A 72,089-nucleotide genomic window follows, 5' to 3' on the forward strand; every position below is an offset into this window, starting at 1 on the left:
GGCTTGTAAATTTAGTCAGCTCCATCATGAGTTCCAGCCTCCGTAGTATCCAAGATATCTTCAAGGAGAGGTGCCTTAGGAAGGCGGCGTCCATCATTAAGGACCCCCACCACCCAGGACATGCCCTCCTTTCATTGTTACCATCAGAAAGGAGCTACTGAAGCTTGAAGGCGCACACTCGGTGATTCAGGAACAGCTTCTTCCCCTCTGCCCTCCGATTTCTAAATGGACATTGGACCTATGAGCACTAACACACTGCTTTTTTTATTTCTGTTATCTTGTAATACTTATTTTAACTTAACTATTTAATAGACATATATATACCTAATGTAACTCTCTTTTACCTCTATATTCATTGATCATGTACTTAATTGTACTGCTGCCATAAAGTTCACAAGTTTCGCAACATATGCCAATGATATTAAATCTGATTCTGACAAACATCCACTGTGCAAAAGAGGACAAATCATGTAAATAATAAATAGAAAAAAAAAGTAAATAAATAATTCTGAATTGTAGAGTCCTTGAAAATGAGTCTATAGGTTGCGGATTCATTTCGGCAGTGAGGTAAGTGAAGTTATTCACACTGGCTCAGGAGCTCAACGGTTGTAAGGTAATATCTGTTCCTGAACATGGTGGTGTAGGACCTAAAGCTCCTGTACCTCCTGCCCAATGCTAGTCGCAAAACTATTATTCATTGTCAAGACCAAGCCTGTCACAGGATTTTGCCAGCAGCTGTCTTTGTCCTTTCCACTGTTGGAAATGTATCCTCTCTTGCCGCTATCGTAAGGGCTCTGACAGACAATACTGCACAAGCTGTATCCATGAAGCGCCTGACTGGTGCAGTTCATATTCAGACAGCCATAGCTCATGGCTGTGAATTACAGTGTGCAAAATGACTTAGAAGGTCAAAAACAAACAACTTCTCAACTTGGAGAGTAACAGCGACTTTGTGGAGTAGGTAAATGATGTCTTTACTAGTGTCAGCATATTACATATAACACCACTTTCGCTGCTGTCCTCACCTGTATCTCTGCCATTTCCTGTATGTCTGTCTTCACCTCATTCCTCCATTCCCAATGTAACAGCGATACTGTTTCTCTTGTCATCAAATATCACATCCGTCATTCTGTACAAATTCCACCATCTCCAACGGGATCCACCACCAGGCACATCTTTTGCTCACTCATCTCTACTTTCCACAGGGATTGTCCTCTCAACAGCACCCTTGTCTACTCCTACCTCCCCACTATTCTCCCTTCTGGCACTTATCTCTGAAACTGTACTAAGTGCTACACCTGCATCTCCTCCCTCATCAGCATTAAGGCTACCATACAATCCAGGTGAGGCAGCTCTTCATCTGCAAGTCTATCTTATTGTATTCAGTGCTCCTGGTGTAGCCTTCTCTACATCACTGAGACCTGACACAGATTTGGGGATGTCTTCCTCAAGCATCTTTGCTCTGTCTCCCACAATAGCTATAATTGCCCAGTGGCCACCCATTTCAACTCCAATTCCCATTCCCAGTTTAGTATTCCAAGACCTCTTCTGCTACCAGATGAAGAGGCCAGATGCTGGTTGGAGGAGCAACACCTCGTATTCCGTCTTGGTAATCTCTAACAGATGGCATGAACATTTAATTTTCAGTAGCCATTCCCTTCTGTTTTCCTATCACCCCACACTTTTGTTTTCCCTTATTCCTCTTGCCCCTTCACCCCTTCTCTTCCCTTCCCCTCCTCTCATAACCTGCTCATCGGCTCTCTCTGCTTCCCCACCTCCTACACTTTATTCCACGGTCTACTGTCCTCTCCTATCAGATTCTGTTACTTCTGCCCTTTCGCTCTTCCACCTATCATCTTCTAGGTTCGCAAGTCATTCCCTTTCTCCACCCTCCCCCATCCACCCTGCCTTCCCCCTCTCACGCAAGCGTTTGTCCTCCTCCTCTCCCCAACACCTTTTTATTCTGGCTTGTGCTCCTTCCTTTCCAGCCCTGATGAAATGTCTCATTCCAAAACGTTGTCTGTTCATTTCCCTACCTGAATTGCTGAGTTCCTCCAGCATTTTGGGGGTGTTACTCAAGATCTCAGGCATCTGCAGAATCTTTTGCGTGTCCCATCCCTGCCAGTGCCCTCACTTCTGCTTGTCAGTCTGCCAAACTGGCTTCTGAAACTCATATTAAGAAATGTGTGGTCAAAGCTCTGAGATCCAGGTGCACAACCGTAAGAAGTAAGGTCCTATAAGCCTTCCACTGAAAGTAAGTAGCCTCCCACCAGCATCTGGCATGACACTGCAAAGGAACAGTAGATCTGCAAAACAGGAAGAAAGATCTATGAGGATGATTAGCACAGGAGGTATATCCATTTGTGTCACCCAGAGAAATCGGCGGTAGCATTCGCAATAGCCATAGGATTGACTTCAACAGCACAAAATCACTGTGTCACACCAATGGTTTTTGGGACTGCCCGGCAAAGGAAGCCATTGAAGTAAAACTAGAGGAAAAGAATTTCAACAGGGTCTCGCTCTAAGTATGAACTGGAATTTGGTTGTAGACAAATTGGGAGAGCAGAAACCTGGTTAAGGACTAACCAGTCAGGAGGGACGGAATACAGGGGTATAAATACCACCAGACTAGACATGCTGAAGAAAATGGCAGAGTTTGTCATCAAAATGTCAATTATAATCCATACCTGTAACAGGCTGGAAGCCCAAGAAGAGTTTATTCGTCATATACGCCAGGAAAGCATTGGATCCTTTTTCATAATTAACTTTGCTGTGGGACATGACATACTTCATTCAGAAATTTGAATGATAATGCTTTTCTTGTGGTAACCTAATAAATGGGTTGGGGTTGGGATTGTGATTGCTGGAATTGTATTCAGATGTGTAATTCTTCTGAAAAATTATCGGCTTCCCTCCTCTTTTATATTCATCAGCTGCTCACCAGCCTTTGAGTCAGTACAGACCGGGCAGTAGGACTATTGTTAATAGTCTCCTCCATCATAATCCACGTAAAAGCATGGCCCTCTGTATATGCCTTCAATCTATTGGTCGTGAATAATGAGGAATTGCAAGAAATATTGGTTTTGTGAGGGAAGGAGATAGAAGATCGGTTATGATCTTACTGAATAGTTGAGGAATACAAGGCCTACTAATATTTCTGCAAATCAAAAGCTCTGCATTGTGTTTGTTGTGGTGACTCTCCTACAGCCTGCACAGTGGACTGCCGCAATAATATTTACCAACAGAGGTTTCTGTCGCTCTCTCTCATTGGGATATTTAGTAACAACCCCAGAAATGTTTAGCTTACATGCTTCTCCGTGACTTAGCGCTTTGCAAACTTGTCCATTTTCCCAACTGATGTCATTTTTGCACCGAATAGAACATCCAGGCTTGGAGAGTCCGGGCACAATTTAGTTGCCTTATACAGCACTGGTCAGACTGCACTTGGAGCACTGTGAGCAGTTTTGGGCCCCTTATCTAAGAAACGATGTGCTGGCATTGGAGAGGGTCCAGACGAGGTTCACAAGAATGACCCCAAGATTGAAAAGGTTAACATATGAGGAACATTTGATGGCTCCGGCCCTATACTTGCTGGAGTTTAGAAAAATGAAGGGGGTTCTCATTAAAACCTATTGAATATTGAAAGGCCTAGATAGAGTGGACATGGAGAAGATGATTCCTATGTTGGGAGAGTCTAGGACTAGAGGGCACAGACCTAGGATAGAAGGACATCCCTTCAGAAGAGGGATGAGGAGGAATTTCTTCAGCCAAAGGGTGGTGAATCTATGGAATTTATCCTCACAGCATCTATGGAGGCCAAGTCATTGGGTATATTCAGAGGGGAGATTGATAGGATCTTGATTAGTAATGGTGTCCAATATTAAGGGAGGAAGGTAGGACTATGGGGTTGAGAGGAATAATAAATCAGCCATGATAGAATAGCAGAGCAGACTTGATGCACTGAATGCCTAATTCAGCTTCTATGTCATATGGTCTTATGGTTCTTGTCTCATGTTCAAGCATGGATGTATCTCAACAAGGTTCAAAAAAGAAACTGGGAGGGTAAGTGTTTTACACAGAAAGTGCGAGATGCACATAACACCCTGTCATGTGGTGATGGTAGAGACAGATACATAAGGGACATTTAAGAAATGCTTGCTAGGTGCATGGATGATGGAAAATTGAAGGCCTTTGTGGGAGGAACGGGTAAGATGACTCTTAGAATAGGTTATAAGATTACACAACATCGTGGGCCAAAGGGACTCTACAGTGCTTTGCTGTTCTATTTACCGTGTTCTATGATGTATTTAACCTCCCCCGTAAGGACAGCCAAACACAACTAAGCAATTAGAGATATTAAATTGATGTCCCCTTCACTAACTGTCATGTTGAGGCAACTCAAAGTGAGTTTCACTAGGAGCGCTCACAATTAAATTAACCAAGAAAATCAGAGAATTGTATACTGTAGCAGAAATGCTGGTAGTCAGAAAACACAGATTTGTGAATAGCAAAAGAAGCTGAGGTAATATGATGGGAAAAAACATGTCATGAATTTTTAATAATCTAGCTAAAAAGTATGGAAGCAGATTCCATACAGATTTCAGAAAGTAATTGGGTAAATACTTCAAATGGAAACTCTGCAGATCTAAAAGGAAAGTGCAGGGGGTGAGAATAAATGGATTATTCCACAAAAGTTCCAACATAAATTTGGCAGGATAAAGGGCCCCCTTTTAAACTATATCATACCATAATTCTAGTGCAGAAATACTCAGGCCAACAGCAGTGCCCTTGCTCCTTAGATTAAGATGACCACAAACCCCAGATGAACCGTTTAGTTCACACCAAGTACAGACAATGAATGTGTAAATTGTCAAACTTCAGACAACCCCAACTTGTCATTTCCTTCCACTGCCTTTAAACCAATGAATGCCTTCACAGTTAAGGTATTGCTATTTTCTGTTAGCATGCCTTCTCTGCATATGCAAGATGATGCTTTCAGTAAAAATGTCAAAATATTTCCTCACTCCATGTTTCAAGACCTTGTGTCAGAATTTGGAATGATATGATTGGCAGATAGTTGCTAGAAATATAAATAATAGTGTTGATGTGTGCATCCAATCTGGTAGGATTCCTTCCACATTGGATCAGAATCAGGTTTAATATCACTGGCATATGTCGTGAAATTTGTTGTTTTTCAGCAGAAGTACATTGCAACACACAATAAGGACTACAAATTACAATAAGAAGTGTGTGTGTGTGTATATATAGCTGTGATAGCACTCAGCCAGCTGGTCTATATCACTCCTGTACGCCTCCTTATCACTACCTGAAATTCTGCCAATAACTGTTGTGTCATTAGCAAATTCATAGACAGAATTTGAGCTGTGCCTGGCCACAAAATCATGGGTTTAGAGAGAGTAAAGCAGTGGGCTAAGCATGCATCTCTGAGGTGCAGCAGTTGAATGTCTTGTGACGAGGAGAGGTTATTTCCATCCCACACAGACTGTGCCCACTCGGTGAGGAAGTCAAGGATCCAGTTGCAGAGGGAGGGTCAGAGGTACAGGTTCTGGATCTTGTTGATTAGAACGGAGGGTATGATTGTGTGGAAAAGTTGAGCTGTAGTCAATGAACAGCAGCCTTATATAAATACTACTGTTGCCCAAGTGATCGAAGGCCGAGTGGAGAGCCAGTAAGACTGCACTGCTGTAGGCCTATAGTGGTGATAGGCATTACTATACTTCATTAGGAGTTTGGAGAGATTTGGTATGTCAACAAATACACTCAAAACTTCTGTAGAGGAACCGTGGAGAGCATTCTGACAGGCTGCATCACTGTCTGGTATGGGAGGTGGGGGGCTACTGCATAGGACCGAAAGAAGCTGCAGAGGTTCGTAGATTTAGTCGGCTCCATCTTGGGTACTAGCCTACAAAGTACCCAGGACATCTTCAGGGAGCGGTGTCTCAGAAAGGCAGCGTCCATTATTAAGGAGCCCCAGCACCCAGGGCACGTCCTTTTCTCTTTGTTACCGTCGGGTAGGAGGTCTGGAAGCCTAAAGTCACACACTCAGCGATTCAGGAACAGCTTCTTCCCCTCTGCCATGTGATTCCTAAATGGACATTGAACCCTTGAATACTAACTCACTTTTTTAATATATATTAGTTTTATTTTTTGCACAATTTTTAATCTATTCAATATACATATACTGTAATTGATTTACTTATTTATTTTTTTCTTCTACATTATGTATCGCCTTGAGCTGCTGCTGCTAAGTTAACAAATTTCATGGCACATACCGTAATAATAAACCTGATTCGGATTCTGAAATTGCGGCGGGCCCAGGTCCTTACTTAGGCCAGAGTTGATTGTTTAGGCAGGGGTTGCTCTGGTAACTGTACAACTGGGACTCATGCTGCTTTGGCAATTAGAAGTGGAGTTACCCATCCACGACATCTACTTGTCTACTCTGCTGCCAATTCCCCACAGAGCATTTGTACAAGTCTAATTACAATATGAGTCTGATCAATTCAGATAGCATCATTCATTTCATCAACATTCCAGACATTTCTTCCTTAAAATATAATTGATCTGTGCGTGTCAGGACTACAAATTATGAAAGGATGAATTTTGCTGATGGGCAAAATTCTGTTTAGATCAGTCTTCCACGTTCCTGTAGCATGCATGGAAATGCATCACAATTTTGCTAAATTCTTAGCAATGATGGCAAGTAAAGATTGGAGACAAAATGCTCTGAACATCACCCATAAGTGAAAGCCTGTTGGAAATTAGCAGCATTGGTGGTAGGGTGCTTTCAGCCATATGTACGACTCTTTTTCAGTCCGATAGTTTTTATATTCTGTGTTTTTTCACCTGATCTTCTCATTTTATTTGTGTGTCAGAGGAGGAGTTTGGTGGTTGATGTGCCTAATCGGTTTTGTTCTTTTTTTGTTGCTTGGGATGAGGGATCTGGGGGGAGTGGTCAATGATCGTGTTGCCTTTCTTTTCTTTCTTGGTTTCATGGCTACCCGGAGAATTGAAGAAACTCAGAGTTGGATACATTGACAATAAATGAACCTCTGAAACGTTTGAACCTTTGAAAAGCAACAACACACTGTATATTCCAATAAGAAGCTGGCCCTCGTCAGGGTCTCTCACTGAGGATGACAGAATTTCAAAAAGTCTTAATTTAAAACTACATTTAGTTTTGCCTGAATGGGAAACCTCATTTTGCTGTCACAAAGCGAGGAAAACCTGGTGCTGGAAATCTAAAATCAAAAAAAAGAAAATGCTGGAAGTTTTCGACAGGTCAGTCAGCATGTATAGAGAGATTAAAACAGCGTAAGCGTATCAAGTTGATGTCCCTTTACACCCACGTGTCTTCACCTGTCGCCTTTCCCACCTTCCTCTTCCCACACCTTTTTGTTCTGGCATCTTCCCCTTTCCTCTCCAGTCCTGTGGTGGGGTCTTGGCCCAAAAAGTCAACTATTTATTCATTTCCATAGATGCAGCCTGACCTGCTCAGTTCCGCCAGAGTTTTGGGTGTGTTGACCCTTCACCTTTTCCTTTACTCAGCTCCTTCAAATCAAAGTTGAAGCTAAAGTTGTAGCTATAGATACCTCTTACTGTAGATGCAATCCAAGCCTTCCATTATTGACTATGTGAAATAGCCCTTATTTAGCAACCCTCCCCCATTGCCTCTTCTTGCTCTACATTGAAAGCTGGTAATGATGCCATTTCCTATTCTCATGCAAGCTCAAAATATTCACCACCAATGCTGCTAATTTCCAGCTGGCTTTCACCTCCGTCCCCGATTCTTTCCTTCCCTTTCTCAGCTTCTCTAGCTCTGTCGCAGAGAATAGGTTAGTGGTCAACATCCATTTCATGCCCACAGAATAAAGCAATCGACTACCTTGCTCCCTGTACAGTTCCATCCTGCCAGTCTCCCCAATTCCTTCATTTTAATTATGTCATTTCCACATTAGATTTTCTCAAATTCCCTCCTTTCCATTGTGCAGTGGCTCCCCTTATGCTGTCAAGGGCCTCAAACATATATCTTGTAGTTCCCACAATTCTGTCTTTGCGCCTCTTCTCCATGCGGAAAAATTTCTGTCCACTGTTCTCTTATCACAGACTCTTCAGGAAATGAAAAACACGCTCTTTAACCTCTTTCCTTCATATCATACACTGGTGCAAACATTCCCTTCGGATGAAACAACAATTCTTTTATATCTTTTCCAGTTTGGCCTACGAATATAGTAATAGTTTAGTAATAGCTGATCATGATGTCTGTCTTCTCTACTCAAAGAGAGTCAAGAGCAAAGCACCCACGTTCGGTCTGTAGTGACTTAGGGTTTCAGTTGCCTCTCATCTTTGGCTTTTTACATTGTTTCAACCATCCCAATAGCCACACAAGGAACTGCATACCATCTTCTAACAAGTCATATTACAAGTACTCAAAACGTAATTCAGTGGATAATTAATTATGTCTGTTAATTATGGAAACCCTGCCCTTCCAATTGAAAGGTCATGAAATTGTTACCTTTGCTTTTCTCTATCGACAGATGCTGCCTGACCTACTATTCTAACAATTCTGGTTGAACACATTGCCTGCATTATTAGTTTCTTTAATTTTATTTTTATTTTCCGCTCTATTTTCAAGTTGCCCCTCTCTTTGCATCTCCTCCAGACAGATGATCTGCGATTAATAAGTGTTGAACACTTCTTCTCAGCAGTCACTGCCTCTTCTTGTGCTATTCAGTCACTCTTTGTCTCCCACCTATCATAACCATTCTGGTTGTTCTTCCCATCCCTCCCCTTCTCCATAGCTTAAAACAGAATTGCTTCTAATTTTTTTCTCAATTCTGATGAAAGGTCATCAATCTGCATCATTGACTCTGTTTCTCTCAACAGCCTGACCTGCTGAGTATTCTAAGCATTTTCTGTTTCATCTTATTTTACAATTGTTTTTTTTCAGATGCTGCCCAAACAAAAGAAACAGAATCTATTTTTTATTTATTAATAATGCAATTTTGCATTATGTTGCACCTATACAAAATTAAACTCCCAGTGATACAACATACAACATTTTGCTTTCATTTTTGAAGAATTATTTTTTAAAATGACAGAACCCTCTGCTTTTTCAGAACCCTGACAATAAATACTTAGAACGTTAAAAATTACGGCTATTTTAATCAACAGTGTTTAATTACTGACTCCATAGAGTAGATACAATAGTGATTTTAATTAGCCAAAGGCTGCAAATTCCATATGATAATGAATGGGTTAAGTAGATAAACTGACCAATAGTTTTGACATAAGGCCTCCGTGTGATTAGTAATAAGCTGTAACTATTGGAAAAGCTTGCACACTGGGACATGAATGTAAGAAAACCTTATTGAAAATCCTACACAGAAAAACAATGTAGGATTAAAACATCAGGATACCAGTTCAGAAGAGCCACAAGGGAGCACAGGGAGGAATTAAAGTCAAGGCAAGGGCACAAAGCTTAAATTGGAGAAGTCGAGGGAGATCTCTGGGGTCAGAGATATGACTGACTAAGACTGAAAGAGGAGTTAATGGCCAAACAATTTCTTTCAGTCTTTACGCATGCACATACCTTTAGCTTGAAGCAACATCTTACCTGGGTTAATTGGGAATTGGTAGCTTTGAAACAGTCTAATGGAACAGATCCATAAATGAAACAAGAATTTTTAGAACGCCAAACCCAGGTTCTGTTAGAATTATTATTCATTGTGTACTTGCAAATGAAGTCCAGACTAAACTCAAAGATTTTCCTTTGAAATCCAATATTTGCCGGAATATGTCCTCCAAGACTACCAGATCAACTTCAAGAGAATAAACTTGCAATAAAGCCAATTAAGATATATGGATATAAACCGGAACTATAAATCTCTGAAAGCTGATTATCCTATTTTGTTCAAAGCAAGCAATCTGATTTCCTTTTTATTTGAGGGAAACAAACAAAACATGTCTAGGAAAATATGTTCATATGCACCCTGAATACATTTGCACAAAATGTATTCCACACTGTGTTATTCTGTTGATTGCCTTCAGTATGAACAGGACAGCTCCATTCAACTTGTACTGGCAGATTAGAGCACTCAGCTTCAATTATGGATTTGAATCTCAGTATAAACAAGATATTACAAGAGATGTGTATACTCTACACAAAGCACGGACTACTCTTGTGTCACCTTATTTAAGGATCATAGTAATGTAACGAAAAACATAGATCATGACAAAACACCTCAGAAAGGAATCATTATAAATCAATTCAAACCAACCACATTTATATTGGAGTAAAGCTAGTTTCAGCACAAATAAGCATGCTTGAAACTTACTCTGTGCAAAGAGCCATGACAGCTGATTGTACAATACATGTTCAGTTGCAATCCGATAAACTCTCAAATAATCTCCAGTGAGGAGAGGTAGGTTTGCCTTGCATTAACTTGTGGCAGTAGAATTAGCATCAACCTATTTTCCATGCCCTGAGAAACAGATGTTGGCTGCATTTTGCTGTGCACTTCAATACCCATTGTCAAGGGAAAGGAAAAAAAAAATTGGTTTGAGACAATTAACATTTTGCCATCTAAGCTTATTCTGCTGGTGCCCAGGGTTTTTAATATGCACAAGAGTTGCTGGTGCTGTACTTAGGACCCTAATGGATACTTGTGAAATAATGAACTATGCATATAAACAAAAGTAATTCAGTGTCCGATTAAGTAAATGTGTAGCCTGACCTGGTACTGACACTGTAATTCTTTGGTGCATATTTTAAATTTGAGCTGCAAGAATTGATTTCTCGATACCCTTGTCACAGAAACTAGTATTTCACAGTAAACCCTAACAATTGCATTCTAGGAAATAAGAAAAGCATATAAAATGGAGAAAATTATAATTGAAAGAATGAAAAACAACTAGTACAAGATTATCAGCAAATTCAGGAGAACTCTAGAGGTAATGGTGGGCCATAATTCAAAAATGCTTTTTTAATTATAAAGTCCTTTGCTCTAGCATATGAAAAAGTGTAAGTATCAAAAAGATATTTTTAAATTTAAATTAGCCCGCAATATATATTGTAATAATTGTATTTTATGCTCCTGAAACAAAATAATGATTTTTAAAATTTACATCATTAAAATAGACATAATATTGTAGCTGTTTATCTTTGTTGTGTTTTCTGGAAATCAATACCAATTTTATTTCTGTGCTTTATACTTTCACATAATGTACACATATCTCACCTAGCAATTGGCAGAAGCCAAGTAAATGAAGCTTTGATAATACATATCACTGGGATTATTATATTCCTCCCTGAATGATTAATTACAAATAAATTGGTCTTCTTACATTTGATAAATTTATGATTACAGACCCAAAATAACTTAAGTATCCTGAGCAAGTTAATATCTTATGTTTGTCTCTTTTTTAACATGCTGAACAAACTATATAGTTCTAGTTTCAGCAATAACCAGGAAATGGTTGATTAAGTGACTATTAAGCAACTGTATAGAGAACTAGGCAATGCTCTTTAATTCTTTCTTTTAGTTGAAAACTCCTCAGATCTCAAGGGAAGGAAAAGGCTCTACACGAACCTGAATGCTGAAGTCTAAGAGAAAACCTGTGACCTAAGGAACAGATGGTAAGTGGAAAGGACACAGCAGATCCAGCAGCTCACTAACAACCACAACAGAGCCAGATTCCTTAGTGCTCTTGAGACCTTCTATGGTCCAAATACCCAAGGATTCATCCCACTGAGAGATTAGAACAGAGTATAGAGCTTATTAAGAATAGAAAGGCTGTTGGTGCCCTCTGGAAGGATTCTTGGAAAAATTCCTCAACTGAAATTCTATCTTTGATGAAGGTGTCCTTGATAAGCTCATAGTGAAAATGCAGTCCAGTCTCAACGGGACCTGAAAACAAGAAGTTTTGTAAAGCCATGGGGCAATTGAATCTCAGCTAAGTCTTTAGAGCAGACAGTTTCCCTGCATTAGTTCTAAAATTTAGTAGAGAGGAACTTCAGACACACCTTCAATGCCCATGTCATGGAAGAGAAGGATATCTCAGAGGCCTCATGGATGCCATACTCGAGAAAGGAGATAGATTCAGCTTGTGTTAAACACAGAGAGGTCTCCCTGATGTCTGCCATGTGAAAGGTCATTGTGAGGGCCATTCTTAATGGCCTCCTTCAATTGACAGAAGAATTGCTGCCTGAATATTGTGCTCATTCTATACTTCCAGAACCATAATGACCATGACCTTCTCTGCAGGCAAGTCCAAGAGAAATATAGGAAGCCCCACCAACGTGACCCTTTTTAACCTTATATCAACTATTCGTTCCATCACTCAAATGTAATAATAAAAGCATTTTTCTCAACCTTGGATGGCCTCAAAAAAATAGACTGTATGTTATATCTGCTGCATAATGATATTCAAGCCATGATTTTAACCAAATGCCTGACAACGTTCCCGGTTTAACTGCAGACTGGTGAACTAGATCTCAAAGCCGCAACATCATCCCAATGCTCTTCTTGGTCTTTCTCACCACATACAGTAGTTCATGTCCAACAAGCTTCCTGTTGAGGAGCAGCTAAGCATCAGGGCAATGGGGGAGCTGTTCAGATCATATTGCTTCACTCCATAAACAAAGCTAGCCCAAACCTTAGTCATGAAACTGCAATACACAGACAACTTCTCACAGGCTAGGAAATGACATCCCTAGCCAATATTGCCAGCAATGAAGCACTCATCACATTCAGCCAGCTTTGAATGGCAGGGAATTTTATTTACAGTGTGGATCAATGACCTTTCTTTTCTCTTTGTTTGCATGTTCACAGTTACCAAGGCAAATAAGCATATAGAATGAAAATGTTGCTACAGATTTTAAAACTAGTGTTGATTGTGTCTTAGCAAATAAAAGATGAAAATTATGCAATAACTAAGCACGAAAAGCTGAAACCCTCACTGGTTCCCAAGTAAATAACCCCAGCTACCACAGAAAATTTCCTTTCTATGTTCACTTCAGCGGCATATGCATTGAAATAAGAATGACACAGAGAAGATAAGCAAAGTCCCTAATCAAGGCTGATATGTAAATTAATGAAGTGTCCTATATTTTTATTCAAGGTGAAACAAGAGTTGTAAATGTCAAAGCAGTACTCTCTCTTCCTCTCTCTAGGGCAGGAAAGATTTCTATTATCAGATTAAGGTGATAATGTAGCATCCACGTGGCACATACCCTGCTGTTGTGCATGCCAGCTCATCCAAGCCATCTTCCATTTCATCTGGATATCCAAAATAGATGCATGTATAGGTCTTCTTTGAAATTAGGGGAAAGCATTCTCATTGTAGCCTCAATCCTAATGGCAACCTTCAAGTGTGTTTGCATCGAGATATTGTGGTGGCCAAGGTACACAAATACTAAATATTGCCAAGGGTCTACCAGTCCCAAGAGTTGTGAAAAATGAAGCAGGCCTCATTTTCATGGAATTTTCTATCCTATTGGAACATACTACTCCATCTTTCCCTCAAAAAAATGTTTCTGCAGAACAAACACTATTGATCACCTCAATCACATAGGAGCCAACATGGAATGTCCTGGAGATCCTGTGGAAAAAAGAAACAGTGAATCCTGTGGATGGTTTCCTGAGCAGAGTGTTAAAATTATATGGAAGAAAGCATTATCACCAAAACTCTCAAACAAACTTTAAGACTTTGCTTGGTGAGTGGTGAGAGGTGCTCATATCATCAGATATCTCACACCTAATATACATTATCCACAAGAAGACTTTGGTGTTGATGAGATGGTCATCCATCTTCTTGTGAATTGCGTGGTTGCCAGGATTATCTGGAAAGACATGTAGTAGTCTTTGCTGAGTTTCATCCCATGCAGCTGTGTAACACAGAACTCTCTACTCTACGGGCTGCTCCCAACCTGGAGAAAGACACAAGTATGCCCAAAATTTGCTGGTCTTCCAGTGCAAGCATATGGCCATATGTGATTGCTTCCAGCTGGCACATTCAAAGTTACAGGAGTACATGCTGAGGGACAGACTGAAACTTGAAGATGGAATCTTCAGGGATGAAATATTAGCTATACTGATTATTTGTAAGTGAAATTATTAAATTGCTTAGTACAATATATAAAAATAATGATAATATCCCAATTGTAGTACCATATATACCATGAATCAAGTACATTTTTGGTTTAAAAAGATCTAGCATTCTTTGTTAATCATCAGAGCCTATTTCTGAAAATGAAGTCATGCAGTAGAAAGGAATTGTCATTCTTAAAATAATTTTGAGTTTTTTTATTGAAATTATATAGCTAGATAATCATACATAATTCTCTTAGTGTGAACTTATAGAGAAATATTTATCTTTAAAGTTTTGTAAGAGGTAAAAAAAATTCCGTTAATATTTATTTTAATTTGAGAAAAACTACACAGTCAGCTTTAGGTTTGGAATAAAGGAAATCATTTTCCACTCCACCCACCCCCATCAGTTCTTTATTTTGATCTTCTAGCATTGAGTATGTTCCTTTCTGGTATCTATTGTTAAAGTGCAGAGCACATCCTTATTCTCACCCAAAATTCAAGCATACGTCCTTACCAAATACTAAATACAGTGGGTTCAGGTTAAATGGGACACATTGGGACCCAATTAAGCAGTAGCCTCACTTAGCTGAAGTTTCATGGAAATAGTTAAAAAGGCATCAAAAAGACAAACTACTATTTAACTGAGTAACAAATTATGTCTTTAAATGAAAAACAGAACAAATTAGAGCACTATCAATACTATGACAGTACTACAAAACTGTGTACTAGTTCCTAATAGTTATCGACAGAGGAATTAATCCAGTGTATGCTGCTGTGTTCTTTTGATTGACTGTAAATGAACAAATCCAGCACAGACACCTAATATAGAAAATGGACTACCCATAACAATCTTCTCGATGATTACATCCTCTAAATCTTCATTTACATTGTAACATTCAGGATGATTGTCTATACCTTCAAATTCTTTGCAGATTCTAACTTGTCAAAGCAGTGAAATCATTATATTTTCATTCCTGGCCTTTCTGGCATCTCCAAGTCGGAATGCTTGAAAACACAATGAGCAGTTCTGAATTGATTACTGCCTATTTTTCACTAAGTATCAGTGACAAAAAATGTCACTGCTTTTTGAACACAAACACATGCAACCAACACTATTTAAAAATTATGAAGATAGCACAGCAGTGACTCTACTTTCTTAGAGGTTTGTTAAGATTCTACATGTCATCAAAAACTCTTAATAAATTTCTATAGATGCGTGTGGAGAGTGTATTGACAGGTTGCATCATGGCCGGGAAACATCAGTGCCCTTGAACAGAAAAGCTTACAAAATGTAGTGGATGTGGCCCCGGCAATCACAGGTAAAGCCCACCACCACCACTGAACATATAAACATGGAATGCTATTGCAGGAGAGCAGCATAAGACCATAAAATATAAGAATAGAATTAGGCCTTTCGGCTCATTGACTCTGCTTTGCCATTCCACCATGGGTGATTTATTTTCCCTTTATTTTCCCCCTCGATCCCATTTTCTGGCCATCTCCCCATAACTTCTGACACTCTGACAAATTAGGAACCTATCAACCTCTTTTTTAAATATACTCAATGATTTGGCCTCCACAGCCATCTGTGACAATGCTTTTCACAGATTCACCACTCTCTGACTAAAGATTAACCCTCATCCTTCTAAAACTCCAATAAGTACTGGCCCAGAGTCATCAAAAGCTCGACATATGTTAACCTTTTCATTCCTGGAACCATTCTTGTGAACCTCCTCTGGATCATCTCCAAAGACAGCACATCCTTTTTTAGATAATGGACCAAAAACTGCTCACAATACTCCAAGCACCATCTGACCAATGCTTTATAAAGCCTCATCATGGCATTCTTGCTCTTATATTCTAGTCCTCTCAAAATGAATGCTAAAATTGCATTTGCTTTCTTTACCACCGACTCAAACTGCAAGTTAACCTTCAGAAAATCCTTCACTAAATCTCACAATTTACTGGTGATACAACCATTGTTGGTAGAATCTCATACAGGAGTGAGATATGCCAATTAGTGAAGTGGTGCTGCAGCAACAACCTGGCACTCAATGCCAGTAAGACGAAAGAGCTGATTGTGACTTCAGGAAGGGTAAGATGAAGGAATACAAACTAATCCTCATAAAGGGATCAGAAGTGGAGAGAGTGAGCAGTTCAAGTTCCTGGGTGTCAAGACCTCTGAGGACCTAACCTGGTCCCAACATATCGATGTAGTTATAAAGAAGGCAAGACAGCGGCTATACTTTATTAGGAGTTTGAAAAGATTTGACATGTCAACAAATATACTCAAAAACTTCCATAGTTGTACCATGGAGAACATTCTGACAGGCTGCATCACTGTCTGGTATGGGGATACTGCACAGGACTGAAAGAAGTTGCAGAAGGTTGTAAATATAGTCAGCTCCATCTTGCATACTAGCCTACAAAGTACCCAGGACATCTTCAGGGAGCAGTATGTCAGAAAGGCATCTTCCATTATTAAGGACCTCCAGCACCCAGGACATGCCCTTTTCTCACTGTTACCGTCAGGTAGGAGGTACAGAAGCCTGAAGTCACACACTCAGCATTTCAGGAAAAGCTTCTTCCTCTCTGCCATCCGATTCCTAAATGGACATTGAATCTTCGGACACTACCTCACTCTTTTTTTTAAATATACAGTATTTCTGTTTTTACATGTTTTAATCTATTTAATATACATATATCATAATTGATTTACTTATTCATTATTATTTTTTAATTTTATTTATTATTTTCTTTTCTCTGCTAGATTATGTATTGCATTGAACTGCTGTTGCTAAGTTATCAAATTTCACGTCACATGCTGGTGATAATAAACCTGATTCTGATTCTGAAGTTGCTTCGCACCTCTGATTTTGAATTTTCTCTTCGTTTAGGAAATAATCTATGCCTTTATTCTTTCTATCAAAGTGCATGACCATACACTATATTCGCTACATTATATTCCACCTGTCACTTCTTTGGCCCGTTCTCTTAGTCTCTCTAAGTCCTTTTGCAGATACCCTGCTTCCACAACCCTACATGCTCCTCCATCATCAGGGACCCCCACTACCCAGGCCATTCTCCCTTTTCGTAGCTGCCATTAGGAAGAAGGCACAGGAGCCACAGGACCTAAACCATCAGGTTCAGGAACAATTACTACCTTTCAACCATCAGACTCTTCAACCAGTGGGGATAACTTTAGTCAGCTTCACTCGTCCCATCACTGAACTGTTCTCACAACCTATAGACTCAGTTTCAAGGATTCTGCATCTCATGTTTTCACTATTTATTACTATTATATATTCTTTTCTCAGCTCAAGCTGGTTAACTTAAGGTACCGACATAGCAAAACACATTCATTTCTCAATTGCTAGGAACTTTCGGACTGTTCTTGTGGTGTTTAGTATTTTGTCTTTATGGAGGTTTACATAAATATTGTTTAATGCTGTTGTGTAATGACTTTGGGTTGATACCAGCTGCAGATATTACTACTGAGACAATGTATACCATGTTCATGTTCCATAGCCTTTCAATTTCCTGTTTAATTCAGCACAATTCTGGTGTCTTTTACTTATTGATTTCTGCATGTTATGTGTGTTTGGTATGGCTATATCTATTAAGTTGTTCTTGCTTGTTTATCCTGTGTTATAATATCCAGACAGTTATTATAGATTGTCTTATCTCCAGAACATAAAAACTAATTGAAAGGAAAATAAGGGAGCCAAGAGATGCAAATCTTAGTCTGTTTTTTAACGATTCTGCTCCGCTATATACAACTTTTCTTCAGTGGCCACTTCAGTACTGGGCTTCTCCTCCTCTTCCAGGAAATATTGCCCTGTCATTCAAAGCAAAGTGGCCTGCGGAGGAATCAACTCCTTCATTTTTTTTTCATTCTTTTATTCTGTTCGTCATGCACATCTGCAAACCACACAGTACAGCTTGGTTTATGATTGTCCAGTCTTTCATCATCTTCATCTCAGTGCCATGAATCACCATTGTCATCACTGTCTTTATCTTTTGAATCATCACCATTTTCATCCTGATCCTGTTCCATGCCATCATTGTAATCATCATCCCCACTGTCTTCCTCCTCATCGTCCTCCTGCATTTCCAGAAAAGCAGTTTCAGGATCATAGACATTATCGTCATCCTTTCCCTTCAGAGGTAAACCTGGAGGAGGCCCCATCCTTTGGGCATAAAATGTTAACACCTGTGGTGGTGGAGCACCTGGTCAAGGACTGGGTGGCTTCAAACCGGATGGCAGCCATGGAACCCCATACAAAGGAAGGTGCATGAGTGTAACAGGTTGGAGGCTGGTTCATGAGCTAATATTTTTTTCAATATGGATGGTGGCTGAGCTCCCAGAAGGAGTATATCCTGAATCATAATGTTTGAGGCATATCTGATAGCAGAATACACTCTACCTCTGCATGCTGGGTAATCGTCACAGAACTGACAAAGTTGGGATCATTTCTGTTCATATTCTGTCTCAAGTTTCTGCAGATCCTTATAAAAATCAATATTTTCATTCTCATACAGATGCAGGATGCTCTCAAATGTGCCTCGGAGTTTCTTCCACTTACCTTTCAATACTGTCTCATTAACCTGGGGTTGCTGAACAGGTTCGAGTTCTGTTTCATCCAGTTTCTCCATGTCTTTAGTTATTTGTTTGGGGTCTTTCGTCTTGAGCACAGGTGCTCACACCATCATTCACTGCTTCTTGTTCTTCTTCAATTCTCATTTCCTGGCCTCTTTTCAGGTCTGGTCGGTGGGGTTCATAAACTTCCCACTCTTGGTGGAATTGATTGACCTCTGACCCAGCTTTGTGACACTCTTCTTCCCCTCCTCCGCTACCAAAATAAAAGTGAACATAACTCATGAACAACCTGCAAATTCAAGCGCAGCACCGTTCTGCTAACTTAATTATTATTATTATCATTTATTTTTTCTCAGCTCAAGCTGGTAAAACCTGAAGTACGGGCATAGACAAGCACACTCATTTCTCAATTGCTAGGAACTTGCAGACTATTCTAGTGGTGTTTAGTATTGTGGCTTTCTGAAGGTTTACATAGATATTGCTGTGTAGCCCTAACTGTTTATTATTTTTATTATTTCTTTTTTCTCCTTCTCTTTGTATTTGCGCAGTTTGTTGTCTTTTGCACTTTGGTTGTTTGTCCGTTCTGTTAGATGTGGTCTTTCATTAATTCTATTGTGTTTCTTGTACTAATGTTGAATGCTTGCAAGAAAACGAATCTCAGGTTTGTATATGGTGTCATATAAATAATAATAAAGGCATCCGTTAGTCTTGCGAGACCACGGATCTGCGCCTGGAAAGCCTTCACACTCCAGGGTGCAGGCCTGGGCAAGATTGCATGGAGGACAGGCAGTTGCCCATGCTGCAAGTCTCCCCTCTCCACGCCACTGATGTTGTCCAAGGGGAGGGCATTAGGACCCTTACAACTTGGCACCAGTGTCATCGCAGAGCAATGTGTGGTTAAGTGCCTTGCTCAAAGACACAACACATTGCCTCGGCTGGGGCTCGAACTCACGACCTTCAAATTGGTAGTCGAATGCCTTAACCACTTAGCCTCGTGCCCACATGTATGTACATATATGTACTTTGATAAAAAAATTTACGAGGGGTGATCTATAAGTTCATAGCCTAAGGTAGAAGGAGTCAATTTTAGAAAACCTAGCACATTTATTTTTCAACATAGTCCCCTCCTACATGTATACACTTAGTCCAGCGGTCATGGAGCATACGGATCCCTTCTTTGTAGAAGTGGTCCACAGCAGGGGTGATTGATAACTTTGTGGTCTAAGGTAGAAGGAAATGGGTTATACAGCTGTCGTTACCTGCACATGCAGTTCAACTTTTGAATGAAAATACAGAAAGTTTGAAGTTAATAACTCACCTCCTTCTACCTTAGGCCCCGAACTTGCTGTGGACAACTTCTGGAGATCCAAGCCGCTGACTTCTACAAAGAAGGGATCCGTATGCTCCACGACTGCTGGACTAGGTGTAAATGTAGGAAAAATAAATGTGCTAGGTTTGCTAAAATTGACTCCTTCTACCTTAGGCCACAAACTTATCAATCACCCCTCGTACTTTGAACTGTGTACTTTTGAACTGTTCACTATATTCACGGTGTAGTGCCTAACAGCAAATGCATGTGACTGACGAGAGTTAGAAACTGTTCAGCAACAGTCTCCTGTCCCAATTAAGTGGCACTGTGTCCCAAATAAATGAAGAGAATCCTGACTCGTTTCTCGGTTAGTTTTGTTCTTTAAGAGTTGGCCCAAATGATGGGCTGACCCAATTAACCGGAGTCAAGTGCACTGAAAAAAGCAAATATGGAGAAACAAACTAATCAAAAAGATCTTAATCTCGGACTTATCTATGTTGCAGGAAACACAAAGAACCACATTTTGCTGAATGTTGCCTATATTACATTGACATTATTATTCATGTTAGCAGCCAGATGGATAAAATACTCCATTATGTTGTGAGCTATCTCATAGATAATTATTGCTTAACTGTCATTGTTTTTTTAAAATTAGAGGTACCATATATGATTAAAGTTGCATGATTTTTATTTCTACTGGGACATTGATTTTTCAGTAACACGCTATCACCAATGTAATATCCACTGTTATTCGGTTGCCCCATCAACTGAGCCTTTTTACACTAAGTGACATTCTTGGTGGAGCTTTGTAAATTGTTGATTTCAGTCATTTGGCAGTTATCCAGACTGTTCCTTCCCACAAGGCTGGCTATGAAAGGCTTTCTTCCACAGCACATCTCTCTAGCCTTTGAATTAATTCTTTGTTCTAATTGGTGTATTTTAATGTTTACCCCAAAGTCAAACCATGTGTAGTTTCTGATGTTGATTCTGAAATTCTTTGCATTTAAAAGCTGGTACTCAGCTTTTGAGAAATGGTCACGACCGAACCAAAGTAGTTTGCCATTTAACCTTCCAGATCAATGTAATCAATAGTTAATATTTCTCACTTTGCCTTGACTGGATGTCCCTTGTCAGCTTCCATATCTGCAAGATTAGATTCCAATAATGCCACAGACCAGGAATGCTTTGTTAAAAAAAACTTTGCTTGCCCTAATATTCTTATAATGTTTCTAATTTTCCTTCTCAGATGCTGCATGTGGTAAGAAAGAATCAGATAAATGGCTAATCGCCAAAAAGGAAACCATGCCTAATCATACTAATTAAATATATAATTGGAATCAGTTTGATTTAAAATAAAATGTCATGTCAAGCAACTCTGTGATTATAGACAAAAAGGAAATTTTAATTTTCACAATTATTTTGTGCATTCCAGTAGAGATTAGTCTTAAATCAACATCTCACACTTTTCGTGAACATTAATTTCAAAATGTAATTGAACTGACAGGCCAATAGAACAACATAATGTTATTTTTTCTCTTAAACACAATCATAATTGCAGCGAACATTTAGTTGTTTGGTTCACTGGAAAATATAATTCCTCTCGCAGTATTAAGCACAGCACCGCTGAGCTCAGAGTGGCCTTAGCTCGACGTATTGGCTTATTGCTTTTCATGTGCAGCCCCCTTGCTCATGGCAATTCAATTTTTTGACTACAGAGCCTTTCTTCTGTTCTCTCCCTGTCCCATTCATTATTGGGAACTTCACTATGTTTAAATAACATGGTTACTCAAACTCGTTTGATGTTTAGAATGCGGCACTTCTTGAATTACAGCCAAACAATGTGTGTGCAAATGCTTCATGCATCAAAAGACACAAAACAACCCATTTCCTGGAATACTTACTTTGCCACCCACCACCACACACACACACACAAACACAGAGTCTCTCACACACAAGTGGATAGACACACCGAAACAGACTCGCACACACATACACTCAATAATACATTCACAAACAAACATACGCACACACACACTGAGAAACAGACTAGCATAGATACATGCTCACAGACACACACACACACACACAAAATGGGTTGATCACAGATGCCTAAATATTTCCGAATCAGTAGTAAGACACTGGTTAGAACCCTCCATTAGAGTAGTGAGAGAGTCAATTTAAGTGTATTTGAAGTATTAAAATACACAAGCAGGTGTCCTCATGACAAGCATGGATGTGAGTAGGACTGGAAACAACCAATAGAAAATGTGAGCTGTCATTTTCACATGACAAAGCTACCAAAATCCCTCTGGATTAGTGCCACGTCCTGATGAACAAACAATCTGTCTGCTGAGGGCTTTCAGCCTATAAAAACGGCCCAAGGAGTTTAGCATTGTGAGGCTGCCACAAATTATGAATCAGGTCAAGTTGTATAGCCATATTACCAATAAATTTTTGAATTGTTTAAATTTTCAAATTCAATTATGATGGAAAGAAAAACCCGGCGTCACTAGTAATGTCAGACATGCAAATTAAATCCCTAAGGATGCAGAGACAGAACACAGGCCTGCCACTGCCAAAGTACTGAATCGCAGATACAAATAGCCTTAATGGAAAATGCTGCGACAACATCTCCACCACAGACAAAAGCCGTCAAGAGGAGAAAAATTGAAGAAAACATAGAAGCTGAAAGCCGACAATAGTTTGCTCTATTACGCTATTAATCTGGAGCACAAAGAGAGTGAACACGTGTCTGTTCCTTGATACTCTTTTAAATTTCAGACATTTATAAGCATTACTTTTCATCAAATATTGTTAATGTGCCATATCTCTTGAATCACAATGTCCTTTCTCTTGGCGATAGATGAGAGGAAAATGTGATGGGGAGAATGCCGGAATTAAACAAGGTGCAAATCTGTCCTATTCTAAAATTCTTGTTTTGGAGTTAGTGCACTTTTACGTTCATGTTTTGTAATAGACAGTGGAAAAGTGATGGTCATCACATTTATTTAATTAATTCTGAGTGTTGGTCCTTGCCATTTTAGTTTCAAGGTCTGTTTCAATCTGAAGGATTTAAGACATGAATTGGCTTGTGCATCTATCAGGAATCTCACTCTAAGGGTAATGACAGATTTCTCTTGACTCCTGTTCCCTAGCCACACTAGCTATCTCCTTGCCAGTTTTATTATCTTGAAAATAAAAGCTTTTCAAGCCTTTAATTAGTGCCTACAGAGTGTTATCTTGTGTGGTGTAAAATTAGCTTTGTTTCTGGCTGTTTGGAGGGCAATTAGGAACCTTTTATTAGCAGCAAAGGCTAAAACACCCTTATTGTAGTCACAGGACATAATCTTTCACGCTTGACAGCTCAAGATTTCACAACTGCTTGCTGTGAAAACATCGACCAGAAGGAACCAAGCCTGAAACATCTAGATAAATACCTGACTCAGGGAGTTTCCATTCTTTTTCAATCAAATTATCATGTTGTCTACACCAAGACAGCAGAAATACATTATGGGAGGGGACGAGGTAAATGAGAAATTAACCTATATGATTCATGACCAGAAATTTGCTCTAGGCTGAAAAGAAAAATATTTTTGATTAATTTATTATTTTTGCATTTTGAAATCTGAGAGGAAATGTGTGTGTGTGTGTGTGTGTGTGTGTGTGTGTGTGTGTGTGTGTGTGTGTGTTATAAAATAGTATATGTATTTATTTAGTTGCAAGACTCATCATAGTATCATTACCGTTTTCATTTATTATGTTTGACAATTCCCTTGTGAAAGAATAGCATTTGAGGAAATTCTTGGGAATGGTGCCAAGTCAGTCAAACAAGCAAAGCTTCCACTTTTGTCAGACCTAACTCATTAAAATGTTATCATTATTCTGCATCTACTTCATAATTCATTGCTTGCTCATTACTCTTATTGTGGGTGAAGAAATTTATGGAATCCTGTTTTGCCAGAACTAGGATGAACTGAAAGTCAAGATGATGAAAATCACGAAGGCTTATTACTGCGCTGGATGGGGGATGGGCCGGGCTGAAACAGCTGTGTTGGAGTAAGGGCAGCTACGTTCACGGTACTGACAGGAGAATCAGTGGTGATATGTGACTGCAGGCATTATGACATTAAGGACTTTATTTCATGACAAGGGAAAACGTTATTTCTCCCTTTTCATCTGTCAAGAAGAGAAGCCTTGGAGGTAATGGGTGCAAAGCAGAGACAGAGAGTCAGAGTCCTTTGAAAAGTAGACAGGGAGCAGGCCAATCAAGGCTATGTTACCTCATTTGTGAATGTATCAAGTAGAACTACAGAACACAACAGTGCAGAATTACACCGATTTGTGCCACAATTATTGTACAGCTGATAGTTTCATTACAAAAGGATGCTTCAAAATGATTCATTTTATCAAGATGATGAATTGTATTTAATTGTTTACCACCTCATCATATTCTGAAATAAATTATTAACCAATATGGTTGTAAATAAAAGCAGTCTATTTTATGCTCTTGACGGTATTGCGATTGTACTTTTTAATCTCCAACAAAGAAAGATAGAAGTGTTTACCTGGTGGATGAATGCAAGTGCAGCAGACGTAGATCCTGGTTTTGTATTTCCAAAACAGAGAATACCCAGAACAATTCCATTCCATTTCAGCCTTTGTCAGCATTTAGATAATTACAACAGTGGATACTTTGGAGCCTAAGACAGGGAGTTGGCTGTTAAAACTATCGTCATTCAATTAGCCTGTACGTTAACTGTCCTTTCACCTACCTTTGTTTCATGTTCAGTGATCTCATTCTTCCTTATGACCTGAGCCTTTGAAGTTCAGATTCATAAGCCAAAATTCGGATTTCTGAAGAAGGGAGTTATCTCTAATGAGTTCTGCTAAATTTATAGGAAATAACGATAAGTACGTGGATGGGTGTGGTCATAGTGGGCTATGGTCCAGGTGCAAGTTGATGGGACTAGGCAGAATAATAGTTTTGGCACAGATGAGCTGAAGGGCCTGGTTCTGTGCTGTTATGATTCTATGACTCTAAATGAAAGTCAATTGCTGTTTCTTAAATATCAATATTCTACTAACAGTGTTAATTATTCTTTGAAAATGTTCACTAGCTTTAAGTGATTTTTACGCATGCACACTCAAATTTCTCAGCTACTTCAGACATGGGTATCTGCAGCGAAACATTCTTTCTCTTTTTTTCTTAGGCAAAGAACTCACTTAACCTCATCATCATTCATCTACCTGTCACTGATGTATTTGTCGATAACAGTATTGGTAAAAGTGACCACCATTTTTTCACTACAGAGACGAGGGAGGCAAAGAACTTTCTCCACATTGGCAACATCTTCAATCATACTGTGTGGCATTAACTCTGTGCTAAGTGAGTCAATTCAGAATAGCTCCAGCAATTTGATATTAAAACCAGCATTCTAAGACGTGCTGCGGCAGTAAAATTGTAACCCTTAAACCTGATGCCGAATGAATCCTAGACTCTGCCATTACTATCATGCCAAAAAGATCAATCCTGATTCAATGAAGAATGTAGAAAGAACAGGCCAGGAGAAGGAGAAGAATAGACTGAAAATCAGTTGCCAACCTAATGAAGCTACAATAATGTAGATCAGCATGCAGAGGAGTGAAGGTTGAACAAGACATTGTCAACTCAAACAAAGGCAGCAGAGTGTAGAATAACTTCAAACCTACAGATAGTAGAACAAGAAAAAGTGCCTCAGAATTTGTTGGAATAATCATGTTTAGAAATAGTAATAATGATCTCAATTACAGTATTTTCCAGTTATCTATGTCTAACCTTGTTTATGCATTTCATTAAATAGAATTTTACATAATTAATGAAAATCAGCTTTGAAACTTAATTCACGTGCTTTATTTTAAATTATTTCTCCCTCTCTTCATCAAATTCCCACTAACCAGATTCTCAGTTTCCCATTCTGTTGTCAAAATGTTCAGTTAATATTGCATTCTTGCCTTAGGAAAACAGTCTTCTGCTTTTATAATAAAAACAAAGATGGTCAAAAATACCCAACAGGTCAGGGAGGACAGAAGCAGAATTGACATTTCACATCAATCAGCAAGTCATCATCTGTATGGCTTATTTGAGTCTTGCACAGCAAATAGAGAAAAGTGGAAAAGAAAGGACTAGGCAAAGCAGTGGAAGGGTCAGAGGGTGCAATGTTACTTACCTAAAGAAGAATTTGTACAGGGTTTATAAATATGGAAATGCCATATAAGATTTTATGAATATGATAATATTTCAAATATAGAAATCTTTGTATTTGGACTAGAATGTAATTAGGAATAACATTTTGTGCTGTGTATCTGCTCTTCGCAATATACTAGATATGGAAAATAAGTTTTAGATTTTATAAACACATAATTTGAAGATAGTGTTGCTATAAACAGGCCATTTCTGCCAAGAATCTATTAGAATATGCTATGGATGAGAGGAATAGGGGCAAAATATAAGTCATTCCAAGGTGATAATTTGTAAACAAAAATCTTTTATTGAACTACATCATGTCAAGATTGAATTGATTTTTCATGCATTTTTATCATGTTAACTTTAAAGTGTTTCTAAATCTTGTCCAGCAACAAATAAATGAAATTTGAGGCTCTATGACTTTCATAATCTTACCGATAAATATTGGTGGTATTTGGAACCATGAATTTGCAAATTGATTTGACTCACATTTTGAGCATATCTTTGTTCAACCATCTTGTGCTGCAGCTTAGAGTTGCTGGTTTCAACTCTATTTGTATTAACAGTAATTGCTTTGTATGTGATCTTGAAAATGATATTTTTTTCAAAATGCTGTTGCATCAAAGTAAAATAAATAACACTGAACTGGATGAAGTTGTTCTACTTTGCCTCTTCATAGTGCTGGAAGAGAAATACTGTGTGCTTTATTGAGATATCACACATCCTTTTCCCAGCAGTTTTCTCCTATTTCCTTCCTTCTTCAGGAGATGAGGATAATTCCTGGGGCATATTTACAAAAACACCGTCCACTGCTCCTACTTATCAGCTAATTGATTTTTACTAATATGCGAGTCTCATAGGTAGTAAAAACAGACGCGTTTCCATTCTCATCTGATTGCTCACAGATAATCTTGCACACACCTACAGAAAACTAAAAATAAGAGCAAGAGCTGATATTTCCCTTCACAACCGCAAAGGAGTTGAAACCAATTATAGAGCTTTGTTTTCAGAATGGGAAATAAATTCTGACCTCGCCTGTGATAGCCATACCTCATAAATAAAGAAACTCTTGGCTGAGATCAACTAACTCAGTAGATAACTCTTAATTCCTAGAAGCTTCCTGGTTTTTAATGGCTTGATACCACATCTGTTAGGATAATCTACTTACCAGTTCAGTAACACTTTCTGACAAAAATGTTAAATTGTTTTTTATATGTCTGCACAGATGCTTCATTATTGAAGTCTTGTTCATGTATCAATACTCTCTATGTTCAAATTACAGATGGAAAAATTACCCTTAAGCAGTCATTTCATAGTCAAGGTCACAATCTTTGACTGTAGCTGTGTATCATGCAGGCCAAATAACAGCTAAAGAATGTTGTGGGATTGTACAGCTAATCTGACACTTCAACCACTTGTGACTGGAAATGTAGTGAGTATTCTGATATAAAAAACAATCTATTACTACTTTCTTCAGGGAAACATTGTTCCAGAATTATCTTCCAGCTGTCTATGAACTGTTTTTTGCTCTAAACCGATTGTCTTTTTTTACCTGTCTATTCTATAATATATATTAAGATAGAATGACAAAAATGAAAATCTGCTTATTATAGATGGTTACAGCCTGGAATATACCGCATGCAAGAAAATTATCATATTTAGTAACTTTTATTGAGAAAAAAAGAAGAAAAAGCATTAGTAATGATATGAGAAGCTAAAATGATTTAAAAGGAATAACTTAGAAAATGTTAAATGTTAAACTACATAAGTAAACAAATCTTCAAGATTCAATGGCTTCTCAAGGATATTAAAGAAATACTTGAGGAAATTGCAGATGCATTGTTAAAATGTCTTGAGTTCTTTAGATGGGCAAATTATGTCTTTGAATTGGAAATATAAAATATAACCCTATTTGGACAATGAAGGAGAGAGAATGTACTTTTTTCCATAGATGCTGCCTGGCCTGTTGAGTTCCTCCAGCATTTTGTGTGTGTTACTCGGATTTCCAGCATCTGCAGATTTTCTCTTGTTTGTTATTCAATAACCGGCATGTTAGCTTATTGCCAACTGTAAGAAAATATCAGAGACAGTGACTTAAACAGTCTGTTGATCAAAAATCTAAGGTGGATTTTTTGTAGACTAGATCATGCCTAATCTATTGAATTGTTTCAGAAGGTCAACAATATGGAGGATAAGAGAGTGTCCATTAATGTTTACTATAAAGGTCTCCAGATGGTTTTTTCTTTGCCAAGAAATGGTTTCAGATATGAAAATGTTGCTTGTTCACTGGGGTCTTCATTGATAGAATAGATGGTGAGAAGATCTTCATCTTTTTTGCTACCCAATGTGAGGTTCACCTCTCGTATTCTTCATGAGAGGAGTCAACAATGACATGGAGCTTTGTCTCCTCATGTACATGCAACTCAGTGTCTGAGGTTGGGGTGACCTTCATTCTGGAAAGCAGACAAAAAAAGTGCTCTTCAGATTAGGAGAGTACTGAGTTATCAGCTGAGATGTAAATGAATGCGAGTCTTCTCTCTGTCTGCTTGATTTAATTGAATGTTGACAACTCCCAAAACTACATCCTGTTGATTTGTAACGCTGCCCTTTAACATTGGTGCATTTGTCTTCCCATTAGATCAAGAATGGTAATGGGGAACTTCAGGATTTTGCTTCAACACCACACTACAGAATGTTAGCTTGAAGAGTTGACTTAACTCAATATGCCTTTGAAACATTTGCTGTTTAGCTTCACGCCTTATAGTCCTCTGGCTTTATTTTACTGTTCTTTGTGGCAATATGATATAATTGTTTAGCTTGCCAAACCACTTTAGTGGATACTTAAATATCAGTCACTTTGCCATTGATAGGGATTTGTTTATGAAGATGAGTGGGTAAGACATTACTTTTCATTCATAAAGCTCGCTGTGAACAAGGTGGATTTTTAAAAAATAATTCAATACCTGTAAGCCTCCAAGAGGATCACAACCTTGTCATGTTTGGAGGCTTCTGTGCCTCAGTGGCCTGGACAACCATGATGGCCGGAGTCAGTGCTTTATGCCTTCTCTCTTGGTTGGGTCACCCATGCCAAATAGGTCAAAGGGTAGAGGCCAGACTAATAGTGGCCCACTGGTCCTCCAAGTTTGGGTTTCAGCTCAGGGCTAACAACCCTGACTGGTAAAACAAGATTGTTACAGAAACAGAAATAAAGAATCCTTCTACATCTAAGTGCAATGGTATTCCTGAGCCTCCACTTGGAATTTGAATGATTGACAGTAGTGAAAACCAAAGAGAAAGCTGCTAACATGATGAAGGAAACCCTGAACACCACCAGAAAAGGAGGACCCGCATTGCTGCCCTGAATGCCAGTGGCATCATGGGCAGTAAGTCAGTAAGCAGTTTTCATTTGTTAATGAAAATTCTCCCATTATCATTGTGAAGAATGAAATTCTCCCTTGATCATTAATGCATAGTTTATTCCTGCTGCCATTTCGCATGTCCTTAGGTTTATTTCCCCTTCACTCTCAAGCTGTGGAAAGAATCTCTCGCTGAAAAAAATGAATATTAATTATTGAGTCAATTCTGGGAGAATACAGCCAATTCTGACATCTATGCATGTGTGATTCCCCATAGAACTCATTAAATAATAAATGGATACTGATAAAGAAAATGGAAACAGTTGAATGATTGGACCCTACAATCAACGTATTCTTTTTTTAGCCTCTTAGCACAGAGATCAATACAAGTAACCCCACTGCCTTCACCACTTTCTGTATTTTTGCTATTTCTATCTTGCATTATTTGCATTATGCTCAGAATCACACAAGAGTGATATAATCACTTCTTAAATTCTTTTTCATTGGAAGAGTAATATTGACCATTGGTGATCTTACAAGTTATGAAGGTGACACCTCGGCAGGAGCTGTCATTAATTCCAGTGAAGGAAACTACACAGTCAGAATCAAAATCAGAACCAGATTTAATATCACTGACTTAGATGACATGAAATTTGCTGTTTTGCGGAATTTATGCAAAACCAGAAAATCACAAAAAAAGGAAGATAAATAAAAGAGAATAAAAGTGTTTATGGGTTCAAGTACACTTCATGGATCTGATAGCAGAGAAGAAGCTGTTCTTGAATTGTTAGGTGTTGGTCTTCAGAATCCTGTGCCTCCTCCCTATAGTTGTAACAAAAAGAGGGCATGTCCTGGATAGTGAGGGTGCCTTGTGAGCTGCCCTTATTCCAGTGAAGGAAAGCACAGACTCAGAATCAAAATCAGATTTAATATCACTGACTTCGATAACATGAAATAAGCTGTTCCGCCACCTTCTCGAGGCACCGCCTCCTGAAGATGTTCTCAGTGAAGGGAGGGTAGTGCCCATGATGAAGGGAGGGTAGTGCCCAATGATGAAGGGAGGGTAGTGCCCATGATGAAGGGAGGGTTGTGCCCATGACGAAGGGAGGGTAGTGCCCAATGATGAAGGGAGGGTAGTGCCCATGGTGAAGGAAGGGTTGTGCCCATGACGAAGGGAGGGTTGTGCCCATGATGAAGGGAGGGTTGTGCCCATGGTGAAGAGAGGGTTGTGCCCATGACGAAGGGAGGGTAGTGCCCATGGTGAAGGGAGGGTAGTGCCCATGATGAAGGGAGGGTAGAGCCCATGGTGAAGGGAGGGTAGTGCCCATGATGAAGGGAGGGTTATGCCCATGACGAAGGTAGGGTTGTGTCCATGATGAAGGTAACTGAGTCTACAACGTGTGTGGAAGTGGGTCACCTGGAAATACAGCAATGTCATGAAAGTTCAAAATAGATTCTAATCAGCTTTTTCCCTAAACTATTGTTTTGAGAGTAAAAGAATCAATTTTCTGTTGTAGTTTTACTTGAAAACTAAAATTGAATCCAAAAACTGTTTAATTTAGAAATAATTTGGCAGCTATTTCAGGAGAGAACTCTCAAGATCTACACTAGATTGCATAGGGTTCAGGCTCTTTCCTACTTGACAACAATATTTTTAAGAGAAGCTGAAGAATTGTTTTATCACTTCAACCCTACAAATGTTAATTTGTCATATCTTGGCTAGGATTTCCACTTGGTCTTGCTTATTCATCTTAACTAGAAACCACTTATTGCATTACTTTGAGTGTATAGCTACATTACAACAAACATGTAAAGTAATGCATTCAGAAGAAAATAATTGAACCTCAGATTCATTAAAGACTAATAAATTCATAGAAGTTGAGAAGATTTCACATTAAACAACTGAGTGTTTAATAGTTTAGTTATTATTTCATCCTAACAGGAAGCTTCTGATGATGAAGCTTGTTATTTTTATCTAAGAGCTAAATACCATCAAAATGAATGCAATGTATTTCTACAATAACATTTTGCAGCCTCATGAGATTCAATTCTTCTGGTCAGTATGTTTTCTCACATTAACTGCCAGGTAGGGATTCACACAATCATATTGTCCAATGAATGCACAAACAAGAAACTCAAGCTTTTACGTGGTTGAAACAAACTTGAGGGCGAAGAAATTAAACATGAGCCTTTGTGGAGGATCAGGATGGACCATTTGTGTAGAATGTGCTGCAATGTTCAGCAGGTGCTTTGGAATACTTAAGATTAGTGCTAACAAGAAGGAAGAGCATCATATTGATTGAAAGGTTTGCACAGCACAACTGGAAAGAAGCCTTCAAAGAAAAATAATCCAAAGGTCAAGAGTGGGGCACTCATTCAGTCCAAAATTTGCTGGGTATACTCAGCAGGTCAAGCTGCATCTATATGAACAGGGGTGCAGTGCTAGCTGGAGCACGTCCTTCAAATCTTTAAGGAAAAAAGCCAAAATAAACAAGCTAATTAATTAGGTGCCGCCCAGGGTGATTTGAGTATCTCAGAAACCGCTGATCTCCTGGGATTTTTACAGACAACAGACTTTGGAATTTACAAAGAATGGTGCCAATAACAAAAAAAAATCCAGCAAGTGGATTTAACAAGATGCTTTTGCTCACAGAACAGCCACTCGCTGGATTTTTTTTTGTTTTTGGCACCATTCTTTGTAAACTCCAGAGTCTGTTGTGTGTAAAAATCCCAGGAGATCAGCAGTTTCTGAGATACTCAAATCACCCTGGGCTGCACCCAATTAATTAGCTTGTTTATTTCGGCTTTTTTCTTAAAGATGTGCTGGACACGCTCCGGCCAGTACTGCACCACTGTACATGAAGAGAAAAGAAACAGAGTCAATACTTCAGGTCAAAGATCTTCCAACATGAAATGTTAAATCTGCGTTTCTTCCCACAGATGCAGACTGATCTGACCAGTATTTCCTGCATTTTCTGCTTTTATTTTATATAACGCAGGTAGATAATCTCAATTTACCCCTTAACCACCTCATTATTTTATCCTTTCAAAGAAGCTCCCTTTGTTTCACCCATTGTTCTTCCCTACCTTCTCTGCTACCTAGATTACTTGTTTCTCACTTTCTCAGTCTGATGAGATGCAGATTTGAAACTGTTTCTCATTCTATGGATGTTGCCTGACCAACAGAGCTTTCCCAAATGTTTCTGTTGTTGGTAAAAATTAGTTATTCCGTGCATAAATCAAAACTGACATTTTTTCAGAGTAGTGGGACTTAGAGACAAATTTTATTTGTTGTACCATGATTGACACTATTTAAAGGATTTTTACACAAGATAAAAGTAGCAGAGAGAACAAAATCCTGTCCAAAAATAAGGAGGTATATTTTCCAATGACTGTTGATGACTCATTTTCTTTTTTGGATTTGTGTGAACTAATGTGTGTCCATTTAAATCCTCTGCTAGGTCACCTTATTAAACATAAGCCCCTACAAGGACCTGGCCAGTCAAAAATCTCCTAATGTGGCTTTCAAATCCTGAGCAATTCACCCCTTTCCACAGTGTCAAAGAGTATGAAAGGGTAATTCAGGGTGGACAATGAATACTGTCTTTGCCAGCAATTCCCCTACTGCATATAGTAATTGACAAATTCCTATAGTTGCCCAAGGTTGTAAATGAAAACCAGACTCTTGAGTGGAATTCTGTATTTGTTAACAGAATGTCATCATCACTGCCAATGCTTCCTGCGGTTACCCAATCCAATTTCCACCTGAAGAGGCAGTTAAGAATCAAACATGTTGGAGCCAGTAGTCATGTGTGGATTGGTCCACAGAAGGGAGCAGATTCTGAAAGCAAAACTTTTCATTTATTGGTAATCTTTAATAACAGCAAATAATGTTGGGAAAATACAGCAAATCAAGTTACAACCATGAGAGAAAGACATGTCCTTCCCAGATTACGAACACCAGACTTATGGATATCCCATGCATACGAGTGAGCATTTGGGAGACTGGCTGGATAGTTGGGAATGAATTGATTGGCTGCTGCAGTAACAGTGCATTTCTGGGTATATTCTATTCACCACACCACCCAGCCACACCCTCTCCCCACACACACACCCACCTGTGCCGCAACAGTTGGAAACACATACACAAAATACGGGAGGAACTCAATGGGTCAGGCAGCATCTAAAGAAGGAAGTAGACATTTGAAACTTCGGGATTAGACCCTAGTAACATTGATGTTTATTTCCCTCTACAGATGCTGCCTGATCTGCTGAGTTCCTCCAGTATTTTGTGTATGTGTTGTTCAAGATTTCCGGCATCTGCAGAATCCCTTGAGAGTAACAACTGGAGAGGCAGAACAGGCCAAGCTATCCTGGGGGATGAGCTGAGTCAGTGAGGCCCGTCGGAGGTCACTCTTCCCGAGCTTGTCACTCTCCTGTCATAGCTGTCCCTGTGATCCACCCACACAATCTTCTCGTGCATTTCTGACTCACAAGCAGTTCAGTTTATAGAAACAGAAAACCAACAGCACAATACAGGCCCTTCAGCCCACAAAGCAATGTCCCCTTGGATCCCATGCCTCCTTACTTTCTTAATAAGCCTTTCATGGGGTACCTTATCAAATGCCTTGCTGAAATCATATACACTACATCTACTGCTCTTCCTTCATCAATGTGTTTAATCACATCCTCAAAAAATTCAATCAGGCTGGTAAGGCATGACCTGCCCTTGACAAAGCTATGCTGACTACTCCTAATCATATTATACCTCTCCAAATGTTCATAAATCCTGCCTCTCAGAATATTCTCCAACAACTTAGCAATCACTAAAGTAAGATTCACTGGCCTATAATTTCCTGGGCTATCTCTTCTCCCTTTCTTGAATAAAGGAACAACATCCGCAACCCTCCAATCCTCCAGAACCTCTCCCGTCCCCATTGATGATGCAAAGATCATCGCCAGAGGCTCAGCAGTCTCTTTCCTCACATCCCACAGTAGCCTGGGGTACATCTTATCTGGTCCCGGTGGCTTATCCAACTTGATGCTTTCGAAAAGCTCCAGCACATCCTCTTTCTTAATATCTACATGCTCTAGCGTTTCAGTCTGCTGCAAGTCATCACTATAATCACCAAGATCCTTTTCCATAGTGAATACTGAAGTAAAGTATTAATTAAGTACCTCTGCTATTTCCTCCAGTTCCATACATACTTTCCCACTGTCACACTTGATAGGTCCTATTCTTTCATGTCTTATCCTCTTGCTCTTCACATACTTGTAGAATGCCTTGGGGTTTTCCTTAATCCTGTCCACCAAGGCCTTCTCATGGCCCCTTCTGGCTCTCCTAATTTCATTCTTAAGCTCTTTCCTGCTAGGCTTATAATCTTCAAGATCTCTATCATTACCTAGTTTTTTGAACCTTTCATAAACTTTCCCTTTCTTCTTGACTAGATTTACAACAGCCTTTGTACACCCTGGTTCCTGTACCCTACCATCCTTTCCCTGTCTGATTAGAACGTACCTATGCAGAACTCCACACAAATATCCCTTGAACATTTGCGACATTTTTTCTGTACATTTCCCTGAGAACATCTGTTCCCAATTTATGCTTCCAAGTTCCTGCCTGATAGCCTCATATTTTCCCTTACTCCAATTAAATGCTTTCCTAATTTGTCTGTTCCTATCCCTCTCCAATGCTATGGTAAAGGAGGCAGAATTGTGATCACTATCTCCAAAATGCTTTCCCACTGACAGACCTGACACCTGACCAGGTTCATTTCCCAATACCAGCTCAAGTTTAGCCTCTCCTCTTGTAGACTTATCTACATATTGTGGCAGGAAACCTGCCTGAACACACCTAACAAACTCCACCCCATATAAACCCCTCACTCTAGGAAGATGTCAATCGATATTTGGGAAATTAAAATCTCCCACCACGAAAACCATGTTATTATTATACCTTTCCAGAATCTGTCTCCCTATCTGCTCCTCGATGTCTATTGGGTGGTCTATAAAAAACACCCTGTAGAGTTATTGATCCCTTCCTGTTCCTAACTTCCACCCACAGAGACTCCGTAGACAATCCCTCCATGACTTCCTCCTTTTCTGCAGCTGTGACACAATCTCTGATCAACAGTGCCACACTCCCACCTCTTTTGCCTCCCTCTCTGACCTTTCTGAAACATCGAAAGCCTGACACTCTAAGTAACCATTACTGCCCTTTTAGCCATCCAAGTCTGTGTAATGGCCACAACATCATAGCTCCAAGTACTGATCCACGATCTAAGCTCATCCGCTTTGTTCCTGATACTCCTTACATTAAAACAGACACATCTCAAACCATCAGTCTGAGCGCATCCTGTCTCTATCACCTGCCTATTCTCCCTCTCACACTACCTACAAGCTTTCTTTATTTGTGAGCCAACTGCCTTTTCCTCCATCTCTTCAGTTCGGTTCCCACCCCCTAGCAATTCTAATTTAAACTCTCCCCAATAGCCTTAGCAAAACTCCCCGTCAGGACATTGGTCCCCCTGGGATTCAAGTGCAACCTGTACTTTTTGTACATGTCACACTTGCCCCAAAAGAGATCCCAATGATCCAGTAATCTGAATCCCTGCCCACTGCTCCAAGCCCTCAGCCACACATTTATCCTCCACCTCATTCTATTCCTATACTCACTGTCATATGGCATAGGCAGTCATCCTGAGATTACCTCCTTTGTGGTCCTGCTTCTCAACTTCCTTCCTAACTGCCTGTAGTCTGCTTTCAGGACCTCCTCCCTTTTCCTACCTATGTCATTGGTACTAATATGTACCATGACCTCTGACTGTTCTCCTTCCCACTTGAAGATATCGTGGACGCGACCAGAAACATCCCAGACCTTGGCACCTGGGAGGCAAACTACCACCCGTGTTTCTTTCCTGCATCCACAGAATTGCCTGTCTGACTCCCTAACAATAGAGCCCTCTGTCGCTGTTGCCATCCTCTTCCTTTCCCTACCCTTCTGAGCCACAGGGCCAGGCTCTGTGCTAGAAGTGTGGCCACTGTTGCTTCCCCCATTTTTACTTTCTTAGACATCTGTGTGGAATGACAAACTTCTATAGATATACAGTGCCAAGCATCGTAAGTGGTTGCATCATGGCCTGATATGGAAACACCAATGCCCAGGAGCAGAATAAGCCATGGAAAGTGGTGAATATAACCCTGTCAATCGCAGGATAAGCTCTCCCCTCCATTGAGTACATTTACATGAACTGCTGCCACAAGAAAACAGACCATTCAGGCCATGCTTCTTCCAGGTACTACCTTTGGGCGGAATGTACAGATCCCGCACCAGCAGCTTCAGGAACAGTTATTATCCTTCAACTACCGAGAGCCCCAAACCAACATGGATAACTTCAATTAGAACTCCTCTGATCCATAGCAGGTGTTCAGTAGACAGCATTCTAACATGCTGCATTACTGCATAGTATGGAAACTGAATTGTGATGGATAGGAAGCTTCTAGAACAGGTAGTCAAAAAGGCGCAATGCATCATCGGCAATAGCCTACCCACCATCAAGGATGTATGTACAGAAAGGTGCTGGAAAAGGGCCAGGAACATCATAAAGGAGCCCACCAACCCTGTTCATGGACTGTCTCACTCTAATCAGGGAGGAAGCTATGCAGCATCTACGCCAGGACCATGAGACTCAAAACCAGTTACTTTCCCCAAGTAGTAAGGCTGATCAACACCTCCACCAACTTATCCACTGCTCTGCACACCCCACCACCACTGCTTTATCATTTCCTGTCAGGGTCTCCTTATGTACAGACACTCCTGTGCTTAGTGACATAAAATCAATCTATGTGTGTAAGTATCTTATGTATTTATTGTGTTTTCTTATTATTGTGTTCTTTATATTATTAAAGTTTTTAACTGGGCTGCACTGGAGTAGCAATTATTTTGTTCTCCTTCATACTTATGACATTAAGCAACCTTGAATCTCTGAACAGATTCTATGACCTACAGATGCACTTTCAAGGACTCTTCGCAACTCATCTTCTCAGCATTAATTTTTTTATTTGCATTGTTTGTCTTCTTTTGCACATTGATTGTTTGTAGAGTGTTGTCTGTATAGAAGTTTTTTGAAAATTTTATTGTATTTCACTTTTTCATGTAACTACCTCCAAGTAAATGGATTTTAAGATAGTATGTGGTAACATATATGTACTTTGATAATAAATTTGTTTTGAACTTTGAATTATAACCTGGGGTCTTCCTATGGAGTAAAATTTCAGGTTCACCAATTAGCTGATTTTCTTGTTTTAATATATTGGATTACTAGTTCCTTTTACTGAGACTTTATTTTTAAGTTCCAAACTTATTTGGTTACAGTACTTAAATTTAATTTGGAATTTACCGTAATGGAATTCAGCTTCACATCCCCAGATCAATGCTCCAGATCTTTGTCTGCTGGTCCAGTAACTCAAGCATCACACTGTCTTTCCCTTGGGATGACAGATAATTGTGAATGTTGATCCATGTCAAATTCAGCACCTTTGGGAATAAAAATGGGAAGAAATTGGCAAAGCATATTCTGAATGTTTTTATTAAAAGCCTTTCACTTTGTAAAAGTACTTACTCCGAATACAAGGAACTCCGGACTTTGGAACTCGTCTCCCAGACTCAGAATTCCCAATCCACCAGCACCCCTCCCATTTGGCCTCCTACCCTCTTTAATCAAGCGGAATCGGTGTGGTATTCTGCTGCTAAAGCCCAACCACTTCAAGGTTTGAAGTGTTGTGCATTCAGAGATGCTCATCGGTACACCACTGTTGTAATGCAGTACTTGAGTTACTGTTGCCTTCCTGTCAGCTTGAACCAGTCTGGCTATTCTCCGCTGACCTCTCGCATTAAAAAGGTGTTTTTTCCCACAGAACTTCTGCACACTGGATGTTATTTATTTTTCACACCATTCACTGTAAACTCTAGAGACTGTTGTGCATGAAAATCCCAGGAGATCAGCAGTTTCTGAGATATTCGATACCTCTTCTGGCACCAGCAATCGAAGCCAAATTCACTTAGATCACATTTCTTCCCCATTCAGATGTTTGGTCTGAACAACAACTGAACCTCTTGACCATATCTGCAGCTTTTATGAATTGAGTTGCTTGCCACATGATTGGCTGATTAGGTATTTGCATTAACGAGAAGGTGTACCTATTAAAGTGGCTACTCAGTGTACCTATATATCTATTCTTCAAGATTCTGACATGGTATTGAGTGTCGCAGATTATCCACACATTCTAGCATACCTGCCTCTAACCTTGCAGCATTGCATCCACCTAGGGCCAACACGAGCATTGTCTTCAAGTCTGTTGGGAAAAGGCAATGCTGTTGTTTGGCGATCTGGCAATCTCATTTTGCTTCGGCTGAATACCCCCCTCAAACATTCCTCACAACTCCCTCTAGTAATTTGGAGGACAGTCTGAGGGAGGTGTTCAGCCCTCAGACCACTAAGGAACAAAAGGTCATTGTTTTCCAGACAGACACTGACTTAATTTCAACTGGGGATCTTTGTTCCACGGCCTCCAGCCATCCCCTTGGATCCACACAAGAAAAGAAAAGAAGCATCAGGGCACCTGGTCCCCTTAAATCATAAGACCAGAAGACATAGAAGCAGAATTAGACCTTTTGAACCCTCTTGTCTGCTCCGCCATTTCATCGTGGCTGATCCACTTTCCCTCTCAACCCCAATCTCCTGCCTTCTTCCCGTAATCATTCATGCCCTGACTAATCAAGAACCTATCGACCTCCGGTTTAAATATGCCCAGATCCTGCCCTTAACAGCCACCTGTGGTAATGAATTCCACAGATTCACTACCCTCTGGCTAAAGAAATTCCTCCTCATCTCTGTACTAGATGGGTTTTCGTCTATTTTGAGGTTGTGTTCTCTGTTCCTAGACTCACCTACTATAGGAAACATCCTCTCCACATCCACTCTATCTAGATCTTCTGGCATTCTATAGATTCCAATGAGATTCCCTCCTCATTCTCCAAAATTCCTGTGAGTACAGGCCCTGACCCATCAAATGCTCCTCATACCAGAGTTGTTTATTCCTGAAATCATTCTTGTGAACCTCCTTTGAACTCTCTCCAAAGTCAGTACATCCTTTCTTAGACAAGGGACTCAAAACTGCTCACAAACCTTCAAGTAAAGCCTCACCAGTATCTTATAAAGCCTCAGCATTACATTTTTGCTTTTGTATTCTAGTCCTCTCAGAATGAATCCTAACATTGCAATTTCTTTCCTCACCACTGACTCAACCTGCATGTTCATCTTTAAGGAATCCTACACCTCATATTTTTAAATGTTCTCCCCATTTAGAAAATAGTCTGCACTTTTATTCCTTCTACCAAAGTGCATAACCATATACTTCCCGACATTGTATTCCATCTGCCACTTTTTTGCCAATTCTCCTAATCTGTCAAAGTCTTTCTGCAGCCTCCCTGCTTCCTCAGCACAACCTGTTCCTCCACCTAACTTTGTATCAACCACAAATTTGTCCTTAAAGCTGTCAATTCCATCATCCAAATCATTGACATATAACGTAAAAAGAAGCAGTCCCAACTCTGACCCCTGTGGAACACCACTAGTCACCAGTAGCCAACCAGAAAAGGTTCTATTTATTCCCACTCTTTCCCTCCTGCCAACCAGCCAATCCTCTCTCCATGCTAGTATCTTTCCCGTAATTCCGTGGGCTCTTATCCTGTTAAACAGCCTCACGTGCAGCACCTTGTCAAAGGCCTTCTGAAAATCCAATTACATAACATCCACTGATTCTTCTTTGTCTACCCTGCTTGTTGTTTCCTCAAAGAATTCGAACAGATTTGTCAGGCAAGGTTTTCCCATGCTGACTTTGGCCTATTTTATCATGAGCCTCCAATTACCCTGAGACCTCATCTTTAACAATCCACTCCCACAGCTTCCCAACCTCTGAGGTCAAGCAAACTGGCCTATAATTTCCTTTCTTCTGGCTCCCTCCCTTCTTGAAGAGTGGAGCGACGTTTCCAATTTTCCAATCCTCTGGAACTATGCCAGAACCTAGTGATTGTTGAAAAATCATTCCTAATACTTCCACGATCTCTTCAGCTCCTCCTTCAGAATCCTGGGGTGTGATCCATCTGCTACAGATGACTATCTACCTTTAGAACTTTTTGTTTCCTGAACCCCTTCTCACCAGCACTGTAATAGAAACTGCAGTCACTCCTGCCATTCACCACTTATGAACTTCTGACATCCTGCTAGTGTCCTCAACAGTGAAGACTGATGCAAAATACTTATTCAGTTCATTCACCATCTCATTGTCTCCCATTAGTATCTTTCCAGCATCAGTTTTCAGTCATCCAATATCTACGCTCGTCTCTCTTTTACTCTTTATACATATATCTGAAATTTAAAAAAATTGGAAACCTCTTGATATTATTTGCTAGGTCACCTTCATACTTCATCTTTTCCCCCATATGGCTTTTTAGTTGCCTTCTTCTGGTTTTAAAAGCTCTCCAATCCTCTAACTTCCTATTAATTCTTGCTCTATTTTATACCCTCTCTTTTGCTTTTATGCTGTCTTTGACTTTCCTTGTTAGCCACGGTTGCACAATCCTTCATTTAGAATACTTTTTATTATTAGCAATGTACCTATCCTGTGCCTTCTGAATTTCTCCCAGAAGCTCCAGCCATTGCTGTTCTGTCATCATCCCTGCTAGTATTCCCTTCCAATCAACTTTGGCCAGCTTCTTTGTCTTGTCTCTATATTTCACTTTTCTCCAATGTAATACTGATACATCTAACTTCAGTTTTCTTCTCTCAAATTGCAGGATGAATTCTATCATGTCATGATTACTTCCTCCTAAAGGTTCCTTTACCTTACACCCCCTAATCAAATTCAGTTCATTGCACAACACCCTAACCAGAACACGAGAAAATCTGCAGATGCTGGAAATTCAAGCAATGCACTCAAAATGCTGGTGGAACGCAGCCAGCCAGATAGATGCTGCCTGGCCTATTGTGTTCCACCAGCATTTTGTGTTTGTTACCCTAACTAGAATAGCCTTTCCTCCAATGAGCTCAACCACAAGCTGCTCTAAAAGACCATCTAGAAGGCATTCCATAAATTCTCTCTCTTGGAATCCAGCACCAACCTGATTTTCCAAATCTTGCTGCGTATTGAAATCCCCCATGACTATTGTAACATTACCCTTTTGACGCGCCTTTTCAATCTCCAATTGCAATTTGCATATCACATTCTGGCTACTGTTTGGAGGTCTGTATAAAACTCCCATCAGGGTCTTTTTACCCTTACAGTTTCTTGACTCTACCCACAAGGATTCTATATCTTCCAATGCTATGTCACCTCTTTCTAAGGATTTGATTTCATTTTTCACCAACAGACGCTCCCTACCCTTTCTGCTTACCTGCCTGTTCGTTTGATAAAATATCTACCCATGGATATTAAGTTCCCAGATATAATCTTCTTTCAACCATTGTTAAGTGATGCCTACAACATTATACCAGTTAGTCTCTAATTGCACTGCAGGATCATCTACCTTATATTACATGCATTCAAACACAATGCCGTCAGTCCTGTATTCATCACCTTCCTTGATTTTGGTCTTATGTCCCATTGCAACTCATACCATAAACTGCAATTTTGCCCTATCAACTACCTGTTCTTCCTGACAGTCTCAGTACACAATGAATCTGCTTGAATACCAACTGGTCCATCCTCAGCCATATCACCTCAGTTCCCACTCCCATGCCAGATTAGCTTAAACCCACCCCAGCAGCTCAGCAAACTTGCCCACAGGGATATTGGTCCCCCTCGGGTTCATGTGTAACCTGTCCCTTTTGTACAGGCCATACCCTCCCCAGAAGAGATCGCAATGATCTAGAAATCTAAAACACTGCCCCCTGCATCAGTTCCTCAGCCAGGCATTCATCTGTCAAATCATCCTGTTCTTATCCTCGCTGGTGTGTGGCACAGCCAGTAATCCAGAGATTACTCTCCTGGAGATCCCACTTTTCAGCGTTCTACCTAACTCCCTAAATTTTCACTCCAGGACCTCCTCCCTTTTCCTACCTATGTCATTGGTGACAATATGTACCAAAGTTTCAGACTGCTCACCCTCCCCCTTTAGAATGCAAACAACAGGAATTCTGCAGATGCTGGAAATTCAAGCAACACACATCAAAGTTGCTGGTGAACACAGCAGGCCAGGCAGCATCTCTAGGAAGAGGTGCAGTCGATGTTTCAGGCCGAGACCCTTCGTCAGAACTAACTGAAGGAAGAAGGAAGACTCACTCTTCCTTCAGTTAGTCCTGACGAAGGGTCTCGGCCTGAAACGTCGACTGCACCTCTTCCTGGAGATGCTGCCTGGCCTGCTGTGTTCACCAGCAACTTTTATGTGTGTCCCTTTAGAATGCTGTGGATTCGATCTGAGGTGTCCTTTATACCTGGTGCCGGAGAGGCAACATACTATTTGGGTGTCTCTTTCACATCCACAGAATCTGCGGTCTTCTCCTATAACTATGGAATCCCCTATTGCTATTGCAGTTCTCTTCTTCCCCCCTTCCCTTCTGAGCCACAGAGCACCAGAGACTTGGTTGCCACAGCTCCCCCTTTTAGGTCATCCCCCTCAATACTATCCAAGGTGGTGTACTTATTATTGAGGGAAACAGGCACAGAGGTAAAAAAAAAAGGATCTCATGCTTTCCCAACATAAGTGACAAATAAACCCTTCTCGGGATTTGGGCCAGGTACAGGTATTGATTATAGCCGAAGTTTTGATGACAAACTCTACCATCATGTTCCGGGATGATGCCTGGCCCTGTCCCGTTGTATATTTCATCATAGGTGTCCTTTTCACTCCAGGGTCCAATGCTCCATCCTTAAATAGCAACCAGACCAGTACCTTTACACCACCACACTCCTTTGACTGACTGAACTCATATTCATATTGAATACCCTCTCCTTTAACTCCACTCACTGTGGCAGATCAGAAGTGTAATAATGGGAATACACATAGATCCAATTTCTCCCCCATAGATGCCACTTACTTCACTGAGTTCCGTCAGCAGATTATTTGTTGCTTTGGATTCTAGCAACTGTAGTCTCTTTTGTCTCCTGGATCAAATCTCTCTCTGTCTCTTTATGGAATATAGAAATATAGAAAACCTATGGCACAATACAGGCCCTTTGGCCCACAAAGCTGTGCTGAACATGTACTTAATATGTGGAAGAGTCCTTGTTTTAGTTCTCCTCAGGCCCACTTTCTCACTACTTTTGCTGACATACTGATTGGTTGCCTTGGTGCTGTTTCTTTAACAGGTTTTAGCCCCCGATGTCCAAAGTTCAAATTAAATTTATTATTAATGTTGTGTCACCATGTTCTACCCAGAGATTCACTTTCCTGCAGGCATTCACAGTGGAACAAGGAACTGCAAGAGAATCGATGAAAAACTATACACAAAGACAGACAAGCAACCAAGCGCAAAAGAAGACAAACTGTTCAAATACAAATGATAAATAAATAAATACTGAGAACATGAGTAATATAGTCCTTGGAAGTGAGCCCATAGGTTGTGGAATCAGCTCAGTTTTGAAGTGAGTGATGTTAGCCATGCTGGTTCAAGAGCCTACGGGCTGAAGGGCAATAAGTGTTTCTGAGCCTGGTGGTTTAGGACCCACGGCTCCTGTATCTCCTTCCCAATGGCTGCATGCATGAAGGGAGCATGGCCTGAATGGTCAGGGCCCTTGGTGATGAGTGCTGCTTCCTTGTGACAGTTCTCCTTGTAGATGCATTTGTCTATGCTGCTCTGAGCCCCAGATTTAACTCTTCCCTTCCCTCTCCTGACTTGTCTGTCTCTATCTCAAACAAATGCAGAATATGCATTACATGATTATGGATACTCATAGGTATTTGCCAATACAATTACCCACCCTGTGTTCTGTAAGGGCTCAATTTTTTTTATCTTATTCCATTGTATTCATTTTGAAAATAACACCTCTCTTGGCACCTTAAGATGTCTCCATACTTCCTCAGGTGCATTGTCTCCTCCGGCATAGTCCCAGATGAGGTACTCCCAGCCTCATCTGCCTCAATTTGCACCCTTCTGCTTCCCACTCCCCTTTCTCCACAAACAAGAGAAATTCTTCATCTCCTCTGCCACCACCATCCACGTTCAATTTCATTTCAGCGTTTTCAATGTAACTATCTTCCCCTCCCTCATCTTCGGCACTCTGAAGAGACTAAAGTTTCATGGAAGGAATCTTCAGTTTCCTCTCTCTCTCTTCCAATATACAATCCCCTTCAAATAAAAAATTCCCATGTGGTTGGAGAAGATGCAACAGATACCCTCTTACCTTTTCCCCTTCCCATTATCCAAGGACCCTTGAAGGTAAGCAGGGAATAATTTGCATCTCTTCCAACTTAGTGCCCTGCATTTGGTGCTCATAATTTGTCTTCTCACTTTGGAAAAACCAAACATAAATGGGGTGATTGCTTTGCAGAGCACAACCTCTGTTCAGTCTGTAAGGGTGAGCCTGAGCTTCCAGATGTCGCTTGAATTCACTACCCCACTTCAATGTTAGCCTTAAGCTTCTTTTACCATTCCAACACAGTCCAATGTAAATTGGTGATCAGCATGTCATCATTTGGGGCAGCACAGAGGCATAGCAGTTAGCATAATGCTATTACAGCACCTGCAACTTGGGTTGAGTCCCAGCACTGCCTGTAAGGAGTTTGTATCTTCTCCTGCGATTGGATAAGTTTCCTCCAGGTTCTCCCGTTTCTTCCCACATTCCAAAGTTTCGTAGGGTAATTGGGCTTGTTGGGCTGGAAGAGACTGTTACAGTGCTGTAGTTCTAAAATTAAAAAAAAAATCTTCCAACTTGGTTACATTACAGCTCTTAGAGTTTAAAACTGAGTTTAACAATTTTACAACTGGCCAGCTTTGATGAAAGGCAATCAATCTAAAAAACAAATTCTCTTCCTCTCTCCACAGTTTCTGTCAGTACTCCTGAGCGCTTCAAGTATATTCTGGTTTTAGCTCAGGTGTTAAGTATCTGCAATGTTAGATTCCACAAGTGTTCTAGCACATTTTTTCGTTGTTTTTTCTCGCTCACTCGTTCCTCTTCTGTTTTGAGTCATCTCCTTCTATTTACAACCCCTCTCGAAAGATCATTGATAATTAACAATTCATCGCAACCCATCCTTGCCTGCTACCATCTCTTGTGTCATTAATTCTCTCTGGGTTTCCTACTACACCACCACACACACCCCCTGCCCCATCACAGACATTCTCTTTGTTCTCTATCACTCCCCATTCTCTGCAAATTAAAATGTGTTCAATGTCTAAGTTTTCTCAATTCTGATGAAAGGTCATCAATCTGAAATATTGACCCTGTTCCTCTCTCTAAAGATGCTGCTTAATCTGCTGAGAATTTCCAGTTCTCACAGTTTTTATATCACATATTACTTCTCTGGAATCTGTGCTTGCATCCCATTAGCTTTGGTCGAGTTATAATAATTGATAACTTGGTTACTTCCCATATTCCACAATGAGAGCACTCTCCAATTACCTCAGTTGATGCAGGGGTATTTAAAACCTTGAGTTTACTTATGAATTCAGTATGTTAGAATGGTCAGGTCATCCTCGCTACGTTTAATAAAAATGGATGTGTGTTGCTTTCTCCCTGAGGGCATAAGCAGAAGATACATAACTCTCAGATAAAATCTCAGAGCAATCCAGTATTTCACATTCCAAATGCAGCAAAATTTTAATAAATAAGGTTCAGAATATAACAGGTTTGAAAATAAAGAAAAGATAATGAAGTTAAAATTTGAACAAACAATGTAGAATAATTAGATGATATTGCCTATACTTCTGCCAAATCATTACTGCAGAGTTTCACTAATTTGCACTGGTTTACCTGAGAGATATGTTTTAAATTATATATTCATTCTTGCTCATGTTAACATATATGTTTCTTTTCCAAACCTTTATTTTCCCCTGCCAATTATTTCCCTATTCTTTCCTGAAAATATTCATTCTTCAGTATGACAAGACTCCATGGGTGCTTCCTTTGTGTGTGAAGTCTGACTAATATTGTCAATAGCCTATTAAGTCATGCGGGGAAGGCATCTCTAATGCACCATCTTTGCCTTAACTAATTCAACAATGACAGTTAATACCTTCCTACTCTGTATGATTCAGCTACTTCAGCACACTATGCTAGTGGCATAACCAAAGATCACATCTCTTAGCAATTAGAATTATTCATACAGAAAAAGCTTTATTATAATGTAATTATCAAAATGTCAATAAATTACACACTCCCACAAAATCCTCCCACTGAAAATTTATATTTCTTCAGTGGTTGGTAAATTGGTGAATTAGTTTATTGTTGTCACATGTACCAAGGTGAAGAAACACATCTACTCCTGCGTGAGAAGCCATGTGGATCACCTCCTAGCCCACCGGAGTGCCAGGTCCATAGTAGATTCGTTTCATTGGCTCATCACTCAACCCTCAATCTGGGCAGCAAAGATGGATGCATCAGGATGCTCTTTGTCAACAACAGCTCAGCATTCAATAACATCAACCCCTCAAAACTAATCAATAAACTTCAAGAACCGGGCCTCAATACTTCCTTATGCAATTGGATCTTCGATTTCCTAACTTGCAGACACCAGTCAGTTTGTGTTGGCAAAAGCATCTCCTCCTCCACGATCTCCATCAGCACAGGTGCACCACAAGGCTGTGCGCTTAGCCCCCTACTTCACTTGCCTTACAGTTATAACTATGTGGCTAAGCACAGCCCAACGCCATATCCAAGTTTGCTGTTGTAGGCCAGATCAAAGGTGGTGACGAATCAGCACGTAGGAGGGAAATTGAAAATCTGTCTGAGTGGTGCCACAACGACAACCTCACGCTCAATGTCAGCTGATTATTGACTGCAGGAGAAGGAAACCAAAGGTCCATGAGGCAGTCCTCATTGGAGGATCAGAGTTGGAGAAGGTCAACAACTTAAAATCCTTCAGTGTTTTTATTTCATAGGAACTCTCCTGGACCCAGCACTGAAGTGCCATTATGAAGAAAGCATGGCAGCACCTCTACTGTCATGAGGAATTTGCGAAGATTCAACATGACACCTAAAACTTAGAAAAAATTCTACAGATGTGTAGTGGAGAGTGTATTGACTGGCTGCATCATAACCTGGAATAGGAACACCAATCCCCTTGAACTGAAAATTCCACAAAACGTAGTTAAGTTGGCCCAGTTCATTATGGGTCAATCCCTCACCACCATTGAGCACATCTACATAAAGTGTTGTCGCAGGAAAGCAACATCCATCACCAAAGGTGCCCATCATGAAGAAGGTACAGGAGCCTCAGGACTCACAGCACCAAGTTCAGGAACAGTTATTGCCCCTCAACCATTAGGCTCTTGAACCAAAGTGATAACTTCACATAACTTCACTTGGCCCATCATTGAAATGTTCCCACAACTTATAGATTCATTTTCAATGGCTCATCATGTCATGTTCTCAATATTTATTGCTTATTTATTTATTCATTATTATTATTTCTTTCTTTTTATATTTGCACAGCTTGTTGCTTTTGCACATGGGTTGAACACCCAAGTTGGTGAGGTCTCTCACTGGATCTATTATGGTTATTACTCTATTATGGATTTGTTGAGTACGTCCACAAGAAAATGAATCTCAGGGTTGTATATGGTGACATGTATGTACTTTGATAATAAATTTACTTTGAACTTTGTATACCATTCATCATATAGATCACTTCATTACAACAGTGCACTGAGGTAGTATTAGTGAAACATTGGCAGAAGGCAGAGTAAATTGTTGCTGTTACAGAGAAAGTACAGTACCAGTAGACAATAAGGTGCAAGGTCATAATGAGGTACAGTAGATGGTGAGTCAAGAGTCCATTCTAACGTACAAGAGAACTGTTCAATAATCACACAGGATTAAAGTTGTCCTTGAGCCCAATGGTATGTGCTTTCCGGCTTTTATACCTTCTGTCCAATGGGAAAGGGGAGAAGAGAGAACGACCAGAGTGGCTGGGGTACTTGATTACACTGACTACTTTACCAAACCAGCAAAAAGCTTAGAGTCTGTGTGGAGTCCATAGAGGGAAGGTGGTTTCAGTGATGAGCTGACCTGTGCCAACAACTTTCAGCAGTTTTTTACAGTCCTGGGCCGGGCAGTTGCCAAACCAAGTCATGATGCATCTGAATAGGATGCTTTCTATAAAATCGATGAAAAATAATGAGAGTCAAAGGGGAGATGGAATGGCACCAGTACTTCCTTTAACTGGGCATGTCCCAGATCGTCTGATTGAGTACGTCAGTCAAACTCGGGAAAAGCGATAAGGAGAACCCCTAAATTATTTCTCTTTGTAATGAAAAGCATTGTGCCTAAAGGTAACATGCCTACAAAACTACCAGATCGAAGGTAAGGTCTCCAGCTTCGAAAGACTTACAAATTTAAATAATGTTCAGGTGTTTAAGACTGTGAAGATACTGTCATTAGAACAAGCCATTTAATCTCCCCTTAATCTTAACTCTTGTAGATTATGGGTGAACCCTGTATAAACCTACTTTTGACTTGTAACCCTTACAAAGCTGTATTTTTAACAAGCATTGACATGTCACAAATTTTAAATTAGTATATTACCAGCTGACCCAACATCAATAACAATTTATCGGTAGAAGTTTATCCTACCTTCATTCCTTAAAGAAAATCCATTTTTTTCTAATATTCACCAATGAAAATGGTATCTATCTAGTCTCTTGGTAACTTTGATCAAATAATTTCTTAAGTATTTTATTTTATTTCGAAAATGTAGTTATTGAGATGTTGTGCAGAATAGGCCCTTCTGGCCCTTTGAGCTGTGCTGCCCAGCAGTCCCCCAGTTTCATCCTAGCCTAATCACAGGCCAATTTACAATTAACCTACCAAGCGGTGGGTCTTTGGGCTGGGAAGAAAACCAGAGCGCCTGAAGGAGACCGACACGGTCACGGGGAGAACGTACGAACTCCTTACAGGCAGTGGCAGGACCTGAACCCGGATCACTGGTACTGTGTACTGTGCTAGCAACTATGCTACTGTACTGCCCTTTCTGAATTTCTGAAACCAAACTGCAAGTTTATGAAATGTCTGTTAATATTATAATTTCCCTGTCTGGTACATGAAAATTCAGTTTTAACTTTGTGACATGCTAGCTTGTTAGGCCTAAGGTTCAATCTCCAATCAGAATCAGAATCAGGTTTATTATCACCGGCATGTGTCATGAAATTTATTAACTTAGCAGCAGCAGTTCAATGCAATACATAATATAGAAGAAGAAAAAAAAATTTAAAAATCAATCAATCAATTACAGTATACATATAATAAATAGATTAAAAATAGTGCAAAAACCAGAAATAATATATATTTTAAAAAGTGAGATAGTGTCCATGGGATCAATGTCCATTTAGGAATCAGATGGCAGAGGGGAAGAAGCTGTTCCTGAATCGCTGAATGTGTGCCTTCAGGATTCTGTACTTCCTACCTGATGGTAACAGCGAGAAAAGGACATGCCCTGGGTGCTGGAGGTCCTTAATAATGGACGTTGCCTTTCTGAGACACTGCTCCTTGAAGATGTCCTGGGCACATTGTAGTCTAGTACCCATGATGGAGCCAACTAAATTTACGACCCTCTCCAGCTTCCTTCAGTCCTGTGCAGTAGCCCCCGCCACCACCACACCCATCCATACCAGACAGTCATGCAGCCTGTCAGAATGCTCTCCACGATACATCTATAGAAGTTTTTCATTATCGCACATTTCGCTGAGTTCATATTTACCTTGGCCCTGTGGTTTTTAGAGGACTGCTGGCTATACCCTCCTCGAAGCTCAGCTTGCCTCTGATTTCCACACCTGCAGAATGGAACATGGAAGTCACAGGCACACTGGAATCAAGTGCCAACACATTGTACCCTCCAGTAGCCCAACAACAGACTGCTGCGAAGCAAAGATGGAGGCGATGGACCTATTTCGCATTTGGCCTGTTAGCCTACAGCAGGTTGCCTAACGCATTAAAAGCAACCCTATTTATTAGAATGGGGTGGTGGGGTAGAGAAGGAGGCAGGTGTAAGGAGCTCCTTCCTTTCACCATCCTGCAGGTCAGCCCTTGGGCAAGAAACAGTGAGGTGATATCACGTGCAATGATATGCCAGTACGTGATTGGACAGAGCACTGAGCATGTGTGGGATTGCCAGAATGTTCCAGCACGTGGCTGGGTTAAGAAGTGTTTGTTTATTACTGTAAGAAAAAATTCTCTAATTCTTCCAGAATATGATTCTTTACTGTTAACCCACAGTACGTTTAAACAGAAGTAACATAACATATAGCACTTCTTAGGCCCCCTGATCAATGTCATGTGAAGCCATGGGTGCGGGTTGTAGATGGTTGTATCAGCAGCTGGTGCATATCACAAGTCCTGGTTATGCGACTATTGACTCCATAATGGCTGGGGTCACAAATCTCGTAAAGACACTGCCCAGAAGAAGGCAATGGCAAAGCACTTTGGTAGAAAAGTTTGCCAAGGAACTATCATGATCAAAGACCATGAGCGCCCATGTCATACAGCACATAATGATGATGAGGGTAATGATTTATTAGAATAGAGTAAAAAGCAAATAAATGAGTTGTTTCTCTTTATTTTATTTATTTTGATGCCTTTTATTTAAATGAATTATTTCAACAGCTGTGGCAGGTTTTGAATGTCATAATCTCCTATGAAGTTAAATCTTGCAACGTAGGGGACATCAGTCACTTCCAAATGAGCTCATTGAATTCTCTGCTCACTTTGACCACCAGAACCATTGCGCACCTCCAAGTCTCCCGATGATCCTTTGTTCTCAGTATTTGAAGATGAAGTGTGGGCTCCCTTCAAGAGAGTGAATCCAAGGAAAGCATCCAGTCCAGACTGAGTACCTGGATGAGTACTGAAGACCAATGCTGATGTGTTTGGTGTGTTCATGGATATCTTAGGCCTCTCGCTCTGGCAGTGTGTGGTACCCATATGCTCCAAGCAGTCTTCAGTCGTGCCGGTGCCCAAGAACAGCGTGGTAACCTGCCTCAGTGACTATCACCCAGTGGCACTTACATCCACAGTGATGAAATGTCTTGAGAGGCTGGTGTTGAAGCATATCAGGTCCTGTCTGAGCGGTGACTGGGATCTGCTCCAACTTGCCTATTGAAGAAACAGGTCTACAGTAGATGCCATCTCATTGGCTCTTCACATAATTCTGGACCATCTGGACCATCTGGACCATCAAAGGTGCATACATCAGGTCACCAGACACAAGCTGCTGGAGGAACTCAGCAGGCCTGGCAGCATCTGTGGAAAAAAGTACAGTCGACGTTTCAGGCCAAAATCCTTCAGCAGGACTGGAGAAAAAAATCTGAGTAGTAGATGGAAAGGTGGGGGGAGGGGAAAGAGAAACGCCAGGTGATAGGTGAAACTTGGAGGAGGAGGGATGAAGCAAAGAGCTGGAAAGTTGGTTGGTGAAAGAGACAGGAGGCCATGGAAGAAAGAAGAAAGGGGAGGTGGGGGAGGAGCAGCAGAGGGAGGCGATGGACATGCAAGGAGGTGACATGAGAGAGGGAGGAGGGGATGAGGAGATGGTGAAGGAGAGGGTGGAGGCATTACTGGAAGTTTGAGAAATCAACGTTCATGCCATCAGCTTGGAGGCTACCCAAATGGTGTTGTTCCTCCAACCTAAGTGTGGCCTTATCCTGGATGTGGAGGAGGCATATTGAAATGGGAATGGGAAGTGGAATTAAAATGGGTGGCCACTGGGAGATCCCGCTTGTTCTGACAGATGGAGCATAGATGCTCGGCAAAGCAGTCTCCCAATCTACGTTGGGTTTCACCGATATACAAAAGGGCACACTGGGAGCACCAACCACAGAATATGACCCCAACAGACACACAGGTGAAGTGTCGCCTCACCTTGAAGGACTGTTTGGGGCCCTGAATGCTAGTGAGGGAGGAGGGGAAGGTGAAGCACTTGTTTGTCTTCCAAGGATAAGGGCCGGGAGGGAGATCAGTGGGGAGGGATGAATGGACAAGGGAGTCGTGCAGGGAGCGATCCCTGTGGAATGCAGAAAATGGGGGGGTAGGGAAAGATGTGTTTGTTGGGAGGATCCAGTTGGAGATAGCGGAAGTTTCAGAGAATTATGTGCTGGAGGCGGAGGCTGGTGGGGTGGTAGGTGAGGACAAGAGGAACCTTATCCCTTTCTCTTGTTTGCATACATCAGGATGCTCTTTATCAACTACAGCTCAGCATTCAACACCATCATCCCCTCAAAATTAATCCAAGACATTGGCCTCAATACCACCTTATGCAAGTGAATTCTGGAGTTCCTCACTTGAGTCAGTTCGATTTGCCAAAAACATCTCCTCCACAATCTCCATCAGCACAAGAGAACCACATGGATGTGTACTAAACCCCCTGCTCTACTGGCTTTACATCTATGACCGTGTGACTAAGTACAGCTCCAACACCATGTGCAAGGTTGCTGTGACACCGCTGTTGTGGGTCATATCAAAGGTGGTGATGAATCAGCATACTGGAGGGCGATTGAAAATTTGGCTGAGTGGTGTCCTAACAACAACCTCTCACTCAATGTCAATAAGACCATTGAACTGACTTCAGGAGAGGGAAGCCAGATGTCCAAGAGCCAGTAATCTTCGGAGGATCAGAGGTGGAGAGGGTCAGTAACTTTAAGTTCCAGGGTGTCACTATCTCAGAGGACCTTTCCTGGACCCATCATAGAAATGTAATTGTAAAGAAAGCAAGATTGCACTTCTATTTCCTCAGGAATCTGCAGACGTTCGGCATGACATCAAAAACCTTGACAAGCTTCTATAGATGTGTGCAACACACATAAAATGCTGGAGGAACTCAGCAGGCCAGGCAGCATCTACGGAAAAAAGTAATGTCGACATTTCGCTCGAAATCCTTCGGCAGGGCTGGAGAAAAATACTGAGTGGATTTAGAAGGTGGGGGGAGGGGAGAGATAACCAGCATGTGATAGGTGAAACCTGGAGGAGGAGGGATGAAGTAAAGAGCTGGGAAATTGATTGCGGAGATGAGGTGAGAGAGGGAAAAGGGGTTGGAAATGGAGAAGTGGGGGGGGTAGGGTTGGGGACATTATTGGAAGTTTGAGAAATTGATGTTCATGCCATCAGGTTGCCATCTTACCCAAACGGAATATAATGTGCTATTCCTCCAACCTAAATGTGGCCTCATCACAACAGTGGAGGAGGCCAAATCGGAATGGGAATGGGAAGTGGAATTAAAATGGGTGGCCACTGGGAGATCCCGCTTGTTCTGGCGGACAGGGCGTAGATGCTCGGTGAAGCAGTCTCCCAATCTACGTCGGGTCTCACCAATATGCAGGAGTCCACACCGGGAGCACCGAACATCTGCAGATTTTCTCTTGTTTGTTCTGCGGTGTGTGATGGGAAGTCTATTGACTGGATGCATTATGGCCTGGTATGGGAACACCAATGCCTTTGAATGGAAAATCCTACAAAAGATAATGGATTTGGCCCAGTACATCACAGGTAAAACCCTCCCAACCATTGAGCACATCTACATGAAACGTTGCCATAGAAAGCACCATCCATCATCAAAGATCCTCACCACCCAGGCCGTGCTCTTTTCTCACTGCTGCCATCAGGTAGAAGGTACAGATGCCTCAGGTTCACATCACCAGGTTCAGGAACAGTTACCACCCCTCAACCATCAGGATCTCAAACAAAAGGGGATAACTACACTCATTCTACTTTTGGTGTTCCCACAACTTATGGTCTCATTTTAAAGTCTCTTTATCTTGTTATTTCATGCTTGCTACTTATTGCTATTTATTTATATTTGTGTTTGCACAATTTGTTATCCATTGATCCTGTTTACAGTTACTGTTCTATAGATTTGCTGAGTATGCCTGCAGAAAGAGAATTGCAGGGTTGTATGTGGTGACATGTATGTACTCTGATAATAAATTTTACTTTGAACTTTGAACTCATATAATTTAATATGAAGTATTTTTAATTGTTAAATTGTTTAAATTGTATTTAAATATCTCTGATAATCAGAGATATGCAAAATAGTTTAAAGTCTTCTGGCAACAGGGGGCTATGAAAAAGACATTAATGCATTCTGAGACTGAGGGGTGCAGATTGTGTCTCCAGAGGCCTGGTCACACATGTAGCCTGTTCCGCTTCATGGGAGGATCTTTTATCTATGGAGACTCAACCGAACTGGCCACTGTGTGCACCTTGGGTAGTGTGAACTGGCCTGATTCTTTAAGATTCAGCACTCTGTACCCATTATGTGGGAGGATCCTAATATGCTGTGATGTGTCCCATAGTTGAATAGCTTGTCAAGAAGCTTTAAATATGACTAATGATCACTTAGATAAGGTAATAGAGTAGGGAGCTGCACAGTAGCATGGCAGTTAGCGAAATTGCTTAACAGCGCCAGTGAATATTGCATTGAGATTTGACTCCCGCCACTGTCTGTAAGAGGTTGTACGTTCTCCCCTGACTACGTGGGTTTCCTCTAGGTACTCTTTCCTTTTCCAACATATGTTTAGGATCGTCAGTTTTTGGCACGCTATGCCGGTGCCGGAAGTATGGCGTCACTTGTGACCTGCCCCCAGCACATTCCCCATTAATTTAATTTAACGCAAACAACACATTTCATTGTATGTTCTGATGTTTCGAAGTACACGTGACACATAAATTTCTTCGTAATAATCTTGATTAGCATCTGTAGAAACATCTCTGGACAGAGTGAAAACCAAGTACAAAATCTGCCCAGAGAAAAGGAAATAATGATTTCGGAAGCAGCCATTTATTATAAATTGGATCCTGTAGTTTAAATTTCTTTGAATAAGCTAACACCAATTAAAATAATTTCCTACACTGACCTACACTAACCACTAAAAACAAGGCAACTTAGATAAATCTAAAACCATTAATGGGTTTATGTCTGATGTAAAAGGTCCTAAAGTATTGGTTGTGTAAACATTATGGTTTCTGAATGTTAGAGCTGTACCTTAATGTTTTGGCCTGGATTTGGGGAGAGTAGGGTCATCAATACTAAGTGTCTCCTGACTTACTGACTCACACACTGATTCTCATGGCTCTCAGTGCTCAGACTAGAATGGATACAGCAGAAGCAGGTTTGGGTTGGGAGCGGGAGGTGTGGAGCTAACATCACACAGACCCAGGTCAGGGGTCAGTGACCATCAGAAAACAAGCTAGATAGGGAGTTAGCTCACCCATCTGGTCAGGGGCAATTGGCGGGACCAGCTCTCTGGTCAGGATTGGGCAATGCATTAGGCGACATCTTTTCCAACCTGAGTGTGAGAAACAACCCCAATCTGGGGTTCAGCGGGCTCCAGCGGAATGCCACCTTGTTCCTGGTCCTCAAAGAAGAATGGTGGCTGATATCTGAGTTAAGGCAAAGATGAGTGGTCCTGTTTTGTTGTGTTCTATGTTGTTCTGCTGAGCATTGTGGGTATGCTATGTTGGTACTGGGATGTATGGCAACTCTTGCAGGATGACCTCATGACAACACTAGGTTGTGTTGATTGTTAGTACAAACAATTCATTTCATTGTATGCGTCGTTGTGTTATGTGATAAACAAATCTGAATCTGAATCTGAAAAAAACATGAAGCATTTATTAAAAGATTAATATTTATTGAATGTACAGGGGTCCATAGCAAGCTATTCTTATTATTCTTGCCTTTCTTATATAAAAAAATGTCTCCCACTGGTTTATGTTATACTGCTATCAGAGCCAGAAAATAAACCTGAAATTTTTTAAATTGCCCAATGTAATATGAGTCAGTTGAATTGAATTCACTTGTATGAAAAATTGAACAAAGAATTCAGTTATATAATCCAATCAGATTGCCTCCAAGAAAGAATTCCATGCATTGATTTTTCTGAAGTTACTCAGAACATCAATATCACACACTGATATTAACCTTAAATAGACATACACGTGATGGACAAAATTTTCATAAAGCTGTCCCTCTAATTTACCAGGAGTAGCCCTGTTAGTGTTTATGAGTTAGATGACGTACGTGCAGATAAAAGCTGGAGAAAATTTTATGTACAACTTGACAAAAGGAACACAAATGTGATTCTTTCTTCCATCATGTGTAAATTACTGTCTGCACTTGCAGACATTTTTAAGTCATGCCAGAGCTTCTCTTTAATTTCCTGCCTTTAATTTAAGGAAGCATTTAATTCGGGTATAGTTCAACAGAAGCTGAGCAACCTCTGATATCCAAGTCAAATTATCATTCATCATGTGAGTATCAGCAGTCAATTTAGCTTTGGAGAAATTGTAGTTGGATTTGACCTTGCCTTCAAATAAATGTGTCCTCTCTACCGTGGATAATGATCAAAAATTGCAGTCATTGACTGCTTTATTTGCTCTCTTGCCAAAGAATTCTGATGTCAGTTGTAAATTTGTTGGCAGGACTCAGGTAGATATATAGAGTATCATCCAGTGGTGTGGGAGAATACATTCTTAGCATGGAGGCAAAGACACAGAGGCAAAACATAAACGACGGAGTGAGTGCACATTTCAAACTAACCACCTGCCTGCCTCGTCATGAACCTCCTGTCCATTCTGTTGCCAAGTCCTTGGGTCTGATATTGACCTCATCAGTCGCCTCAGGACACAGAACTGGAGTGAAGCCAAGGATTAGATTCGATTAGCTTTATTTCTCACAAGAACAGGAAAACATATTGTTTGTGTCAACGATCAACATAGTTCAAATATGTGCAGGAAGCAGCCCACAGGTGTCACCATGTTTCCGACGTCAACATAACATGCCCACAATTTAGGGAATGCTGAGCGATATCTTTCTTTTTGTGGCATGTTGGCTCACATAGCACATAAATGTCAAGAGAGCTGCTTGGATCAAATGATCTGATTGTGAGCTGCATTTGTGATGCATTTTTTACCATGCTTGTGCACAGTGTTCTCTATGGTACAGTGACCTGTTGGTATTTAATGCCTGAAATTGAAAAAGTAGATCATTGGTCCAAGAAGTTCAACATCCATCATCAGTATTACAGAATGGAAGAACACTTACAATAGAGGAGAGAAACAAATTGTAAATGATGAAAACCACAGTTATCCCACTTCCCATTGAAATCAGTCTGAAAGCATAAAGAACATAAAAATAACTTGTCTTTTGTATTGTGATCTTCACAACCTTCCCCAAGTGTGTTATGATAATTGAACAATTTTGAAGGTTGGTAATGGTTGTAGAATAGACAATGCAGCAGCCAATTTGCAGAACCTAACCTTAGGAAATACTAATTCCCAGATGATTTCAACCACCCTCACCTAGAGTTCTTCTCTCTCATACAAGTGACCAAAGTTCTCTTCAACTATCGATACTGTTAAAGATTTTGCGCCTTGATTCATAGCAGTTCTTCCTCTGAGTGTCTTCTGCTCCCAATAACAGATTGTTAACAATTTCTGGAAAGAAGAATTGGGTGTGAAGCTTTCCAGAAAATGCAATTTAAATGATTTGATTCAGAATGTAAATTTCACATGAAATTAAATAGGTTGGATAATACTGTAATTGGAATCAGATTTACTATCACTGATTTAGTTGACATGATATTTGTTGTTTTGCAGCAGCAGTACAGTGGAAAGATATAAAATTACCATAACATCCAAACATAAATAAAAAGTTCAAAAAAAGAAAATTGTGGTAGTGTCCATGGTTTCATAGACCATTCAGAAATCTGATGGCAGACTAGAAGAAGGTACATCTGAACCACTAAGTATAGGTTTTCCAGCTCCTATACCTCCTCCCTGATGGTAGTAGAGAAGAGGGCATGCCATGATAGTGAGGGTCCTTAGTTATAGATGCCACCCTGTATCCGTGGTGGGGAGGGTTGTGCTTGCGATGGAGCTGGCTGAGCCCTCAATCCTCTGCGGCCTCTTGCAACCCTGCGAAATGGAGCCTCCACATCAGGATGTGGTGTACCCACTCAGAATGCTATCCATCATACATCTATAGAAATTTGAAAGAGCCTTTAGGTAACAGACTGAATCTCCTCAAACTCCTATTGAAATAGAGCCACTGTACACCTTCCTCATGATGGTATCAACATACTAGGCCCAGGTAGATCCTACAAGATGCTGATGAAATTGAAGCTGCTCACCCTTTCCATCACTGAACCTTCAGTGAGAACTAGTGTCTAGTCTCTCAACTTCCCCTTCCTGAAGTCCACAGTCAATTCCTTGACCTTGCATTCGTTGAGTGTGAGGCTGTTGTTATGACACCGCTCAACCAGCCAGTCTAACCAGTCCTAGTGCAGGGTTTTGACCTGAAAAGTCAACAGTTTCTTTCCTCTCCCAGATGCCGCATGACCTGCTGAGTTTCTCAAGCACCTTGTTTGTCGCAGCCAGTCAGTCTCACTCCGGCACGACTCCTTGTCACCATCTATTCTGCCAACAACAGGGGTGCCATCAGTGAAATTACTGAAACTATGCTTAGCGACACTGTCCTGAGAGTAGAGAATGTAGAGCTGTGGGCTCAGCGCACATAGTTCAGATGCACCTGCGTTGCTTGTCAGCAAGGAGGGAGATTCTATTACAGACTTGCAGTGAGTGTGGTCTCTTGGTGTCAAGATGTACTTGCCGAGGGAGATACCAAGGCTCAGAGTTTGAAGCTTGGCGATCAGCACTGAAGGGGCGACAGAGTTGAAATCTGACTGTACTCAATAAACAGTAACCTAATGTAAGTATTGCTGTTATCTCAGTGCTCCAAAGCATAATGGAGAACCAGCGAAATTGTGTCCACTGTAAATCTGTTGTGACGGTCGGCAGACTGCTGTGATTCTAGATCATTGCTCAGGCAGGAGTTAATTCTATCCATGGCAAACCTCTCAAAGCACTTCATCACAGTAACTACCAGGTGATACTTGTTAAGACAGCTAACCCAGGTCTTCCTTGGGCATTGGTATGATTGCTGCCCTTTTGAAGTAGATGGGAATACTGTATCTGAAAGCAGCATTGAGAGGTCGAAAGTGTCCTTATACAAATAGGTTGACACAGGTTTTTGGTACCCATTCAGGTATACAGAGGGGCCTGATGCCTTGTGAGAGTTAGCATTCTTGAAGGGTGTTCTGACATTAGCCTCTGAGGCAGAGAGCACAGGGTCACAGGTTATGAGGAAAGGCACAGGTGCTCTGGTATTCACCTTTTCAAAGGATGTATAAAAGACCAATCATAAGCATGAGATTCTACAGATGCTGGAAATCCAGAGCAACACACACAAAATGCTGGAGGAACTCCGCAGGTCAGGCAGCATCTATGGAAAAGAATAAACAGTCGACGTTTTGGACCGAGACCCTTCATCAGGACTGAGAAGGAAGGGGGGAAGATGCCAGAATAAAAAGGTGGGGGGAGGTGAAAGAGGCCAGCTGGAAGGTGATAGGTGAAGCCAGGTAGGTGGGAAAGGTCAAGGGCTGGAGAACAAAGAACCTGATAGGAGAGGAGAGTGAACCATAGGGGGGATGGAAGGCAGAAGTAATCAGCAGATGACAGGAAGTGAAAGGTCAGAGTGGAGCATAGAGGGGGGGGGAATTGTTTACTTGAGGGAGGAATTGATAATCAAGCCATCAGGTTGGAGTGTATCCAGATGGAATATATGGTGTTGCTCCTCCACCCTGAGGGTAGCCTATTCTGTCTGGGTATCTCCAACCTAATGTCATGGACCATCTTTCCCACCCGACCTGGCTTCACCTATCACCTTCCAGCTAGCCTCTTTCCTCTCTCCCCACCTTTTTATTCTGGCATCTTTCCCACTCACTTCTCAGTCCTGAAGAAGGGTCTCGGCCCGAGACGTCAATCTTTTCCATCAATGCTACCTGACCTGCTGAGTTCCTCCAGCATTTTGTGTGTGTGGCTACAAAAGACTAGGCTGTGGCCAAGTCAGTGATCAATTGTGCTGGTCCCATGGCTGCACTCTGTTTAAGCAGCCCTGTAGTTCCAGGGCACGTCCAGGCCTCAGTTCCCCTGCTTCCACCAATGCAGAGCACTTACTTAGCCCCAGGCACCACATCCTCTTGAACACCCAGTAACTTTTTGCCAGCCTGCCACAGTTCCTTTTAAATATCTCCGATGAACAGAAACATGTAAAATACAGTTCAAGTGGATTTGGATCATTAAAATATTTTAAAATATAAACAATAAACTTAATTAAAATGTTTCAATGATTAGAATTAATTTTTAACAAGAACATTGCAAAATTAAACATAAACTAACCACCTAAATGTTTTTAACTATTTGATTCAGTCTGTGATTCCATTCATGCTGCATGTAGAGTATATAAATGCTGGTGTGAAGCTACTAGTAAAGTTGGTTTAAAGCTAAGCAAATGAATGCAAAGTGCATCAGGGTCACCTCAGTATGACTGAGTCTGACGTCATGATCCAACTCATTCTTGACTTCTGCAGAACTGCAGCACAGTCAGGACCAATCTATCAGGTTCAGTCTCAACTCTTGTTATAAACAGAACAGTAACATCTGCTGGAACATTTAACAGTAATCTGAGTTCTTGGAGAAATATTGGACTCTGCAGCACTTACCCAAGGATATGACTAAATGGTTAGATGACTAGAAGTTACATCAGCAAGCTTAAATCACACCCAATACCATCAAGATGACCACATTACTGAAAGACTGATGTCGTGATATAAGGAAAATGGTGCAATGTTTGGAGCATAATTATAGCATACTTCAGCATGGATGCCGTCGTGGAAAGCTGTCTCTATTTGCAACCACAGCTGCAGTGAGAGAGCAGAAGGATGCTGATAGCTGTGTACAATTTGTGGCAATCAGTTTTAATACATTTTGCTTTTGAAGAAGATAGCTGGAGCAAAATATTTCCAACATCTTGTAGTTTGTTTTCAACTGAGTATTGCATCAGGAACGCCAACAAGTCTCTGCATTCCAAGGAAATTGATGATATTCCATTATTATTTGACAGAATTCATCGAAGTGCAAAACTTTGCAAGAATTTCAGGTTCCCTTGCACACGCACACCAATTTGCAAATAGCAAGTGATAACTCCACACACCCAACAGTCGAAATGAATGAGATCTTATTCCCTCAAAGCAATTCTCTTCTATCAGATTCCTTCCTCTCCAGCCCTTCACCTTTCCTACCCACCTGGCTTCACCTCCTTCTCCTCCCCCTCCACCTTTTTATTCTGTCATCCTCCTTCCTTTCCAGTCCTGAAGAAGCATCTCGGCCCGAAATGTCAGCTGTTTATTCACTTCCGTAAATGCTGCTTAAAATGCAGTTCCTCCAGCATTTTGTGTGTTCTGTAGAATAGGTCCCTCAGATCACAATGTTGGCAACAGCATTCTATATTTATCCATCTCTCTGTTCAATGTCCAGATCCCTCTATTCCCTGCTTGTTCATGTATCTGCCTAAATGCTTCTTAAATGTTGATTATGTACAGTATCTATTTCCAACACTTCTTCCAGTCATACATTCCAAGCATCTATCTGTAAAAACTTTCCTCATACATCTCCTTTAAACTCTTTCCCACTTATCTTAAATCTATGCCCTCTAGTATTTGAAAATTCCACACTATTGAAAAAAGTATGACCATCTACTCTTTTTATGCCTGTCATGATTTTATTGGGTTTCCCTTCAGTCTTCTCTACTTCAGTAAATATGTTCCAAGTTTATCCACTCTCTCCTCATAACGAATACACTCCAATCAAAGCAACATCATCGTGAATGACTTCTGCACCCCACTCCAAATCATCCACCTCCTTCCTGTAAGGTTGCAAACCAGCAAAGTATACAATACTCCCAAAGCAGGCCTATCCAAAGTTTTATGCAACTGCAACATGACTTGCCAACTTTTATACCCAATTCTCTGACTGATGCATTTTTTACTCTCCTGCTTATGTCTGTTGCTGTTTTCAGGAAGCTATTGGACTTGCGCACCAATTCCCCTCTGCATGTTAATACTGCTATGGGACTGTCATTTAGTCTATCCTTTGCTCTTGCATTCGACCTCCCAATGGTCAAAAAACACATGTTCAGATTAAATGCCATCTGCCATTTCTTCACCCAAATTTCCAAATGTTCTATGTCCTGCTGTGCCCTATAACAACCTTCTTTATCGTCTGCCATTCTACCAAATTTTGCGTTGTCTGCAAACTTATTTATCAGATAGGCCTATATTTTTGTCTAAATCATTACAAATAAACAGGGCGCCCAGCTCTGATCCTCGTAGATCACCATTGCTCACAGACCTTCAGTCAGAATGATATCTCTCCACCATTACCCTCTGTCTTCTTTGACCAAGCCAACTTTGAATTCAACCAACCAAGTCATCGTAATCCCTCCCATATCACTTGATCTTCTGGATCAATCTACCTTGGCAAATACTTTTACAAAACCCTATGCAGACAACATCCAGTGCTCTACCCTCACCAGTCATGACATGGCTGATGAAACGGTGAGAGAAAGTGGTGAGCACAGTCCCACCCATCACAGGCAAAGCCTTCCCCATTATTAAATAGATGTACATGGAATTCTGCCTCAAGAAAGAAGCATCCATCATCAAAGATACCCACCATCCAAGCACTGGCCTCTTCTAACTAGTACCATCAGGTAAGAGGTAAAGGACCCCTATGTCCTATATCACCAGGTTCAAAAATAGTTAATATCATACAACTATCAGGCTCCTAAACCAGCATGGATAATTTCAATCACCACTACTCTGAGCAGATTCTAGGACATACAGATTCACTTTCAAGGAGTCTTTATAACTCATTTTCTCAATAATAATTTTTATTGCACTGTTTTTTTTTGCACATTGGTGTTTTGTCAGTCTTTGTTTATGTATAGTTTTTTTTTGTAAATTCCATTGTATTTCTTTTTTTTCATGTTAAAGCCTGTAAGAAAATGAATCTCAAGGTAGTATATGGTAACATATATGTACTTTGATCATATATTTACTTTGAACTTTGAACTTTTGAATGCAGTATGCAAGGCAAGATCCAATGGGCGACATTGATGTGATTGAGTGGTCCATGAAAGAAATCTGCATGTGGTCTCAGTCTTCAGCATGAAGCATGCTGTAAACAGCTGGAGAACAGGAGGCAAAGGAGCAGGCGAAAGTGGAAGTTTGAAAATAAGGAGAGTGAATTTGTGCCCTGTGAAGTATTCATCCATGTGATTCTTGTAAAGCACTGCCACAATTTTCCGACAGTCCCATTTCTTTAGTTATGAGAAAAAAACATTAAAAAACGAATGTACAAATGATGTAATTTTATAGCCCATTCAAAAGTAAACTCATCATTCTTTTGCTTTAGTGTCAGTGTTCCATATGCCTTGGCAGGCCTAATCTCCTATTCACTGTCACCTCAGTAGTTGCAATGTGGCTGGTGGCAGCTGCTGGTGTCTTATGGAGAAGGCTACAGATCTCAGTGCTGCCTGAAGGCTCAGATCCAAACTACGTAATGGATGGCAGCTACCAATCTTCTGATTGGTAAGGGGGTTAAGGGTTATGGAGAGAAGGCAAGGGAATGAAGTTGAGAAAAAAAAACAGCCTTGGCCCCAAACAGTGGAGCACACTTGTTCCCAAATGGCTTAATTCTCCTTTCACATCTTATAGCCTTATGGCCCTAATCAATTCTGGCTAAAAAGCAGAATATTAGTGAGTGGCACACATCGAAGGATAAATGCTGCATTCCTGAAGGAGTACAGCGCATGAGTCCTTCTTGTACTCCTGGCACTATGTGCCCCACCTTTCTCTCAGGGACCGTGCTTCAGCAAGGCATGCAATCTGTACAGGAAAGATAGCTGATATCCATCAGATCCTGCTACCACTCTTGCACTCGGTCATCCACAGCTATCATGGCAGCATTTGGAGCTCGCATTGCAACACGCAGACCTTTAGTGGAAGCATACTGACCTACAATGGAAGGTGCAGCATCGGTTGCGGAAAACCACGGCATAACCGGGTCCAATGAAATGAGATAGAATGGTGTGTCTCCAAGGCTCTGAACACACCCTTCTACCAAGCTGTAAGCAGGCTCCTCAATGACCCCTGAGGGTAAACAAAAGAACTTCCAGTAGTCTTCCCTATGCATCCAATGTTTTATTGTGTCTACCTTTCCATGACCTTCTGCATGAAATCTTCCCCTAAGTTGTCGATGACAGGATCATTAAACACCTTCATCCGCCAACAATCCAATACTGGATTACTTCTTCCATTTATCTTGGCTGCTGACCACTTATTCCTAATGTGTGCAGTTTTCAGCTTTACCTCTGAATCACTTGCAGTGTTAATATCCAAGTTGGTGGCTGTGAGCAACAGGATGGCAATGTGACTGTGTCAACACTGGCTTCAAACTGGATAATTTAGTGAGCTTTTAGTTTCCAAAGACCTAGTAAAAGTTATACTCGGGTACGGTTACCCTGTGGTGTTGGTAAGGAGGAATGAAAGGATGCGTGCTTCCACTCTCTAGCCCGTACAACAAAACCAGAATCAAATTTGCTACTACTGACTTACATGATGTGAAATTTGTGGTTTTGCGGCAGCAGTACGATGCAAGGACATAAAAATAATATAGCTTATAAAAATAGATAAACAGTGCAAAAAAAAAGCAGTACCAAGGCAGTGCGAAGGATAGTTCAGATATACGATGTTGGTGGGGGGAGGGGGGAGTTGTCACTGAACCATTGACTGAGGGTCGTCAGACTCCTGTATCTCCTCCCCAATGGCAGTAATGAGAAGAGGGCATGTCCCAGATGGTATGGTAAGGGTACTTAATGATGGATGCTGCCTTCTTGAGGCACTGTCTTTTGGAGATTTGATAGAGGTATACAAAATTATGAGGTGTACAGTTAAATGCAAGCAGGCTTTTTCCGCTCAGGTTGGGTGAGACTACAACCAGAGGTCATGGGTTATGGGTGAAAGGTGACGTGTTTAAGGGGAACATGAGAGGACACTTCTTCTCTCGGAGGGTGACGAGAGTGTGGAAAGGGTAGTTTGGATAGGTATAAAGATGGAAGGGGTATGGAGCGTGATGGCCCTGGTGCAGGTCAATGGGATTAGGCAGCCTAAAATGGTTTGACATGGACTAGATGGGTTGAAGGGCCTGTTTCTGTGCTGTAGTTTTCTATGACTCTATGTCAGAAAGGCAATGCCACGATAATGGTTGAGGATTTCAACATGAAAGTGGATTGGGGAAAACCAGGTCAGTACTGGACCTCAAGAGAGAGAATTTGTAGAATGTCTAAGGGATGGCTTTTTAGAACAGCTTGTTGTTGAGCCCACTAGGGGATCGGCTGTGCTGGATTGGGTGTTGTGCAATGATCCGGAGGTGAAAAGAGAGCTTAACATTAAGGAACCCTTAGGGAACAGTGATCACAACATGATTGAGTTCGCTTTGAAATTTGAGAGGGAAAAGATAAAATCCAATGTGTTGATATTTCAGTGGAATAAAGGAAATTACAATGGCATGAGAGGGGAACTGGCTGAAGTTGACTGGAAAGGGACATTTGCAGGAAAGACAACAGAGCAGCAATTGCTGGAGTTTCTGTGAAAGATGGGGGAAGTGCAAGACAGATATATTCCAAATAAGAAGACATTTTCAAAGGGAAGAAAGACACTACCGTGGCTGACAAGTGAAGTCAGAGCCAAAGTAAAAGCAAAAGAGAGGGCATACAAGGAAGCCAGAGCTAGTGGGAAGATAGAGGATTGGGAAGCTTTGAAAAACTTGCAGAAGGAAACTAAGAAGTCATTAGGAATGAAAAGATGAATTATGAGAGGAAGCTGGCAACTAATATCAAAGAAGATACTAAAAGCTTTTTTTAAATATATAAAGGGTAAAAAGGAGTTGAGGGTAGATATAGGACCAATAGAAAATGGTGCTGGAGATATTGTAGTGAGAGATACAGAGATGGCAGAGGAACTGAGTGTGTTTTTTGCACCAGTCTTCACAGTGGAAGACGTCTGTAGTATATTGGACTTTTAAGAGTGTCAGGGAAGTGAAGGTTGTGCAGTAAAAATTATGCCTGAGAAGGTGCTCAGGAGGCTTAATGGTCTGAGGGTGGATAAATCTCCTGGACCTGATGGAATTCACCCTTGGGTTCTGAAGGAAGTAGCTGGAGAGATCGTGGAGGCATTAACGATGATCTTTCAAGAATCAACAGATTACCGGATGACTGGAAAATTGCAGATATTACTCTGCTGTTTAAGAAGGGTGGGAGGCAGCAGAAAGGAAACTATAGACCTGTTAGCCTGACATCAGTGGTTGAGAAGTTGTTGGAATCGATTGTTAGGGATGAGATTAAAGAGTACCTGGAGGCACATGACAAGATAGGCCAAAGCCAGCATGGTTTCCTGAAATGAAAATCCTGCCTGACAAACCTACTGCAATTCTTTGAGGAAATTACAAGCAAGGTAGACAAAGGAGATGCAGTAGACGTAGTGTACCTGGACTTTCAGAAGGCCTTTGACAAGGTGCCGCACATGAGGCTGCTTAGCAAGATAAAAGCCCATGGAATTACAGGGAGGTTACTAGCATGGGTGGAGCATTGGCTGGTCGGCAGAAAACAGAGAGTGGGAATAAAGGGATCCTATTCTGGCTGGCTGCCGGTTACCAGTGGATTTCCACAGGGGTCAGTGTTGGGACTACTGCTTTTTATGATGTATGTCAGTGATTTGGACAACGGTATTAATAGATTTGTGGCTAAATTTGCTGATGATACAAAGATAGGTGGAGGAGCGGGTAGTGTTGAGGAAACAGAGAGCCTGCAGAAAGACTTAGATAGTTTAGGGGAGTGGCAAATGAAATACAATGTTGGAAAGTGTATGGTCTTGCACTTTGGTGGAAGAAATAAACGGGCAGACTATTATTTAGATAATTCAAAATGCAGAGACGCAAAAAGACTTGGGAGTCCTTGTGCAAGATACCCGAAAGGTTGAGTTGGTCGTGAAGAAGGTGAATGCAATGTTAGCATTCATTTCTAGAGGTATAGAATATAAGAGCATGGAAGTGATGTTGAGGCTCTATAAGACACTCATGAGACCACATTTGGAGTATTGTGTGCAGTTTTGGGCTCCTTATTTTAGAAAGGATGTACTGACATTGAAGAGGGTTCAGAGAAGATTCATGAGAATGATTCCAGAAATGAAAGGGTTACTGTATGAGGAACGTCTAGCAGGTCTTGGGCTCTGTTCCCTGGAGTTCAGGAGAATGAGGGGGGATCTCATAGAAACATTCTGAATGTTAAAGGGCCTGAACAGTTTAGATATGGCAAAGTTATTTCCCATGGTAGGGGAGCCTAGGACAAGAGGACACAACTTCAGGATTGAAGGACATCCTTTTAAAACTGAGATGTGGAGAAATTACTTTAGTCAGGGGATAGTAAATCTGTGGAATTTGTTACCACAAACAGCTGTGGAGGCCAAGTTATTGGGTATATTTAAGGCAGAGATAGATAGGTTCTTGATTAGCCAGGGCATCAAAGGGTATGGGGTGAAAGAAGGGAACTGGGAATGACTAGAAGAATTGGATCAGCCCATGATTGAATGGTGGAGCAGACTCGATGGGCTGAATGGCCTACTTGTGCTCCTATATCTTATGGTCTTATATCCTTGGTAGTGGGGAGGATTGTACCCCTGATGGAGCTGTCTGAGTGTACAACCATCTGCAGAACTGTGCGTTGGAGATTTCATACCAGGCTGTGATGCAAACAGGAGAGTGCAGGCTGACGAGCAAATGAAAGGATAAAAGGGGGATTTGTATGAAAGTGCATCACTTTCATCAGATTCAGCCACAGGACTCCATTGTCATTTGGACCTGCTTGCTCCTCTCTGGTTAGTTGTACAAAGTTCAATTTTGTATTGCAATGTCCAGGAAAAGTAAATGTTAAAAACAGGATGGCATTTTTGGCATTGTTCATTAACTTCAGGAGGAGCCAAAGTTCTCCACAGTCCATGAGTAATTTTGAAGTTGCAATTATTCACAGTTTTAGGAACAACAGCAATTAAACTGTGTGCAGCAGCCATCCACAAACAACAATACAACAAAAGCTGCATTATTTGCTCTTATTATATTGATTGAGGGTTCCCTGTTTGTCAAAGTAGCACCTTGGGATTGTTAATATTCATGCAAAAGAATTTACAGATCTACAGTTTAATATCTCTTCCAGAAGATATAACACTGAAGATTAAGGACTGGTTTTTGTGGCCAGCTCTCTGCAGTGGGGCTTAATCCAGAAGCATCTGATTGAGGGATGGGAGAAATACCACTGGAAGCAAGAATGGGGCCCAGAGAAATGTGCTCCAAGCAGTGTGATGAGGTGATTCATCAGTTGCTGATAGGATTTGATTTTTGCACCAACTTTTATTTCTATTTATTGAGCTACAGAGTGGAGAAGGTCCTTCTGGCATTTCAAACTGTGCTGTCCAGCAATCACTTATTTAACCCAGCCTAATTATGGGACAATTTACTACTAACGGGTACATCTTTGCACTGTGGGAGGAAGTCAGAGCACCTGCAGAAAACTCATGCACTCCATGGGGAGGATGTACAGACTATTACAAATGACTTTGGAATTGAACTCTGATCTCTGTTGCCCCGAGCTGTAGTAACGTCACGCTAACCGCTATGCTGATATGCGCCCATGTGGCATGCGTGAGAGTGTAATATCATATACGAAGTTGGGCTTGAGTCCTGATTGGAAGAGATCCTTCACTGATAATTTTTGGGGGTGTGATAATTCATGCGGGAGGAGAAGATGGCGCGTGACGCAGCACGCATAGCCTCTCCGGTGAAATGATATTGTATTGTTAAATAGGGGCCGTGCACAATTCTGGTTTGATGGAGACAGCCGTGAGAGCACGAAGGAACATCTGAAGTAACTTCTGAAATGCCAGTTCGCTGCCGCTGCTACTGTGTGATCGAGAATCTCCGGAGGGAAAGCCCCAAAATCCCCGGCTTTGCCTGCTGCTGGCAGCCGGGGCTGGGGTCGAAGCGTTCGGCAGAGGTGGTGCTCGGTGCTCGGTGTCGGAGGGCTGGTTGGAGCTCGACGTTTTCGGACAACTCAGAGATGGACTGTGGTCGGGTATGGCAGGGAGAATTTTCTTCCTTCTCCCGTCTGCATGAGATGTGGGACTTTTGAGAGACTTTGAACTTTTTACCGTGCTAAATGGCCTGTTCTTCACCAAGTTACGATATTGCTTGCACTGTTGTAACTATATGTTATAATTATGTGCTTTTTGTCAGTTTTTCGGTCTTGGTCTGTCCTGTGTTTCTGTGATATCACACCGGAGGAATATTGTATCATTTCTTAATGCATGCATTACTAAATGATAATAAAAGAGGACTGCGTGTCCTCATAATCTAATCTAAATATCAAGAAATGTGTAATTCTAATAGTGCTGTCGTTAGAATGGCAGAATTCAAAATATTGCACCTACTGACCACGTCCATGTGTTTGTGGTCATTGAGATGACTCGGCCTTCATTGTTTCCTACTCCCACTACTGTGTATGTTTAGAACCCTCTTGACACCCAGAAGATTCGAGGTATCCCTTCTGCTTTCTACCTCCTTCTCCAAGGCCTCCAGTGAGGTGCTCAAAAACAGGATTTACTCTCTTCCATCGTTCGCAAATTTCCAGGTCATCTTCAGAACTTCTTCCATATACAATGTAAGAAAGTTTATGCTGGCTACATTCACAAGACACTAAAGAAATTTGACACTTTGATCCTCAACATTTTTTAATCAGTGCGCAATAGAAAGCTTCCTATCTGGATGCATCGCAGCATGGTGGTATTGCAACACTCACAACACACTGGAGGAAGTCAGCAGGTTGGGCAGCATCCGTGGAAACGATCAGTCAATGTTTCGGGCCGGACTGCCACGGATGCTGCCTGACCTGCTGAGTTCCTCCAGCGTGTTGTGATTGTTGCTTTGACTCCAGCATCTGCAGAGTATTTTGTGTTCATGGTGGCATTGCAACTGCTCCACCCACAACCTCAAGAAACTACATGGAGTTATGGACACAGCTCTGCACATCATGAAAACTAAACTCCTTTCCTTGGGATCTGTCTGCACTTCTTGCTGTCTCAGTTGACCAATCAGCAAAATCAGACTCCACCTACTCTGGGTGTTCTATCTGCCCCTTTCCATTAGGCAGGAAATACAACCCCGAAACCATGTACCATCAGGCTCAAGGACGGCTTCCATCCCACAGTTAAAGAAATAGTTCTCTAGTTTGTAAACAGGGACTCTTGACCTCACAATCTACCAGGTTATGACCTTGCCCGTTATTGTCTACCTGCACTGCAATTTATTCTGCACTCTGTTACTGCTTTACCTTGTACCACCTCAACGCACTGTTGTAATGAATTGATCTGTGTGAACAGTATGCAAGATATATCTTTTACTGTACCTCAGTACATGTGACAATAATATACCAATTTAGCACAATATTGTTCATCTCTGGAAGTGTCCCGTCAATTAACAATATGCCTTGCACTTACAGGACACTGCGATTATAACAATTGCACAGGCAGCACATAGTTGGTATGCCTCACAGTGCACAGAATGAGTGAGAGTTAATCCTGTTTCAAGCTCACTGTATCTGTTTTAGGAGTAATTGAATTTTGTGTTAATTCTGCAAGCAACAGACCCAACAGAATCCTGGGAATCGGCTGGTCAAAGCAGAGCACCCACAGTCAGCAGCTTTTAATCATATTATTCAGAGTTAAACCAGAGAGTTTTTTTTGAAAGGGGAATGGTTATCAGGTCACAAAACAGCTTCTGTTTGTAGTTTCAGGCAGACAGGATCAGTACACATTAATTCAGATTCCAGGGTCATTTCATCAGAAAGTCAATAGTGTCCCTCATAAACAGATTGAAAAACAAGCTGCTTTCTGTTCTGCAATGACACAAAAGGAATTCACGCCACAATAATCCAAAATTCAGCCTCAATCTATTAAATTGGTATTACCAATGCTGAGAATCAACTGATAAGTACATTCTTTCTCCTCCCACCACCCCCACACCCATCCTCACCCGTTAATCCTCTTAAAGACTGTTCTGTATAATGAACGGATGGGATGAGAGAGGTTTTTTTGTGTTTATAATGAATGCACAAACAGGTTCTGTAGCGGTGATTCATTACTGCCAACCAAGTACTTAACGCTGTCTGTCATAGAGTGACTATCTGCTATTATTTTGTAGGCCAAGTGCAAATGAGTGTTCAAGCTGAGCAGCTTCAAATTTAGGGCTGGAGTAACTCAGCTATATGAATGGAGTGTCCCCAGGG

At 40.9% G+C, this 72,089-nt stretch overlaps 1 non-coding gene and 1 pseudogene across 1 annotated transcript; one reads left to right on the forward strand and one right to left on the reverse strand.

Annotated features, from left to right (window-relative positions):
* The first annotated feature begins 13,029 nt into the window (after nucleotides 1–13,029).
* On the forward strand, nucleotides 13,030–13,136 carry LOC134357646 (U6 spliceosomal RNA). The gene has a single exon (XR_010020686.1). It is a non-coding gene; the product is annotated as a U6 spliceosomal RNA (small nuclear RNA).
* A 4,653-nt stretch (nucleotides 13,137–17,789) lies between these two features.
* LOC134357545 (WW domain-binding protein 11-like) lies at nucleotides 17,790–20,126 on the reverse strand (annotated as a pseudogene).
* Nucleotides 20,127–72,089: the final 51,963 nt, after the last annotated feature.

Source organism: Mobula hypostoma, chromosome 16 (genome assembly GCF_963921235.1).
Source record: "Mobula hypostoma chromosome 16, sMobHyp1.1, whole genome shotgun sequence".
NCBI classification, from domain to species: domain Eukaryota; kingdom Metazoa; phylum Chordata; class Chondrichthyes; order Myliobatiformes; family Myliobatidae; genus Mobula; species Mobula hypostoma.